The following is a 67,728-nucleotide window of genomic DNA, read 5'->3' as shown; positions in this document are numbered from 1 at the left end:
TCATAATTTTTTTCCAAGAAATTTACAAGTTGGGTGCATTTTTGTCTTCAAATCTAAAATTGTTCAAAATCGGTGCAAAGGTTCTCTTATTTTATTTTAGTTGAGGTAAATTTGTCTTCCCTATATTTATCTTTTTTTAATCCATTTTAAGCAATATCTTTCGCTCTAATTTGTTTCTACATTCATGCTATCTACCAATTTTTGCTATGGTTCTGATTTGAAATAAGGTTTTTAGTTTTTTCTTTAATTTGATAATTTAGATTATTTCACGAACAATAATAGTGTTGTGACACGTTTCTTGAAAAAGATAAATTAAAGCTAAGGAGTTTATTGAGTTCGTTTGCAGGTTTGTTGTTTTCCTACCATGATCTTTCTAATTATTAAGTAGTAGTTATTAAAGCCACTAGAGTATTATTTCTGAATTTTGTTCAATTGGGCTCAATATCATGTTCTTCTATATTTGGGAAATCCATTACAATCGGCATATTTGATGGTGAAGTAGATAATTTGTTTGGACGGGATAAATTAGACAAATTTGATTTTACATAAAGGATACACGGTGAGTAACATGAACATAATAATGCTAATGACTCGAGGTGGTGAAAATTATTAGGTGCAACCAAGGGTATTTTTTATATTCTACGAGATGGGAATGTCATTTGTATTTAATATTAATACGACTTTAAGTGGGCATAATGACGTCATGAAAGTCATTAAGAGTCTACATTTCGTTCAAGCATTTTATCGAACATTTTATGGACATGATGTAAACAACCATTTTAAACGTAAAAGTGGAATACACGGAGTGACGTAAAGAAGCTGGATTGTAAGCCGAATTTTATGACATTGAGAACGGGACAATATAACATCTTTTAGTGATTTCAGGTGCATCTAAATTCTAATGGCAAAAGCAAGATTTTACAGCATGTGGAAAATATGAGCATCAACTTCTTTTTGTGACCAAAACGTCACAGTTCTCATTTACGATTTTATGGTTTATGATATACGAAGTATTTAGTTTAAATTCGAGACATAGGAGATCCTCTAATGGCATAATTTTTGTGTAATATACGTAGTAGCATGTATAATTAACTATTTTTTCATCATATTACATATAAAAAAAACTATGTTTTCATCAATGGTAAATATATGAATGTGAAGACTAATAATGAAGTGTGAGGAAGAAAGGAAAATACAACCACAAAAAACACACATAAAAAGAATTCATTCGTTAAAAATAAAATGAAAAAGTTCTTCTTCTTATAATCAGTAGTTTATTTATAATTACTCCCTCCATTCCATAATGATGTTCCAATTTCTATTTTCACGTTTGTCAATGCACATTTTGTGTCATTTATATCTCTAATTATACATTAACAAAAATTATAATTTTTTTTGATAATATTAAAATACTTATGAGACGAAACAAACAAGATCCGATCCACATGAATATGTTTTATGTTATGCATTATTATTATTATTTTTGAACAGTTGATACAAACAGAAACCAAGAAATTACCGCCCATTCTTTCTAGCCATACAGGCAAGATCATGAGCTGTAGTTATCCTACTTCTATCACATTTAGCAATAAAAACATTACTCCCTCCGTCTCTTAATACTCGCACCGCTTTCCTTTTCGGGTCGTCCCTTAATACTTGCACCGCTTATATAAATGGAATTTTATACCAATATTATATTATTTTTACACTTACTTACTAACCCCACCTACACCCCTATTCCCTAGAAAAAATCATTTAAAAATTAACACCCCCACTCACCACTCTCCACCTCTTACACATTACCCACTAACTATATTAAAAAAATACCCCACTATCAACTAATACCCATTAAATTAATAAGTCAATTCAAATGTCGATCTTAAACTCCGCACCGGTCAAACCGGTACAAGTATTAAGGGATGGAGGGAGTATTCATACTACTAGCTATCCTAACTATGTCACTACAAACAGATGCCACTTTTCAAAAGGACAATTAGGTACGTGTTTGACGCATTGCTGTAATCAGATTAACACAATCTATAAGGATAAGCACATCCGTGAGACCTCTTCTCCTTGCTTCAATTCTTTAATCCCTTGCAGCAGTGCCAGCGCTTCAGTAACTAGGACACTACGTCACTACAACTGAAAACCCGTGTAAAACCTTCCACAATAACACTTCCATTAGTTTCTATGCACCAACCAATTGCATTTGCAGCGTCTATATTGTTGTCCTCTTATTTCTCTTCCACGCTCCATCCACTATGATTGTTACAGGACAATTAACACTGTTGCCCTTAATGCACTCGCTATCTTGTGCTAGCCAAGGTGTTGTTGCATCCATTTCCTAGCAGCCTTCTTCTTTCCTTAATGGCTTTAAATGCCATTTGTTTCAAATTAAATATACTTTGCATAATGTTATTTGGGTGTGTGTGAACTCCTCTAAATACTAAATTACTTGTGTGAATCCATAGAGCCCATAATATATATTATCAAGAATTCTATTGCTCTACTACTATCCAGACCATCCTCCCTCCACATGTAAGATAACCAACGTGCAGTTTAAAATCCACTGCTTGCAACTAAGAGACCAGTTCTCTTGTATTCTGATTCCCAAAGTGCTTACCTGCCAAACATGTCGGGCAATATAATGCAACAGTTTCTAAAGATGTGTTCTTCAGTTTCCTGCTTTCCATTAACCTTAATTCCTTAATTCCTTTATGCTTCATTCTTTCTCGAATTTTGCTTCTACCGCTGCATTTCCACTGATTCCTTGATCCCCAACTAAGGAAGCATAAACAGCTTTAACAGTGAGCCGTGCAGACGGGTTGTCAGTCCAATGGTATTGATCTTGTTTGTCTTCCTCATCTATGTGAGTGCTAAGAATTTCATAAGCTGGATTTATTTTAAACATACTCCATACTCCAAACCAACATGGAATTCCATGTTATATCTCCTTGGTTGAAAAGGGACTTCACTGAACTCTGTGGAAACGGAGGTATAACATTTTTCCTGTATTGAATTTTCCACGACTGTGTCCACCTTTCTCTCCGTATAATAGTATCCCCACTATGTAGAACTTTACTAAATCCTCCTCTAACTTGAGCTACACTCTTTCACATTCCTCTATAATCCCAAGAGGCCTCGTAATGAATATTCTCCGTCAACCTTGTCTCCAGTGGAGTACGTGGAATTGTAGGTTATCTTGTACACACCGGAAAGGAGTGTACGGGGATTGTGATATAGGCGCATAGCTTGCTTAACCAGAAGTTCCTTGTTGTATGCCTAAATGTTGCACTTTCTCTACCAACTGCGAGTAAGCTTGCGAGGAACGACTATCAACTTCTACATTGCAGCCCAAATATCTTCCCAATTTGTCCGTGCATGGAGTGCCAATGATTTCTTTCAATTCTTCTGTAATTGGGAGTGGCGTATTAGGACTAAACATAATGTTTGACTTCTCAAAATTGATTGCTTCAGCCGACAATTTACAAAATAAGTCAATTGTGCTTCCAACATACCTGCACCAACGAGAATCTGCTTTAAAACAGAAGAGAGAATCATCTGCAAAAAATAAATGCGTTATAGATGGGGATGCTCTGGTGATCTTGATTCCTTTAATCTTGCCTTTTTCTTCTAACTTGATCATCATCTTAATTATAAAGGACTTCCATGACCAAGATAAAGAGATACGGTGATAACGGGTCCCCTTGTCGGAAGCCATATCTTGGCTTGAACACTTCAGTTGGCTCGCCATTAACTAGAATGGAATATGATATTGTAGAGATACATTGTAGTACCTAGTGTCTCCATTTAGCTGGAAATCCCACGCTATCTAGAAGCCAACCAATGAACTGCCAACTTACCCTATCATATGCCTTGTTCATATCTATTTTAAGTACTGCCATTCTCTGCAATCCTTTCGTTCTTCTCTTCAGAAACGTCATAATTTCATGAGCAAGTAGACAATTATCTCCCATAATACGTTTAGGGGAAAACGCATGGCCAAATCAAGTCTTGCAAGATTACCTTTAGCCGGTTAACTAGGCATATTGAGGAGAGGTAAAAGAGAAAGTTAAAGGATAAAAGTGCCCCTTAATTAAAAACAACCAACGACCATCACTTTCACCTCTTTAAAAGGGAGGGTAAAGATGATAATTCACCATATAAAACTTTTCCATAATAGAATTGTGTCAACTAAAAAGAAATTTTCCTAAAAGAAAATCGTGTCATGTAAATAAGAACGGAGTAAGTATTTGATTTGATTTTACTACACATAAATATATAACTTGGAATAATAATGAATGTTTATTACGAAGTATTATGTACTACTTCTTCTGTCCCAAAATTATAGTCATGTTTGACTAAAAACACGAGTTTTAAGAAAAGTGGAATATAGTGATGGAAAAGTGGAAAAGTGGAATATAATGTATTGAAAAGTGTAAAAAGTTGAATATAATGTATAGGAAAGTGTATGGTAAAGTGGGAAAATGAAATATAGTGTATGAGAAGGTGGGAAAATGAAATATAGTGTATGGGAAAGTGAGAAAAATAATGTTCAAATTAAATAAGGAAACAAGACTATAAATTTAGGACGCCTGAAATAGAAAACAAGACTATAATTTTGGGACGAAAGGAGTAACTCTTATAATTATTTTATACTTTCACTAGATGTTCATGACAAAACATTTAATTTGATACTCCGTACAAAATAATTTTTAAGTAGAGAAAATGGTTCAAAGTAACAATCATTCATGCTAAAAATAAATTATATTATTTAAAGTAGAAACTGGGGCATGCCCCCCGCTACACTCTAGCTAGTTGATTTTTTAAAACGAAAATTACAGAGTACTCCCTCCGTATTTTTTTAAGAGTCACAATCACTACTTTTTATATTGTTAACGTCATATGGAGGATTTTTCTGTATAAAGGCAACTATATTTCATACTTCGTATAAGTTAGTTTATTTGTTTGCAAAATAAAAGATTGATTTTTAATTTAAAAATAAAGAATTTAAATGAAGGCTATAAACGCTAGTTCACAAATTAGGTCATCAAACTTAACTATGCTTCTTTAATACTTGTGTCAGTCAACATGTGAGTCAGGTGACACCTAAAAAATATGAAGGGAGTATAAATTTTCTTTTAATACTCCGTTAAAAAAAAAAAATTACTCCGTATCAATTTAATTTCCCCACATAAAAATCAGGGTTTTTAGGGCGAAAATTTGGTTATTTCCAACCGGTTCTCTTCAATTCTGTTTTTTGTTTTTTGCGTTTGATGAGAGTTAAACTACACATTTTCAGTGTAGTAAGTACCCCTATGGTGGATTTGATTCTAGTTAAGTTTTGTGTGTTTAGTTTAGTTCATGTTGTTTCTTTGGTAAAGATTTGTGCTCGATCGAAGAGGAGGTCAGTCTTTCGACTACCATCATACAAATCAGACAGAAATCATATTTGTCACGGCTACAACAGATCTATAGACTCCCTCGCCGAAGAAGGCTGTAAATCATAGCGATATAAAAGAGGGTATACAATGTTCAATATACTATGATTATTGTTATGGTGAAAGAAAATTTTATTTTGGTTCGATTGTTATGTATTTGTTAAATTCAAATCTTTATGTAGATGTCGTATGACTTTTTATAAATGAACTAGTTAGTGACCCAGGCGATGCCCTGAATTTTATTGTTTTTGTTATTTGTTCACTACAAAAAAAAAATCTCATATAGCGACAAATCAAATCCGTCTAAAATTTAGGGACAAATTTTTGAATCCGCCTCTAAATTTAGCAACTAACCATAGTTACTAATTTAGTTGTGATTATTTTATTGCAGGGGGAAGGGATAAGGGGAATCCCTAGTTTACTACAAAAATGGGCAAAGAGATCCTTAATAAAAGACCCTTTGGATGACATAAGGGGTCTCTTTAACAAAATAGATCTAATATTAGAGATAAAGGGTCTCTTATGTTTCCCGTGGTCCACAAATTACCCAAGGGAGGATAAAAAAGAAACCCCCTAAGTGAGCTCACTGGTCCGTTATGTGTACTGGGGTCCACACCTCCACAAAACATGATAAGAAAAATACCTCTTAAATACCCCACGGGTCTATTTTATACACTTGGGGTCCGCAAAACCTAAAATGATATGATAAAGAATAGACCCTTAAGTGAGGCCACGGGTCTCTTTTACCCCAAATTAAAATGAAGTATAATAAAATTATACGCACTATGGAAACGTATGTAATGCCCAATTGCCCGTGTGATGCCCTTGTTCGTTTTTCTTCCTTAGTTCATTTGTAAAATCTCTATTGGAGTCTCAGCCTTTCTCTCTCCTCTAGTTGTCTCTCGATGATATTGTCTCTCGTCGCCGCCCACACCGCCATAACCTCCCCTCGCCGCCCACACAGCCATAACCCACACCTCCACCACCCTGGTAAACCACCTCCTACTCCGCCGCTATACCGAGTTGGTCACTCTTGACTAATATTAAATCAACTGTTAGGGTTTCATAATCCGTAGTTGAAAGGAAAACCAATTCTTTTAACGAGGTTTAGTTTCCAAAAGCTCAAAAGGAAGGAACCTATAAGAGTACTGTCCCCACCTACAGGGTAACTCAGGTATCCCGATCTCATCTCTTTAATGTTCTTATTTGCATTTTATTGGGTAGATATGTTAATTATGAAGGAAATAATGCCCTTGGTCCAAGTATGCATTCTATGTTAAGTCTAATAAATGTGGTTCAGTATTAATTAACAAGTTAATAATTCAGTGAGATCAAGTGAGCTGAATGCCTAGCTAGAGGCCGCTTCAGTTCAAGTGGAATTAATGATATTAATCCACAGCTTACTCTTGACTGAACCCGTAGGGTCACACAAATAGTACGTAAACGGATCAAGTATTTAATGGCATTAAATACTCCATCTATGAATATTCGGAACCGACGGATCTTGGTTTCAGTGGGAGCTAAGATCGTCACAGGCAAGAAATGAATACTCCGGAAACGATGATATGGCCGGAAACGGAAATATGGATCGTATCGGAAATATGAATATTATCCAAGTCGTAGATGTTGCCGGAAACGGAAACATGGTACGTATCGGAAAATATTATTGGAAATGGAAATATTACCAGAATCGGAAATATTGCCGGAAACGGAAATATTGTCAGAATCGGAAATATTACCGGAATCGGAAAATAATTCCGGAAACGGAAATATTAAATATTTGTTCGAAACGGAAATTAATTCCGGAATCGGAAATATTAAATATTGTTCGTATCGGAAATAAATTCCGGAACTGGAAATTTAATCGGAAGCGTATCGTACGAATTAGCATCGGACGAGGCCTGCCGGACGAAGGCCCAGCACGAAGCCGGGCCATCGCCCAGCAAGCACGCGCGCGCCACAAGCCCAGCCAAGGCAGCGCCCAGGCCTACCACTAGGCAGGCCCAGCGCGCGCCAAGGCCACGGATGCATGGGCCGCGCTGCGTGGGCTGCTGCTCGCACGCGCATGGGCAGCCCTTGTGGCTGCCGTGTGTGTGTGAGTTTGTGCTCATGCGTGATTCCTAAATCTACAAGAGTTAGTGTATGATTAAATTCCTATTCCTAATTGGATAAATTAATTAAATAGAATTCATGTAGGATTCTAATTTCAATTAATTCGTATCCTACTAGGATTACGATTCCTTTTCCATAACTCTATAAATAAAGGCCTAGGGGTCATTATTTATACACAAGTTTCAAAGTATTCAAAAGTGAGTTTTTTTGAGAGAAAATTAAAACACACATCTTGCTCATAAAGTGCCGAAATTTTCTAGTACCTTAAGGGCGATTCTAGTTGGTCAATCTTAAGGCGGATCCGGACGTGCTGTGGACTATCTACGGAGGGACGACACTTGGAGTCCTAAAGACTTGTTCTTGTTCGGTTCGGGCGCAGCTAGGGAGGGCACGCAACAAAGAGTATGCATCTAAATTATGCTATATGATTATGTGTAAATAATATGTTGTCCTGGGTTAATGGTTGTTTCCGCATGATCTATGTAATGTCATATGTATCATAACCTAACAGTGGTATCACGAGCCCCTTATTATTTTCATAATCTAAATTGCATGAACATGGTTAAATATTACAAATTTGCAAGAATTAAAAGGGGTGATTAATTTTCGTAATTGTTAATTAATTGCAAATTGCGTTTATTTAATTATACGTACGCAGTTTTTCGGCAGTTTCTTCGTTACTCATCCGAATTGAGTGATTTTTGTGTCAATTCCGCATGTAAAAGGCATTCTAAAATTTTGACAAAAATAGTATTTTTCTGCCGAACCCAGAATTCTCAAATTCGAAGCCTAACTATGACTTTTCGAAGGTTTTAGTTTTTCGAATGCAAAATTTCGTAAATTTAAGATGTTAAATTAAATATTTGCGATTCTTGTTGATAAATCTTGAATTTTTGATTGACCTACTGCATATGTTTAACAAGTTTGAATGCCTAGTCTTGTTAATTATGCAATCTAATTTGTAATTATGATTAATTTGTTGAAAATTAGAATAATTTAGAATTAATTTGATTTTCATAATTAATTGTAATTTAATTAGAAACCTATGATTAAAAACCACCATAAAAATTGTAAATTTACGATAAATTTTAAATTTTTATGACCTAGACTTGAATCCATAACAATCGGAAATCAATTGGATAATAAATTTTCGATTTTTTCGCCCTAAAATTATGAAATTAATAATATTTATTAATTTGTCATTAATTTTAAATATAAATTTTAAATTTTATGCGATTCGTTCATATAACTTGCACGCACGAAGCAATGGACGCTTCGTGTTACCCTTAAGGGGTGTTGTATAATGCGGGCATGCGACGACGAGCAAGGGAGCTCGTCGCCCGTGCGGCACGAATGCAATGAGCAAGGGCGTAGTGCACGAGCACAAGGCAGCAGCCCTGCCTTGTGTCGTGTGCCACGAGCAATGAACGAATGAGCATGGGCGAATGGCGAGCCAAGGCAGTCGCGTGTGGGCAGCAAGCGAGCTGCGCCACAGCGCGCGCTGCCTCGCACAAGAGCGCGCAGCCTCGCGCGCAGCGAGCGCAAGCTCGCGTGCCACGAGCGCTGCGCCCAGCATCACTCGCGCGCACAGCGCGCGATGTCGCCCGCCCAGCGAGCGATGTCGCGCGCCCAGCGAGCGATGGCTCGCGCGCCAGCGAGCGATGGCTCGCGCGCACAGCGAGCGATGTCGCGCGCCCAGCGAGCGATGTCGCGCGCCCAGCGAGCGATGGCTCGCGCGCCCAGCGAGCGATGTCGCGCGCCCAGCGAGCGATGTCGCGCGCGCTCACTGCGAGCGATAGCTCGCGTGCGATGAGCGCTGGCGCGCGCAGCGAGCACAATGTGTGCGGAGGCTTGCGATAGGGAAGCAGCAGCTATGCGACGAGCGCATGGGCTGCGCGCACATGGCCAGCAATGGCTGTGTGCGTACGGTCCATGGGCGTGCAACGCGTAGGGTGTTTGCGTTACGATTAGATCGTTTTGAATGTTTAATTTGAAAATTTCAGTTCACGTAATTTTAATTAATTTTAAAATTAATAATTTGAATTATTTTCTTGGATTTTAATTTTGAATATTATAATTATAATAAATGTTATTTATTCTAATTATTTTACTAAAATTAAAATCATGAATTAATTTAAATACGACTGAAATTAAATTAAATTTTTGGATTCAATTATAAATTGATATGAGCTTTAAATTTTAATTAAATTTGTATGTTTCCGGTTGGACTAGAAATACATTTTTATGTTTAAAATTGGTAAAGCATATGAATTTATTGGTTTAAGTGGGAGCGCTTTTTAGTCATAAACTCTTGATTAGGTCTACAAATCCTTAAGGTTAAAACAACTTGATTAGAATTAATAAGGACTGAATAATTGGTAGATTATTGGTGCCCTTGATTAATTGCTGCAAATGTTTACGTGATGCATAATGTGTTTTACTAACCAGCTATGTGGGCCATTCATGATAATGAATGGGTGAATGGTATATATTTTATATGTACTGTTTTGCAGGTTATGAAGTGACTAGTATGGCCCAAATAGGATAGAAAATATGGTCTGCGTACCATTAATTTGAATGTAATTGGTCTAAAGTACCAAAGTTATTTTTCAATTCAAATATGGTCTGCGAACCATCAAATAGTTGTAATTAGTTATAGCTTATCCTATTTGAAGAAAATGGTGCCTCCCACGGAGATTTTCAAGACGGACTTTGAAGTCAAAGCTTCAAGATGAAGTCGGGCCATACTAGATCACAAATATCTTATGCATGTTTTAAGTTATTTATTGCTTTAAATATGTCTTAAAATGCATGAGATCAAAAGCTTGATTATGTTGCATGATTAAGGATTTTAGTTCACTTAAAATCTAACCAACATAGTAAGAGCCTTAAGTTCCAAACTTAAAAAATTGAGTTAAAAGGTGCCATGCCAAAATATACACTTGCTTGGATATCCTTTACATCAATCTAGTAATAGTTTTCGCTCAGCGAGGTGTTACTTATTGGTCCTAAAGGGGCAAGGTACACAAATAATTGTGAGTACATGTTAGTTTTGGTGAAACTCAACGATATAAGTAAGGAGTCCTTTTATGTCGTGGCAAATTCGATAGGTTTACCTAATAAGTTCTTAGACGTACCTATCAACCAAGAATAGTTTCTAGACTATTAGCAAAAGGCTTTTGCTTACCTAAGATGTTCTAGGATTAAGTCGACAAACTGTGCTTAGTTCTTCAATGATTTTAGGATCTTGGAATCATTTTATTCACACCTGCCGGAACAATAAAATCGAATAAAATGCTAATAACTTGTTTGAATTGCATGGTTGCTTTAATTTCAAGTTATTATTCATGATAAATGTTTAGACTTTGCATGCTTCAATGTATGTTTTAATTATTGTTTATAATTAAATATCTTGCACTGCAATAAATCCTTTTAGAAAGGTAACAGTAAATTTCCTCGATTGGTAGTGAATCCAAGAACGATTCACGGAAATGAGAGAAAATGAGCAATTTAAAATGTACGTTTCTTATATCGACTTTTATGGTTGTTTTCGAATATCAAAATCGAATGGCAAACCAATTGGTGCTTGTGAATTCAAAATACACTGTAGTTTTGAGATCATAAAGCATTGAGTTTAATACGCTCAGCTTTACCAATGGTTAACAACCTAATATCTTTGTCCATTTAATTCTCGAATGAGTCTAGTCCCTAGACATTCGAATAGATCGATGCTTAGAGAACTTTAGAAGCTTCTGGTAAGATCATCCAGTTGAAACAAAAATATTCAACATAAATTAAAATGGTAAAGAACCTTGTTGGTGACATTGGACATGTCTAACAAAGTATAAAAGTCAACGCTAAAGAATTCAATTCTTAAGACTATAAGAAAGGGTACAAGAAATAGGAAAACAAGGAACAAATGAAAGGAATTTACAATTCCGTTTCTACCTATAAGTTTATGTTTAAAGAGAAGTGACCTAGCAATCAAACTTCCTTGGTATCATATACCGCTTGAGGTGCTTACTTCGGTAATAACTCAAACGATGGAAGCTAGGATACACTAATGACCTACAAGTGGGAAATGAAGCATGGCAATGCTACATTAGTTGTAGGGTCATCTAGTTTGTTTTAAGTCCTTTCAAAGGCTGGAACTAAATGGCTATTTTGTTCCATAATCAACATACCTAAATTTCTGTTTTCAAACACAGAAAGACTCACATTCAAGAAAAACAAAAACAATGTTTGTTTGTTTATTTGAATGAAATGGTCAATTACAGGTTGAGTCAATATGCTTGATTAAAACAAACAACTCTTTAAAAGAACTTTACTAGGTTCAAATCAACCCCTTGATTTGAGTTCCACTAATCTTTGGCATTGTTGCTTAGACCATATCAACAAGTTAACATTCATAAGCTCTATTTTGATGGACTTTTTGAAAGTTGGTTGATTTCTAGATCAACTTAAGACAAGCTAGTCTTACTTGTTGAAAGTAACAAAGAATATGAACTATTGTTAGAACGCCTAGACAATAGAGTTCAAAGCTAAAGAAAGATTTTATGACTTTATTATTTCACATGGATTTGAGTGAATATAGGTTTATTTACTCAAATGTGATATAAGTTGAATCTGTTTGACTAGTTCAAAGATTCAGAAGTATAAAATCCACTTGGCAAGAAATCATAAAGATCTAGGTTAGATCATGTTGATGATTACTTGAGACCAAATATGATCATCAATGATTGTGTGTTGTAATTTCACAATCAAGGTCCATAAGATATGGCATATCTTAGTTGGAATAATCGAAGTCAATTAGTACTTGATTCGATCAATGATGGATCATAAAGACTTTTCCTATAATTTCTAAAACAAAATGCTCAACTACCACCAAACTAAACCAAATTCGTCAAAACTATTGAAAAGTAATTTCAGAATATCTTTTCGATAATATATATCTAGAGAGTTGCTAAACTCAGTGGGAGCTTAGTGTTTGTTATTCAACAAACTAAGGCCCAAGTATAGATATATGTTTCATTGTGATTTATTCAAATGAGACACAAGGGTATTGTTTCTACCACGAATTTTTGAGAACATAATGTTTGTTTGCTCGAAATAATGTCCTTTTGGAGATTCGTTTCCAAAATGACAAGTGGGAGAAAATAGACCTCGAAAGTCTTCGAGACGAACAACAAACATAAACGGACATTCCGGAGGCTTTTCGAAGTGCTTCAGAAAATCCGAACTTATTCTTTAAGGACTTTAGAAGTGGTTTTAAAGAATAGACATCTCTTAGAAGACTTCACAAGTGCTTCAAGGAGAACAGAATATTCAAAGGACTTTCAAGTGGCTATTTGATATTCGATTGTTTGATGTTCTATACCCTAGTAGGCATAGAGTTCAAGTCACTGGAACTATGAGATTCTTCTATTAGATAGTGAAGAAACATGGAGTTCAGGTCATTGAAGCTATGCGATTCTTCCATTAGATAGTGAAGAAACCTACAACTTGCAGTCAAACTATTATCATGTAGATTAATGAGTTTGTGACTTGTAAGAAAGCTATGACGAAACCCAGATTCCCTAAAATGGTTAGAGGCCATATATAGACTCAAATGTTTTAAATGGTTAAAGGCCATAAAACATACTCAATGTTTTGATGACAAAATTGAAATTTTGTTGATTTGCAAGAATAGTTTCACACCTATCGGTTGCAAGTTTGTTTTAAGGATAAAAACCATCAAACATGGAATTGTGTTCACACACAAAGCTAGATTAGTTGCTAAAGGTTACAAGCAAATTCATGGCATGGATTGTGTTGAAACCTCATGCAAAATCGTAATGCTTAAGTCTATAATTCAAGCAATGATTGCATATTGGTACATATGGCAATTGGATGACAAAACGTATTCCTCAATCAAATGTTGGAATAAACTATGCACATGGTATGTCATAGGATTTGTGGATCCAAATAAATGCTTGAAAGAGAAAGCTAGCTTATAAAATCTAAGTACAGATTTAAGCAAGCAATTGGGAGTTGGAACTGTATTTTAGTGAAGCTAATAAGTATTTTAGTTTCATAAAATATACATGATTCTTATAGATGTATAAGAAGTTTAGTGGGAGTACATAAAAACTTATTTGGTCCTATGTGTATCACACACATATCTCTCTATTGTGAAATAACATTCAAATGCTAATGACTTAGATTTGAAATTATTCATCAATGATGGACCATGGCGAAACTTAGTACATATTGGGTATTAAGATCTATTTACAAAGATCTTATAATATTGTTTTAGATTAAGTAATGGCATTTACTAAATCAAACACGAAAGTCTCCATTGGAGATATTCGACCCATGTGAATAAATCTAAGTAAAGAATGTTTGAACTATGTATAAGCATTTACTAAGTTAAACATCAAAGAGTCTAAATGAGATTCTTAACCTATATTATATGTCAAAGAATTTAGCTGGATTCAGTATCTACTAAAATTGAATGAGCTAAAGTTACATGAATAGAATTCAATTGGGAATTATTCTGCAAAAGAATTTATCATGTATGATATAATATGAGGATCGCCAAAAACGTATCGTATGACTTTAGGCATGACGAACATATACCAATCTCTATTGATCTAAGTGAAGATCAACTAGATTGAGATCAAGAATACTTATGGTACTTGAAAAGGTACATAGGAATAGTTCTTGATTCAAGGAAATAAAGATATGCTAAATATTGATGCTACACGCATAAACACTGGCAAAGGATCAAGCAAGACCCTTTGGAGTTAACCATTGATAAGGACGAGCTATAGAGCATCGTGTTTTGAAATGGCAACATGGATTGGAGACCATGAGTTGTTGCGTGGGAAATTAAAATATTAATTTCTATGTTCTAAGATACAGCTGGAAAGTCTTCCACATATCTGTGAACTGCTTGGATAAGTAAATCCAAACAAAGCATCACTAGCAACCTAAACAGTTGAAGTAAAAGTAATTATTGCCTAAGAAGCAATAAAACAGGGTTGTTTAAAGTTCTTCACTGAACTTGGGTAGATCACCTGTCTGCTGGCTCGATGGTTCTTCATTGAAAAATGCGTAGAACCACTCTTGAAGCAAGAAAAACGTCTGCTAACTTGATGGTTCTTCATTGCAAAATGAGTAATACCACCATCGAAGTAAGAAAGACTAGATCACATAAGAAACAAACTCGAAAAGATCTTATCATCATATCTCGAAGAACATTCGATGAAAAGGATATTAAGATTGGCAAAGCATGATAACTAAACCTATGCAACAAGTGAGAAGCAACACTCACGTTGTAGCACTGGAAATCAAGCATAGCTTTGAATTCCATGAATTGTTTTAGAAGATGGGTTTGAGGCCCATGGTTATAAAACATTGGGGTTGAACATTTATCATATATGAAATGTATTTTCATATTCCATTTAATCTTGGTTTAGTATTAAATGATGAGTCCCTTCAAATTTGACGATATATTCAAGATAGACTGTCAGGACCAGTCCTGTGACTAAGAAATGTCTATCAAGTGAACTTGAATGTCAAAGGTTGAAAATGGTCCCTAATCGGAGTTTTCTATAAAATTGGACGCATAGAAAACGTTAGACGATTAGAATGCAAGATGACTAGTAGTTCTGTTTCTTGAACTATGTGGACATGGCAATGTCATAATCATTTGCATAGATACTTACTTTGGGAAGACTAGTATCGGACAAGACCTATGAAACTTTACTGTAAGAGATGAAAATCTGTCATAAGTAAATTTCATTAAATTATTAGACACTAAATCCTCAATACCTGAGTGATTTGAGATTACTTGTTTGAGAACTGGTTGCTTTGACGTTGACCAACCGTCGCACCGTAAAAGGAGGCTATAAAGGCAACGCTCAGGTAATCACCTATCAAACGAAGTCTAATCTCAAGATCGCAAGATTGGGATTGTCCTCCCATAAATCGGGATGAGATGCTTAAAAGTTGTACAAGGCCACTCGGAGAGCTAGAAACTGTGAAATGCATGGCCGTGCTCGGATGAATCATAGGCTATGATTATCTGTTTATTTGATCAGTTGAACTCTGAAACCGAGGAACACCTCTGGACATAATAAGGATGACAACTCTTACCTTATGTTCAAGAGCAAGCATCGAGCGACAAAGGAATTAGGAAATGCACACTTGTCCCTAAGGACAAGTGGGAGACTGAAGGAAATAATGCCCTTGGTCCAAGTATGCATTCTATGTTAAGTCTAATAAATGTGGTTCAGTATTAATTAACAAGTTAATAATTCAGTGAGATCAAGTGAGCTGAATGCCTAGCTAGAGGCCGCTTCAGTTCAAGTGGAATTAATGATATTAATCCACAGCTTACTCTTGACTGAACCCGTAGGGTCACACAAATAGTACGTAAACGGATCAAGTATTTAATGGCATTAAATACTCCATCTATGAATATTCGGAACCGACGGATCTTGGTTTCAGTGGGAGCTAAGATCGTCACAGGCAAGAAATGAATACTCCGGAAACGATGATATGGCCGGAAACGGAAATATGGATCGTATCGGAAATATGAATATTATCCAAGTCGTAGATGTTGCCGGAAACGGAAACATGGTACGTATCGGAAAATATTATTGGAAATGGAAATATTACCAGAATCGGAAATATTGCCGGAAACGGAAATATTGTCAGAATCGGAAATATTACCGGAATCGGAAAATAATTCCGGAAACGGAAATATTAAATATTTGTTCGAAACGGAAATTAATTCTGGAATCGGAAATATTAAATATTGTTCGTATCGGAAATAAATTCCGGAACTGGAAATTTAATCGGAAGCGTATCGTACGAATTAGCATCGGACGAGGCCTGCCGGACGAAGGCCCAGCACGAAGCCGGGCCATCGCCCAGCAAGCACGCGCGCGCCACAAGCCCAGCCAAGGCAGCGCCCAGGCCTACCACTAGGCAGGCCCAGCGCGCGCCAAGGCCACGGATGCATGGGCCGCGCTGCGTGGGCTGCTGCTCGCACGCGCATGGGCAGCCCTTGTGGCTGCCGTGTGTGTGTGAGTTTGTGCTCATGCGTGATTCCTAAATCTACAAGAGTTAGTGTATGATTAAATTCCTATTCCTAATTGGATAAATTAATTAAATAGAATTCATGTAGGATTCTAATTTCAATTAATTCGTATCCTACTAGGATTACGATTCCTTTTCCATAACTCTATAAATAAAGGCCTAGGGGTCATTATTTATACACAAGTTTCAAAGTATTCAAAAGTGAGTTTTTTTGAGAGAAAATTAAAACACACATCTTGCTCATAAAGTGCCGAAATTTTCTAGTACCTTAAGGGCGATTCTAGTTGGTCAATCTTAAGGCGGATCCGGACGTGCTGTGGACTATCTACGGAGGGACGACACTTGGAGTCCTAAAGACTTGTTCTTGTTCGGTTCGGGCGCAGCTAGGGAGGGCACGCAACAAAGAGTATGCATCTAAATTATGCTATATGATTATGTGTAAATAATATGTTGTCCTGGGTTAATGGTTGTTTCCGCATGATCTATGTAATGTCATATGTATCATAACCTAACAAATTAGGGGTCGAGATTTGGTTTTGTTTGTTTTGATTTGATGTGATCTATGTATATATACTGGAAATGATTGAACTTGATGCTCTATTCTAAGGCTATTTGTCACTATTTGTTAAATAATTTGGAACCTTTGAATTGAATTGGGAACTTGTGGTACTGTGTTAATGTTTAACATTAAATTGTTTGATATTTTACTTGAATTCTGTAGATTTCAAAATAATTGTGGTAGGTCTTCGTTTCCTATAATTTTCTCTTTTTGAAGAAATTTGGTTTAAATGAACTTTTATAAGTCTTTTACTCTGTTGTTGTTAACTTTTTATATATTTGTACCAATATATTCATATTCAACTGAGAAGTTTCAAGGTCTTCACATTCGTAATTTGATGGTTTCAATAATTTATTTGAGCTGTATGAGTGTGAGTTTGAGTGTGTTCTCATTCGTAGTTTGATGGTTTCAATGGTTTAATTGATTTATTAGAGCTATAGCTCAATGATTTATTTGAGCTATATGAGTGAGTTTGAGCTATACAAAATGATATATGCACCGCTTGCTAATGTTTTTAAGACTTGTTTTGGAATAAGTTTGTCTATTTTGTTTATTGTATACTATTTTGGATCTCATGAGCACAGTGAGGATACATATAAGTTGTACTTGTAGCTTAGGATACACATGATCTCTTAAGACTCTTAACGGGTGGATTAACTTTGTATTGTTTTACTGCATTTGTCTATTGAGATAAAATGCTTCATGCTTTGTCAGTATTTGAAGAGGCTTATGCTGCCAATAATTAACCAAAGAGAATGAATTCATGAGTAATGAGTGCCAAAAAGCCTTAAATTCCCTACATGAACTCCAAAGCGAGCTCATGCGCAAGTCAATGCATGTTGGTTCTTTAGGTAATGGATTGTTCAGTATGCTGTCTATCTCCTGAATGCACTTGTTTGCACATTAAACAACTTTCATTGTACTGCAGCGTTTGCGGTTGGGACAAGTAAAAGAAAAGACCAAATGGCTCTCCTCCTTGAGTGGCTTAAAGCGACAATTAAAGGTACTGATACAAGCATATGCAGCTAGTCTGTATCTTCAACATTTCTTTTCTTGTGCTGGGTGAGAGATGCTTCGAGGCTAACTTAATTATCTTATTTTTATAGATATAACCATTAGCTGCCATTAGCTCAAGTTCTGATGCATATTGTCAGCTATTGTATATAACTCTTGCTTCGACACATATGCTTCCAACTAGATTTTTTCATCAATCATGTTTATCAAATTATTGTCAAGGCTGAACATATTCTGCCTCTTCAAGCACTTGTCTGTTTACTCATGTTGTTTCATGAATGGAAAGTTTAATTCATACTTTTTTCCTTCATAAGATTGCATATGAATTTGGCTTTACCAGAGAGGCGACTACGATGAATAGGATATGGAGATATTTGTACGAGAATTGCAAGAATAGTTATGTACTGGTACCACGAGTTATGAAGGACATGGTCAGTAGGTAAGCTGTTCACTGTGATTATGAGGAGCCACGCAATCTCGTCCACTCTTTCACCGTTCACTATTTTAGATTTGTTAGCTTAGACAGTTTTGACTATACACACTTTTTGTCTTTATCATCTCAGTCTAACTTGGTGTAAAATTCTCAGTTTTTAGGAACCTCTAGAATAATCTCTGTGACCATACTCGAGCTTCAACATTAGTTATGTTGTTTTCTTATTTGGTAAAGCTTCTCATATGAGTTTTGTTACATTTTGTAGTAATGGTGTTAGTCTCTCCCTCAGCTTGCACCCACCACTTACATTCAGTTCTTACCAAGTCTTGATGGCATCAATGCTAAAAATAGAGATATCTTCTGATAATGTGTGTAACATGTTTTGAACTTCTGATAATAACATAGTCCTTATTAGATTTTTGCATGGATTTGACCGCTTAGTCTCCTAATATATCTTCATATTTTGCCTACTGAGATTGCATGTTGATATAATTAAAGCAATACGTGAAATCACCTTTTTTACCGTTGGCTAGCCTAAAATCCTTAACCAGGTACTTTGTTAATTGTTATAACAAGCCTCAGGAACGTATACTGGATTTTTAGAAAATATTTTGTCTTCTTTTTACGAGTAGATTACCTTCTATTTACTGTGTTGTTTCAGTATTCCGAATGCTTGCATTTGGGTCTTTTGGCTCTGAACTTAACAGGTTTGCTGAGGTGCTGATGCCTGTTGGTGATGTTGTTTTGTTGATGCAGTGGAATTGGGATGCAGAGGACTTATGACTCACCTTCGCACATTATCATTGTTCCAGAGATGGAAGGAAGCATCATGGTGTCTCTGGCGGATAGAAATTCAACCAGGTTTAAGTCAAACTTGAATTCATTTCCCACTACATGACATAAGTATGGTAGGCCTGGTATTGGTGATGCTCATTCTTCAAGATCTATTCCTCTAATTGAAAGACATCCTATTACAGTTTCTCAGTATTTCGAACAACTTTTAGATTTACAAATGTAAATTTTTAAGTTTGAAGATCTGTCCAGTCATGGATTATTTGTTTTTGTAGAGGTTTTTATTATTGCACAAGTTGTAGAAGATTTTGATGTAATATTTATTTATTTATTAATAAAAATATTGTCATTTTTGTTTTTATGGAGCTACAGAGGTGTAGCGTATTATTTTATTTTTTTAAAATAAAATATTGCAAAGAGACCTGGTATCTTACCTAGTGGGTCTCTGTGAAACGAACAAAGAGACCTGTTATCTTACCTAGTGGATCTCCGCGAAACGAACGAAGAGACCTGCTATCTTACCTAGTGGGTCTCTGTGATACGAACACATACCTTTTATCTTAGATATGGGGTCTCTTTCCCTTCTAAATTAATTTTTCCATGCCTTACATAACAGACCCCCTTTCTTACTTAAAAGGTCTATTATTTTTAACAAAGAGACCCCCTCATATGAGAAGGTCTCTTTATCAAAGAGACATTTGAGATAGAGACCCCCTCTCAGAGGGTCTCTTAGGCCCTTTTGAATGGGTCTCTTTGCTTATTTTTGTAGTAGTGCGTTGCAAGAACCGATGTTTGTAGGACTCAAACTTGTGACCTCAAAGTCACGAGGAGAAAAATCTAACCAACTACAAATTGTATACTTCTATGTGTGAAATTAATAATAATTAAAAGAAATATTAGAAACAGGATCTAGAAATTCCGTCTCTAAATTAGGGACGGATTTAACATTCCATCTCTAATTTAGATCTAACTTTCTACAAGAACTTAGGAGAAATTGCTCCTAGACTTTAGGTTTCAAAATTACATCGAACAAATTGCTAAAACACATTAGGGACAGATTAATTAGAGACGGATATATAAATTCGTCTTTAAATTAGAGAAGGATTTACAATTTCCGTCTCTAAATGAATTCAGAGATGGATTATGAATATTCCGTCTCTAAATTAGAAACAAATATAAATCCGTCGCTATACGAGGTTTTTTTGTAGTGGTTCTTTGTCCGATTAATGATTGTTTTCCTTGCAAAACTTTTTGTGTTTGTTTTATTTAATTTATTATCATATTATATAATTTCCTCTAAACATACGAGAATTTTAAGAATAGTTCCTATGTTCAAATACTTTATTTTTTCAAGTTTTACTTGATTGATACTATGTGCAAAACTTTGTTTTTTCTAATTCACTTATAAACATAAGAAATTTCTTAAAGTATCAATTATTATAAATTGACTAACAAAAAATGTATATTTTTGGTAAAACACACAATTGATTATCTAAAAAAGCAGTGTAACAATTAACTATCATTTTTATATGTATGATATGAGTAATTAAGAAAGGATAAAGCAAAAAAATATGTAATAGGTTGTTATTCAAATATACGGAGTATATTGGACATTAAAGTTTTAATATTTATAAGAATGGCTTTTGTCTTTTTTCATTACTTTAAATTTATACTTTATATCAATGTAGAGATAGTTATGACTTATGACTTTACATTATGAATAAGAAGTCATGGTTTCGAACATTAACACTAACATTTTCTTGTGATAATAAAATTGAGTAATGCATGTGTGCGCACATGACATGTCACATCGTAGTTTCCCTTGTCAAATCATAGTGACACGTGGCAACGTGACATTCCTTACATTAGAGATTTAATAATACGGAGTAGTATAAATTAATTTGACTAGCTTATGATCCCGTTCAATGAACGGACAATTATATAGTTGTTGTTAAACGGTATTTTAAAGTGCTAATTTTGTTGAGGACTTGCGATTTTAATGGGAATATATGATTTATATAGAGTTGAAATTTAAAAGTTGAAAAAAAAACTATGAATTAAATGGTGTATTGATGTTGAATGAGGAAGATGAAATATATGGAAGAGATGTTGAAGCTGTAAAATAATTCGTATAATAAATAACAAAAGAAAAAAATGAAAATAAGAATAAATTAAATGGATGAAAGACGTGGATGACACACATCATCTAATGATTTATGATCTTCCTTTTTAAATAGTACTCCTTCCGTTTCTTTTTGTTGTATCCGTTTCCATTTTAAGCGTTTCATATTGTTGTATCCATTTAGAATCTATTCTATTTTTGGACATACATTTTATCCTAAAATAACCTTACATTTCTATCTAATTACCAAAATACCTAAAGATTATACCCATAATCCCACCTAATTTTTCCCACCCATAATATTTAATTCTTTTCCCTTCCCCATGTACCCACTCTCTCACCCCCTTTATCACCCATCATTATCACTCCTCTCTCTTACCTTATTTCTTTATTATTTTCTCACTCCTTTATTTATTATAATCTCTTACACCCAATCATTACACCTATACCCAACCAATATTCCAATTTTCTTAAAAACCACACCAGATTCCAAATGGATACATCAAAAAGAAATGGAGGGAGTACTAGATATGACATGTCACATTGTAGTTTCCCTTGCCAAATCATAGTGACACGTGGCAATGTGACATTCCTTACATTAGAGATTTAATAATACGGAGTAGTATAAATTAATTTGATTATTAAAAAATAAAAAAATAATTTCCCCACATATAAAAACCGCATTACATTGTCCAGGTGGCCCATTCATCTTGTTGAGAAAGTCTCTTCAAAATTTCTCCTCTTTCTCTCTCCTTAAAAAAAGTCGAATCTTGCAAACGTAATCACCCTTTTCCTCCCATTTCTTCATGCTAACATCACAGATCCCCCACCTTCACCTCCCCTTTCCCCTGTTTTTCAATTGAATTTCTCTTTTCAGATCTCATTTCACCTTCAATTTCCCCAAATTTGAATGATTTCTAGGGTTTATTATCACTATCATTTCCCCCCAAAATCAACAATTTAGGGTTTCAGAGTTTTGGAATAATGGACAAGGATAAGCTCGCCGGCTCTGGCGCTGGATTACCTCCGACGGGAAGATTCTCGCCGTTTTCACCCTCCTCAACATCGCCGACTCCAGCATTGCAACAACAAACGCAAACGACGTCGTTTAGCAATGATTTGAGCAGAATGCCGGATAATCCGCCGAAGCATATGGGTCATAGGAGAGCCCATTCCGAGATTTTAACTCTTCCTGATGATATTAGCTTTGACAGCGATCTCGGTGTTGTTGGAGGTGGTCCTGATGGCCCGTCATTGTCGGACGAAACGGAGGAGGATTTGTTTTCTATGTACATTGATATGGACAAGGTGAATTCGGCGACGTCGGCCAATTCGGGATTTCAGGTGGGGGAGACGTCATCTGGGGCGGGGAAGGCGGTGGCGGGTGGTGGCTGGATGGGGGACAGGCCGAGGGCGAGGCACCAGCATAGTCAATCAATGGATGGGTCGACCACAATTAAACCGGAAATGCTTGTTTCTGGCGGAGAGGATGCTTCTAATGCTGAAGCTAAGAAGGCTATGTCAGCTGCTAAGCTTGCCGAGCTTGCTCTTATTGATCCCAAGCGTGCAAAGAGGTAATTAATTGGTGCTGTTAATTTTTGACGCCCCTTTTATTTAAATTGTTTTGTTTTCTTAGTAGAATTCTTTGAATGTAAGGTATTTATTGTAGAGATGTGAATAATTTCCCAATTTGAAAAATTTGGTAAAATGTGATAGCATTAGCATTAGAATAAATGAAGGAATTTTGAGATATTGCTAAGAGGTAATTTTTTTTTTTTTTTTTTTTTTTTTTTGCGTGTTCATGTTTTAGCTAGTGTCTGTTGTAATAAATGGCATGATAAACTTCAGGTTGGCTTCTTCTAGACTCTTTAAAGTCGTTTTTTTTACTGTGAACATATGTATGCAATGTGTTGAACATGTGTCAGAACTGAATTATAGTTCGAATAATGATGTATTAAGAGCTAAGTTCATGTTTTGTGAAATTTATGTATATATTTGTTATCCAGGTTTTATGAGGTAAGGTTGGTGCTTGTAATTTAGTGAGAGATGCTATCAAGGTGAGCTCTTTTAGGAAGTATATTATGGCTCAGTAGAATGTAAACATATTGCCATTGACTGTCTTTTAATCGTATTACCATCAAGTCTCATCTTCAGACCCACAATTATTAAAGAAAGGATAGATAGATACGCTGGGACAAGGTATTGGTTGGGTGGATGGCAAATAGATGAAGGAACAGACATTCTGTTCTGATATGGGCATATGTAAGAAAACTTAGTCGAGGGTGATCTTTGAATAAGATTTAATCTATAAAGATTGATTATATGTGATTTATTTTCTAGGCAATACAAGGATTGTATGTGACTGTACTTTTAGAGGTTTTTCATGTAAATCTCCAGCCATCTATAATACCAAATGTGAATGCTGATGGGACATTGTTTTTCTATGATAGTATAGCTAATTTTGTTGTTCATGTTTACAACTTGGGGTCTTATCTTCATGTACTTAATTGGTTGTTAGCACTTGGGAAAGCTTCAGCTCCAAGTTTGAAATTTGAACTTTGAAGTACAACTTGTTGGTAGTAGGGGTTGAGTAGACTATGCACTCAGCCACTCGGGTAGCTATATATTTTGAGGTACAACTTTAACGCTTAGCCAAAAGAGGGAGGGGGTTGCATAATTTGTTGTGCTATTGTAATTATAAAATAGGGAAAATTTAACTTAAATCCTAGACCAATGAATGGGATAATCTTGTGTTGAGACTGTGAACCATAGCCCAGTTTGCACGTTCCAAAATGTGGTTAACGCATGGGAGTGGTGTTCAGAGAATTTGGTAGCACGAGGGAAATCGAGGCACTTTACTGGTTATCAGAATTTTTTGGGTCTATTTCTAATTTCCTAATCACATGTTTTCCTATGTGAAGGAGTCTTCAAAGTCCCTATAAGCCAAAAGTTTAACGTTTTTTTTAACCGTTGCATTCAGCTAGATTTTAATTCATGTTCACTGTAAATGATCAATTTCACATCTTGGAAGTTGGGACATATTGGGTGATAATACTGATTTTCAAGCACTTGGGTTCAGTCCACACAGTTTACATTCCTCAAAGTAGGGGATTCAAAATAATCCTTGCACAGAGGGCTGTATGATAATTGAGTGGGGAAAATAGAATCCTAATAGATTGGTGGATCCCAATTTCTGAACCACCCAAAACGCGTGCCCTCATTTAAGATAAATTTTATTGTTTTACTTACCATCAAATACAAATGTGAAAGCTTTATATTTTCTGGCAACCGTTACAACTCTTCGTCATATATGGTAGTCTTGGCAGTATGGTGTGACGTCACCGTGCGTTATATATGTGTTGCCAAGGGAATATCTCTTGTATTTTTTCATAGTTTTTTATCCAATGCTAGATTCTTCTACTCCATAATCAAATAGCTAGGTGAAGAAATTTCTTTTGTTTGTTAGCAATGCCGAAAGACATGATATCAACTCAAGCAAGGTTTTGTTTCATTTTTGTCCATTTCCAATAATGTACAAAGTGCTTGTTAGGATTTCTAAGATGATTTCAAGAACTCAAGTCATTGTTTATAAGGTCAAAAGTTGGTGAGTTCATTTTTCTGCCATTTGTTGCACATTTATAAATCCTTAGGTTCCTTTGCCTTTTTGCCTAATCCTCTTGGGTCACTCCAGTCTGGAAGTATGTTTGAATTATGGGAGTAGAAAACAAGGGATTTCTAAGATTTAATTCAGAAGGACGGTTTCACCTCCTTGGATACCATTGTGCTTTATCTTTTTTTTTCCTCTTTGAAGTTCTTATATACTTCGTATTCTACTGTTTTATTTCCCCTAGAACCAATTATTTTTCTGACAATTGGTGGGATCAATCATGACTGTGAAGGAAATCAGGAATTGTATCTCTTGCCTTTTGGTCAATCATGACTGTGAAGGAAATCAGGAATTGTATCTCTTGCCTTTTGATCAATTGGCGGGAATATTCACTCTTGGTCAACCACACCATAGAGGAAGATCATTTTGTTATGCTTAAGGATATTAATTTAATAAAATTTTGGGATGCTAATGGGTGTATCAGCAGATGGTCTCTACTAGCCTCTAGGATGCTAAAGTTATGATCTTATGTAATGAACCAGCCTAATTGGAAAGGGTAGTTTAGCTATTGCTTACATCCATTATGTTGGTGTTCATTACATCTTCAAGAGTTCAAGTTAGCGGTGAGAGAGAGTGTCTGAAATTGTTCTGTCAACTCGAACATATTTCTAACTAGGTTGGTGTTCTGTCATGTTGATTTCTGATCATTGTTGGATGTTGACTGTAATATGTTGTGTAATGCCTGTGTCAATTGTATGTATAGGGCCACAGCTTTTTGGTGTCTTGGGCCATGGGGTTTCACTGGGCTAAATCATTTGATGAGTAATATATTTGTACTGAAGTCTTTTGGGGCTTTATGTTTTGATTACTTTTTTTTAGCTACAATGTTCTATATTTTTGTTGCAATTGATACCTGGCCAAGTTATCTGATGTTTTATTGTCCATTCCATTTGGTTTTTCTACTTTGTTATGCTTGAGTAGAATCTGGGCAAACAGGCAGTCAGCTGCAAGATCTAAGGAAAGAAAGATGAGATATATAGCTGAGCTTGAGCGCAAAGTCCAAACATTGCAAACTGAAGCAACTACTTTATCTGCTCAACTGACCATGCTGCAGGTAATTGTTCATTTGGGCATTTTTTTTGGGAGACGGTTCTAATTTACGCTGTAACTTTCAATTGGACATACTACTTGTTCACTTCATTTTTCATTGGTTTTCCATCAACTATAAACTGTTTATCTTTACCTGTTTTTCTTTCAAGTTGATGCTCTTTTCTTTCCACTCACGCCAACACTTACTTTGGCAAATTGGTTAATCCTCTACAGAGAGATACAAATGGCCTTTCTGCTGAAAATAGTGAGTTGAAGCTGCGTCTGCAAACAATGGAGCAGCAAGTTCACTTGCAGGATGGTAAGAACCCCTCTTTGCTTAGTGTGTTCTCTCATCTAGTATTTGCAGTGTATTAGTTCTGGACTGCATGAAACTTTGTTATTTTAAAATTCATCTTTTAGATTATGTTGCTACACTTTGTTTTAGATAAAAGCTATTTTCTGAAGCCAATGAGTCTTTTGAGTAAGTTTCTGTAGGTTTTCATGCAAAGAATGATTCTATAGTTTCTAATGGAGAAAATTGCGCAAGAGTCTGGATTTTTTTTTTGTGGTGTCTTAAATAAGCTGTATTCTGGGTATACACTGTTAAGAAATAGCCCTAAGGATCAAAGGTCCTTGTGGTGGCACTTATTATGACTTGTGTTGTCTTACACAATACAGCTTCTTCTAGATTTTGTGTCAGTAGGATTTATGCTTCTGCTTGAACCTGTTAAATCCCCTAAGCTCGAATTGTGACTACAAGCTCTGTGTCATGTGTCGGCCTGATCGTTAATAAGGTATTAGCAGGAAATACAGATCTAACAGTGGGGTGAACAATTTGACATTTTGACTCCCTCCTTTGTCCACTAATTAATGGACACTAGATATGGGTATTTTTCCTAGATCTTAATTAAGAGATGAGAAGTATAAGGCCGGGTCCTTTTTGAGTCAAGGGTCGTCCATTGGTGGCCTGTCCAGGCTAGTTGTCGCTGGACTTGCCTCTAATTGCATTCGTAGTTTGAATACACCCCCGTTATTTTTTATCAAGGGAAAACCATCACTTTTTGGCGTCAGGCCTAAAATCAGTATTCGACACTTGATGAGTTGCCGCGTTTGTGGAAAAATTACTATGCTTGTAGCTGCAGTGTAGAGCGAAGAATAATCACGAAAGAGAAAGGCTTGGTGTTAGTGACTTTGTAAGGGGGGGGGGGGGTGAGGTGGGTATGCGCTGCATGCCATACAAGGGGTTGAGGGATGTATTTGATTCCTTTGGTACGAGATTACGCACTTCAACAATTGCATTAGATTTTAAGCCTTCTAGGGTAGAACTAGAGTCCTTCCATTCTATCTAACCTGAAGTTCCGAAGCTTTTACTGCCTTAGCCCCCTGTCACTCTGGGAAATAGATGGACGTGTGATGCTTATTTTCAATTATATGGACTGCCATTCTAGAAATAATACATGTCAATCGATGGGGATGTATTACATTGCTTCTTTGATTCGGTTTTTCTGATGGAATTTTGTTTTATTAATTTCTGGACTAATGCAGCATTGAATGAAGCGCTGAAAGAGGAGATTCAGCATTTGAAAATGGTGACTGGTCAAGCTATATCCAATGGTGGACCTATGATGAACTTTCCAACTTCCTTTGCTTCCAATCAACAGTTTTACCAAAACAACCAAGCAATGCAGACCCTGATAACCGCACAGCAGTTCCAACAGCTACAGCTTCATTCCCAGAAGCAGCAGCAGCAGCAGCAGCAGCAGCAGCACCAGCACCAGTATCAACAACATCAACTGCATCAGCTTCAGCAGCAACAAATGCAGCATCAAGAACCGACCCTGCTGTCTCAGCATTCTGGTGATTTCAAAATGAGACCATCGATGCCACTAACCAAAGAAAATACATCAGATCCCAATTCTGGATCATCAAAGGATTAAAGGTCATAAAGCTTGGAGTTCTTTAGCAACGAACATAATCTAGTAAGATTACATGAGCAGAGGCAACATTTAGTTGTTTATGTAGTCTCTTATATAAACTACAGTTGGAAAACTACAGGTTGATATTGTTTGTAGGCATTGTATTTTGGGACTTGTGATTGGTCTTTGGGTGAGATGTTGTAGGCCTTAACTTGTCCAAAGTTCGGAATTAGAGTTATTATCTATAGATGAATCCTGTCAAATAGCTTAGGGGAATGTCCTGTTTACATAGTATGTGGCTGTGAGAGTGGTGACTGGTGGATTGATCAAATGGTTAAGTTGTGTATGGTGTAATTGCTGGGTATTGCTATTTTATTGTTCTTTCATTATTTTGTAATCAAGCTTCAAACCGGTTTAATATTTATCCCATATTATCTTACAATTCGTTAACTTAGCTCTGTAGTCACTAATTGTATGGCCTATTGCACTTTTGAAGCCACATGAAGGTTCTTTCCAGCAATCAAGATTTCCAAACTATAATTAAGTTAGTTTGTAAGAGCTAATAAATCTCAGTTTGATGTTTTATTGTTTAATTAAAAGTTAGTTTAATAAATCCCATCTTGTGAAAAGCGGGGAACCACTCAAAATCTTGATCTACCCCCAAAATACTCATGTTCTTTTCTCGTAACCAGCTGTTCTTTCAATTATATACTAGTGTTCTTAAGGTGCACCATGCTCTATGTGTACCATGGTCCACCTTCTAAATTGCGCTCCCATAGTCCCATGTAGATGTAGGCAGTATGTAGCCTCATGAGCCTGATTCTGATGTTTAACCACCCTTTTGTCCAACGCAAGTTAAAAGTTACAACAATAACAACAACACCACCAACAACTGGTTCAATGTCTGAACTAGGATCTTCACCTTGAAATACACTACGAATTAGTCGTGTGCTTTTAAAGGCAACGTCCCCTCAAATCTCTTCAGTTGAACATTATTTTGATGGAATCTGGAAACTTCAATTTATAAACCGCCCTCCCAATACAACCAACAACCTGAAAATCGCCCAAAATATGTATAATTTATATGTCAATTTCTGATTTTTATTAAGAATTGTTTTTTTTTTAAGTTAAGATGAATTTTTTCTTTAGTAAAAAATAATATTGTTTCAGTTTAGAATATATATATACTAGTCATGAAGCCTGGTTGTTGCCCGAGTTGTACGATAATATTTTATGCATTGGAAACATGAAAAATATAATCAAACTCTTTAAGTCTATGTTTTTTCTTGGGGCTTACTCAAAACCCCCCCATTTATTTACCCCTATATCCTCCTCATTTACCCTCTTACCTTCCCACCCCAAATCTAACCACCACCGCCGCCACCACCTCCGGCCACCATCGCCAGCCACTACCTCCAGCCACCACCGCCAGCATCACGTCGTCGACGACAGAATGGCCGAGTCTTCACAAGAGAGTTTTTTTGTCCGGAATTTTTTTTAGAAATTTATGCATTTTTAGTTTGTACAATGGTACAGGCATATGAATTTTAAGCTTGTACCATGGTACAAACTTATGAGTTTTTAGCTTCGACCATGCTATTGACTTATGCATTTTAAGCTTGTACCATGGTATTGACTTATGCATTTTAAGCTTGTACCATAGAAGGAGCTAAAAATTCATAAGCCTGTCCATGGTACAAGCTAAAAAAAACCGGCACAACACGAGCACGAAGTGGTGGGCCGGACCTGGACCGTTGGAAAAAATACAACAAGACACGACACGATAAAACACGCTAAATTGAGTAGAAATAGGCGTAGGCACGACTGCCCGGCCCGAACCGACAACCCGTGGCATGGGCCTCATTTTTATCTTTTCAACCTGACCCAGCCCAACATGATAGAAACTGGGCCAGGCGTAGACCGCTGAAAAAAAATACAAAAAGACATGACAAAACACGCTAAATTTAGTAGAAATAGGCGTAGGCATAACAGCCCGGCCCGACAACCCGTGGCATGGGCCCAATTTTGATCTTTTCAACCTGACCCAGCCCGGCATGATGAAAACTGGGCCAGGTGTCGTTAGTCGTTAATCCGTTAGTAGTCCCACCAATATATTTCCCCCGCGCCAGAATTCATTTGGCATTCTTTCTCCCCCTCCTCTGTTCTCTATAAAGACCTGGACTTTCTCTTTTTCTTCCTCCAATCAATTTCAATCCCCAAGAACAAATACGAAATTAGTTGTTTTCTAGCAATTCCGTTACAATGGACGAAGGTGAATCCAGTAATCTAAATAGAATAACCATTTAACAAGAACATCATTCCAATAATCAATCTCGACAAATTCATCGTCAAGATTCTAGAGTGGATGCTGGAGGAAATCAAGAACAACAACACTATTATATTGTTCAAGCTATTCAAATCCAGTTCTTATGAACTAAACGGTAAAATATTAGTTAAAATCTTTAACGTACTAATTCTTTAAGAAATGCCAAATATATTTATTTTGGTAAGTGGCGTATAAAGATATGATATTATTAATTGGTACTCCGTATATACTTAATTTTTCAATTTTATGTAATTCGATCGACAAACAACTAATTAGTTTATTTGGTAATTTAACTTCTTCGCATCAGGCTGTTGTTGGTGTATCATACGGGCAACACGAAAGAGGGGGGAGACAATCACCTATCTCTTTATGTAAAAAAGGTTCGAAAGATTAATCCAATTGGAAATAGTAATTGCAATAACCTCGATGTGGCGCTTAGATTTTTCATATATCGGCGGAATTTCTTACTCTCTTAGGTTTGAGCTTTCAACTTATGTTATTTTAGCTTCTTTGATCAACTATTAAGAGTTATATTTGCTTTATTTTCGTTTCTTTATATGTTTATTGTTCAATCCAGACGTAAGAGAAACCAAATTTGACTATACGAAGAAAAGTGCGGGAATTTCAAAAGTTCTTCCGATCCTCTAGATGATTTTCGTGATCTCGTTAATGGGTTTCTACTTTCTAGTCAACGACTGCTGTAAATTTGGAGTAAATATATATGCGCAATCATATGTACGACAAACCCCTCGTTGGAGAATTGGAAATCGAGCTCTTGATGAAAATGGCGGTACACTATATCTTTCATAACTTACCCGGTTAATTGACTTAATTAACATAACGTACGGCATATGTATAATGTATTGATTGGCTAATTGTTATTTTTGCAGAATTTGTTCGATTTGTGCGATCACAACCGTCTGAAAGCTGCAGTGTGACAGTTGAATCGTACAATGCGCTTGTACAACATCTACACACCCAACATTGCGATCATATTGAGTTGAGACAATTTGAGTCAGGAGGCTAAGGGGGAGCTGGCCACATCTCTCTTTATGTAAAAATGATTGAACCAAGCAACCCTGAAAACATTGGTGACATTGATGTTTTACTTCGATTTTTCATTCATGTTCAGAAAAGGCACACTTATCTTAGCATACAAGGTCTGTAAGTAATTATGATTTTATCTAAATTAATGCATAATTGATCTTAACTTAGGTTACTTTAGCTTCTACTCATTACTTTAGCACACTTTAGCTTCTAGCAGATATCCTGGGAGTTTCTGCCAAATTAGTCGGATACACCAGTCCTGAAGTTGCAGATGTTTCAGGAGACGGAACAACAAAACTCAACTGCCACATTGAAGTCGATTCCCTCTCTAATGGAGTAGCTCCAGAAGAATCCCAAGAACCAAGTAAAGAAGCAGAACCAAAAAATGTGAGGAAGAAGGTCAACGTTGAGAATGTAATTCTCCATTTGAAGAGGAACATGCATAGAGCTGTCCACCAGCTTCACATTCACCTCTCTCCTCGCCACCGCCATGGGAGATGCTATCGGAGTCGGGTTTGGGAGAGAGAAATTCTCCTTTTCTTAGTGTTTAATTGAAGAAGATAGAAATGGGTAATCAAGAAAATGATAATGGGTACCCAAAATTCACCAACATTTATCAACCCATTAAACAGGGAATTACTCAAATATTGTGAACGTTTATTCAATTCGCAATTAAAGAAAGTAATCAAGGAGATCAAGAAATCAAACTGAATCTACTAGAAGAAATCGCAAGAACGCTCCAAACTCACTTGAACAGTGCCCGCCATTAATTTGAGCTTCGAATTGAAAAGCAGCAAGACAACTTAAACTACCGCAGAAAACGCCGACGAAGAAGATGACGAGGAAGTAGAAAACAAAACATGCATAAAGAATCTATCACCAATTTTCAGATTCTGGCAAACATGAAATTGCTCGAAAAACCTCAAGAGACCCTAGAATTTGGGGAAAAACTCAAAAATAAAAAACCCGTTTGATTCAAGGTTTTAAAGAAGAATTGTGAGCGAAATTATGAGATAATAGGGCGAATTAAAACCCTAATTCGTCTAGTTTTGACCCAATTCGAGAAAAAATTATGAAGTTGAAAATTTGGGGGAAATTGTGATGAACTGATTTGAACGAAATCTTGTGCGGAATTAAAGAGCGATCGATCCCGCTCTGATACTATGTTAGATTTCGTGATCTAAGGTGGAAGAAAATCATGCAGAAAGAGTAGGAAATTCATTGAAGGAAGCTTCACCAAGTGAAGAAGAGAGAGCGCTAAATAAAATGTTTTGTTTTATTATTTTTCAACTAACTAATGAATATAAAGAGAGTGATGTATATATACAAGCTACTTACAAGTACACCAAGCTTTTCTTGTATTAAGGAAACTATAGAACAACCTAGTCAATTATTGACTTGCATCTTCATATGCAAGAGGTTGAGTTACAGTCATTCGAGCCGTAGACTCTCAAAATGGGCTTGCAAGTCCTTAAATCACCTTGCCTACTGAAATGTTACGCTTTCATGGAAAATGAACTTGCAAGTCATTAAATCATCATAACAAATATACTTCGTATTATTCGACCCCCATGTGCGGGCTATATTACATTCCCCCTATATTTTTCCGGCTAACACATTGAAATTAATAACATTAATGACGAAATTAAATCAATAAATATTGCATACTTTTTTTTTTTAAATAAAAAATTTCTTAAATAAAGTAACAATCAAAATTAACTAAACGAAATTAAATTAATAAATTTTATATAAAAATATTTTTTAAATTAAAGAATTTATGTGACAATCAAAATTAACTAAACGAACTTAAATTAATAAATTTTACATAAAAACATTTTTTTAAATTAAAGAATTTCTTACATAAAGTGACAATCACAATATTGGCCCCATTTAGTACAAGGAGAATTTCAAGCGATGATTTATTCAGGAGTATTTGGTGATGCACCACTTCTATGAGTTCTATCCCTTCATATCAATATATCATATCATTCACTAGAAAACAATTATCCTACCTTGCTAAACAGCCTAGTTTATCCAGCAAAGGGTTGTTCCAAATTTTATTTACATTAACAATAAATTCTCAACTACCAACTACAAATCTCGCAATGAACTTTTTACATTGATTGACATATTCTTGCTAAACTTTCTTCATTTTCTGTTTGTGTCCATTATAATATAAGTCTACAAGAAACATGTGAGAACGAATGAAGGACTTACATCCTACATTACAGAGTAGCCTGGGCCTCCACCCCCTTCTGGAACTGTCCAATTGATGTTCTGCTTTGGGTCTTTGATATCACATGCCTGAGGAATTAGCAACAGAAAAGAAACATTGATCTAAACTATTCACTACTTCTTAGTTCTTACTAATGCAAATAATCAGTAAATGGATTAGACTTTCGCCAGCATACTAATTAAGTAGCAAAAATCTCATACACAGTAGGAATGCCCATACGAGTGAAAATTTATTGCACTATCAACATCAAATGTGAAAATTTTAAGCATGCACATACGACTACTTATTGAGACACTCAACATCAGGACTCCCAAGAGTTCATTGTTTACTTTTTAAATGAAACAGTTAACAAAAACCCAGCACAATATGGAGCAAAGGATTTGACCTGGATGGTGGCTCGAAAACAGGAACACCATTACACACCACAATTACTAGATGTTCTTAATATTGCTGCTTCATCGGCCATAATTCATCTCGAGGTAAGTTCATAATGACATTACCGTTTTAAACTTTTAATACTTCCTCTATTTGGGAATAATTGTCACTATGAAGTTAAAGCAACTGAGCAACCAATATGACAACTGACTGAAAGGAGGCAGTATGACGCATTTAAAAACAAAAATAAAAATAAAAATAAATTCCAACGGGAAGTAGAAATTAATCCACCTTGCATGACACATCAGTATTTTCTAGCATGATTTCTAACAGGGTAATGTTGGGGCATTCATGTTTACAAAGAAATGAGAACTGCCCGAATGTATTTACCTTGCAATGGAGACAATTTTGGGCATTGATTTGCAGCTTCATGTCACCACTGTCATCAGGAAGGTACCTACAGCTCATGCAAAACAAAACCGTCTGTAAGAAATAAGAATCAAAGGAAAATCACCACAAGCTAAGCTTCACTGGAAATATAGCAATAAAGCCAAGAGAACTAACTCATATACACGTGCTGGGCAATATCGCGACTCAGGACCAGCATATTCAGGTAAATTTACTTGATCAGGGATCAGGGGATCCTTCAACCGAAGATGAGTAGGTTGATCATGATCGTGATTTGTGTTACTCCTAACAAAATAAAGCATATGCAATAAGCGGAAATTTTCAGTAAGTTGGAAAGTATATACTGTATACAAACATGACCAGATAGACAAAACATCATTAGAAGGACTTTATTATCATTAGAATAAATCTACTCGATTCATTCAACAGATAAAATTAATTAGAATATCTCACTGCAATTCCAAATGATCTTTTTGAAAATCCTACCGATACTGAGATATATGCAAGTACCTCCTATCTTGATCTTTTATACTTCCAAAGTTATACTCCAGTGTAATTTATACTGTAATTATAGATATAGGGATCCATTGAACCATGCCCTCTCATTTTCGTAGTGCTCTAAGGTCATCTGCTGCTCTGGAGAAAATATTCAAACTATAGGCAGGTGCTAGAAGTTCCTTACCACAGTAAAACCTTGAGGAAGTTTGAAACAGAAAACCATGTACAAATAAATCTAATTAAAATAAAAATGTATGCTTTTGAACTAATTAATTATATGAGTAATGAGTGTGAACGCGGAGGTTACCCTGGTAATGGCATTTCTCGACCGTCCAACTTGGTCATGAGAGCATGTTCAACTACTACTTAATACGTAGTAGAAAGCCATTCTGTAACGTGTTTCAAAAACTAATAGTTACTTAACTCACCATTTTGCAAATCAGAATTTCGCAAAACTCCAATATGTAATTCACCAAATATGTGAATCGTTTCCCCTTTTGCCAGGTAAACATTGGACCTTCCACCTATTGGACTAACCCTTCCAAAATACGCATAGAACCCACAGTACTTTCCATTGCAGTCAACATTTATCCACTAGGCCCAAGATATTTAGAGATATAAGCGGGGTGGGGGTTTGATCACACAGTGTTCCAATTGCAGAGTGCATCGGACGCCTTTAGAACAAATGGTCATTGGCATATAAAAACATGTTTCAACTTGGTCAAAAGAAAAGGTTCCAAAAACTAATTGCTATTGGCCAAACATGGCCCATAAGTTATCTCAACAGCAGTAAGCAAGAACTGATATCAAAATAAACGTCGAAAGGTAAAGGTCATGCCAACTACTTCAGTGTTACTCGTTCCATTTCAATCTTTTCTTCTGTTTTGTTTCTGTGTTTTCTCCTTGACCTGCTATTCAAAGTTCCTCATCTTTTCAGTTGCTGTCCATTCTGATATCTCCAAGTTCACTTTTTAGTCTCAATTTTTTTTTTTTAGGTAAGAGAGGTCCTCAGCTTCCTTTGAGAACTGAGAGAGTCAGCAGCCCTGGGGAGGGGATGAAGAGGAGCCATCGAATCACTCCCAGGATATTGGGATGTTATTCATGTTAACTAAATTTAACTGAGCCACATCACGCCCTATTTTATTAGTCTGAACCCTGAATTGTATTTTCATGATGAGAAACTCTGAGTACAGGGAGAGATAAAAGAATTCCCTACTGACTACTCAAGAGGCAGCAAAAACAGTTGAACCATGATTGCAATTCAAGAATTTAAAAGGACAAGAATTTATGGCTAAACCAAGTATAGTTACCTGTAAAGTGAAGTTGGCACGTCAAAGGAGATAACTCCATCAGGTTTTGGATAATGAATAGGTGAATGTAACTTCGCCACCTACATGTCAGAAGAAACGAAAATCTTTCAGTGAAGACTAAGGAGAATTTCATAGGAGCAGGAAATAAATTAGTTAAGCCCCACATATTATATTCCCCCGTGGCTTTCCAAGAATGCAATTGCATAAAAAGAAGAGAAAGATGGAGAAGATGAAGGTAATCTTTTTTGCGCCAGGATTTAAGCCAGAAAAAAAAGTTACGGAAAAAGACAGGAAATCAAACAATTAACCAACAGTTTTAATTTTTTTAAAAATTTATTATACATGTAGAGACTCCACAGTGAGTCGTTGAATCCGCTAATAGCCAGAGTAAATTGAGCAGATGGTTGTTTTGCACCTGTTTCCAAGGGGAATGGCGAGCTCAACAGAATAAATTGTTCAGACTGGTAAAAAGAATCGTGGAAGTCCAAAGGTTACCCAGAAGTTCCAGGCCAGTGTATAAAAACAAAAGAGGTTATTTTTCTTGCAAGAAGACAAAATAAATACAGAGTATAAGAAATCCTAAAAGGGAACGGTATCAGTTGGTGAATCACTAAGAAGATAACCGACTTCTTCCAAAAGAATCAATAACCAGTAGTAATCAGCTGTTAACACAATTTCCAAGCCAGTTTTGAAGACTTGAAGACATAAATAGCCCATCTCCCCCAAAGTGTTTGTCCGTATTGACTATTCACGAATACTGAAAAGTGTAATTAATTAGTGTTCTAACTAAAAGAGAGTTACTATAGTGGGAAAAGCGAAACTTGATTGGATCAATAGTAAGTTATTGACCAAAAAGAACAACAAAATGGGACGAACTAAAATAAAAAAAGTGGAATCACACTATCATTGGAACATGCTGCAGTAGGCATATTGGTCCTACAAAATATCCTAAAAACAACTAATGGGAAATTGAAGTATCAAGATTTTTCAAAGGGTACTACATACATTTGTTGCTTCATGATCAAATTTTCCATGCTTCAGAGTCCAAGGCGACTTTCCTCTCAGTATGTAACTGCAAGAGATATATGCAAATATCAATCCTCAGAATTACAGGAGAATTGGTGCAAGGACGAAAAGGGAAATATTGTATGTAAGCTAAAAAGATACAAATGATTATCAGCAGAGGTAGAGCATTACTGTTCTAGAGCACTCATGGTCAAACCAGGGACAAGCCCATATTCAAAAGCCTGCAACAAATGTATGGCCATCAGATTCTTGAGATATACAGAACAAAATGCCAAATAGCAATCTAATCTTCTAACTCCAACAACAGTCACCATACGCAAGATACAACCAACCTTTTCTAACTTTGCAATCAGCAGAAATATATATGTGAATTGTGAAGGAAAGGTTGAGTACCTTGAAGACGGACATATTTTCACACATTATATCTTGCCTATAATTTTGGGATACCTCAATAATTAACCATCTCAATAATGTTTGTCTTGGCAAATATGTCAGGCATATTAATAAACCTGATAATGCCTGTGTAAGATGGGTTCATCATGCATATGTGAAATATACTCTTTGATGGAATTATTCCCTTGAGAAAACATGCAGCTGGGTTTGGAAGAAGTTGCATGAGTGAACCACACTTGACACCATCATCACTCTGATCAGTGTACGGTAGCCTCTGCTTGTACTTGGTTAATTAATAGTTTAATACTGGTGGAAAACTACATCGTTTTGTTTGGTTTCGAATAATTTCAATGTGCAGAGGCATAACATACGTTGCCTGGCTGTTCTTGAAAGGTTCAACACAAGGGACAGGCTGCACGGCCCGCACCACTATGGAGTTTGTGATGTTGAAAGTTGTCTTTTCGATGACACATAACCTAAGACTCATGACTACCTGTTTTTCCATTGTGGCTGCAGTGGTTGTAGGTTGTTGCTGGTAAGTGCTTAACTCTTATGCTTGAGTGGATGTAGATTCATACTAGAGGCAGGGATCTCTATCAGGTCGAAGGATCATTCGAAAATGAGATAAAAAGAGTAGGTTTAGAGGAAAAAAGCAAGCTACACTTGCCGGGCTTGTTTATCACGTATGGAAAACCAGGAATAGTACTCCGTAGGATACTAGGATCATAAGGTTTTTAGACCAGAATATGTTTAGACAAGTGCAAGACAAAAATATTAGGTTTGAATCTTTTAACAGTTCAGACTTCAGAGAATTTAGACAACTGCTTCTAATTACCTAAAACCTATCTACTCTACACGATAGAGGACATTAAGGACAACCTCAAAATCTAAGCAAAAACATAAGTTGCCCATAAAAAGATAAATTCAAAACTCAATGGTATCTTAATTCTTAATAGAATGAACGAATATTAAATGAATAAAGAGTCTCTGTTAACTAACAGGCCGGTAGTTTCTCGCTTTGTAGAGTTCTTCCCATATCCAAGAAGTCTGTAACTTGTCCCAATATCTGTCCATCATTAAGCCCTCATGCAAGAGACCAAAAGCAGATTCCGCTGCTAGCATTCCTTTAACAACCCACCAGAAAATTACCAATCTTTATCAGCAATGGTAGAAGAGCATATCACAGGAAAATAAAGATAATACATAAGTTACATGTCACACAATCTTCAGGGAATCAGACCAGTTAAAATGAAGTCTTAGCAAATGAAAGAGAAAATGTTCATAGGAGGCATATGCTATTTAATATCTTAATGGCATAACACTTGCACCCTTCAAGATGCCAAATGCCAAAGAGCTGTACTAGATTTTTTTTGGGTCTATAAGGAGCCACGAAGAGAAGTGATGTCAACATGATTTTATCTCATGTCTTGGATACAAGCACTCACTCTACCAACTAAAAGCTAGTTGACATGTCGCAACTGTTCATTTAGATGCATAAAAGTTTAGAGCCTCTGGATCATCCAGAAAAGAACTTCCATGCTGGGAACACATTATGGCCTTCCATACCAACAAGGAAGAACTATTTGAAGAAGAAAGTGAAGTAATTCATTTTTCTGACAACCAAATATGCCTACACCTTTCCTCCCATCTGATATATCTTGTGTATACACATAGAAAAAACAGTAATAGATAACAATTGGCTTATCAATTTATGACACACTTTCTGTCTTGAATATTGATTAAGAATTTAAGATGAAAATAAAAGAGTAAAATATCTACCCGATTTCATTGCTGTATGTGTTCCTTTGATTTTTGGTACATTTAAGAATCCAGCGGAGCATCCAATTATTGCGCCTCCAGGAAAAACTGGATATGGAATAGACTGAAAATTGCTACCATCAAATTAGAATTTCACATGGGGAAACCAGCAGAAAATTGAATAAATGAAATTGTTCATGCACACATGTCTGTGTAATTTGTGTATACATGCAAATATACGTAGTGTGGACTTTAGGCATTAGCCCCAGACCCCCAGTGCAGGCACTTCCCAGAGGAATGGCATCAACACAAAATGACTCCACTACTTAGAAATATTAAATATGCATGTTAATCGGAATATAGATTATGGAAAATTACATACAAATATATAGAAATATACTTGTTACCTGAAAACCACCTTCATTCAGAGTACGAGCACCGTACTGGATACAACTGCCACCTTCAAGCATTGGTTTGATTGCAGGATGGTGTTTGAGTTTCTGTGTAAAATAAAATAAATAAATAGGATATCTTGAGTCTGAAAACTGAATTTTCTCTGTTTCAACTCAGAAAATTTGATTTATAATATCTATAATACCTGAAATTCCTCGTATGGGTTCAGATAAGGATTTTGATAGTCTAGGGCAACAACAAGGCCAATAGATACCTGCGTTTATGCATGGGTACACATTAGTTTCTGCAACTCCACAAACACAGAATTACTGATTTTGTAGTATGGACTAGGCTGGCAGAAGGTATTATCAAGCAGATAACTTTAGCTTTTTTACGAGATATATCATTTTGAGAACAAATTTATTTTGAAACACCATATACAAAACACCTTAATATGGAGTCAGGCGATAACAATGCATTTCAAAGATTGATTGCTACACATCAGGCTGATAGTGCCAAAAGATTTACTCAATTAAAAAGATAAGGACTTTAGACCTTGAGTAATATAGAATTTCAACCTTCGGAAAAAGAGACGCGAAGTTATATGAATCACTACTCTACAATTTTTTTTATCTGAACTCTAATTTCTTCGCTATGTTCCTAGGTGAATTTTAACAAACTATACTGCTTCACCTTCAAAAGCTAAAGCAACCTATAGAAGTGTGTGTTCGATGTGAGTGTGTGTTTGCATGTGCATGTGCATTACATATCGAAACTAAAGGTGCTCACCAAGTTATCTTTCATGTGGTAAAGAAAAGAGCCCCCATATGTCTTGTAATCCAATGGCCAACCCAGTGTGTGAAGCACAAAGCCAGGTTGATGTTTGCTGGCATCAATTTCCCACACCTGCTAGATGAGATTTATCAAAATTTAGAGACATCAAAATATAGAAGCAATCTCAACAACCCAATATTTTTTTTTATCAAGGTGCGAAAAGCATTCCTTCCAAACAAACAACAATAATTTCCAATAATGGCAAGGTTACATGCCAAAGACTACCTTCTACGCCCAACAAGAATTATGAACCACAGTATACCATTACAAATGGTTCTAGGCATTACCTACAAGGACACTAGGATCCAAAACTCTGACCTCCTTTCTGATAAACTAAAACTAACCACATCTCATACTTAAAAAAAATTGTTTCTTAAATTCAGATAGGAGTCAATTAGTAGAAAGCAGATCTACCTAGGAATAGCTTTAAATGTTTTTACCCCTCCTGAAGGAATTCTACTAGTTTACTTTAAGAATGAAAAATTAGTATTTTCAAACACACAAAACTAAGTTCATCAAGTTGAAATTCTCCCCAGACAGAATTGCATGCACCAGAAATTCGCACGTCACCTCTTTAATCCCCAGAGCATAAGTTTGATGTTGAGCCTTCCCCTTATTTCTCAAGTTGTACTCTTCTATTATTTTCTGTAAAGAAAATGGACAGTAAGATTGTAATTTAGTTTAGTTTTCACAGCATGATTGTAGGCTTGAAGCTATTAGGTTTTGTTAACAAACCTCTGATAGTGATCCTCGACAACCCTCTGAAAGAAGGGTAACCCGCCCTGCAAGCAACTCACACACCAATATTTCAAAAAGCTAGTTTTGGTCAAAAGGTTCAAGCTAAAGACTAAAGAGATTAGAGGAAAAAATAATGAGATATGAACCAAGGCCATTTTTGTATGAGCTAAACGGCAGATTAGTATATACAGCAAGGAAAACGTCATCACCATAATCCATAATCATCCACAATTTCAACAAGGTACCAACTATCTATCTTAAAGCCTGAGGGGCGTTACGCATTAGTTTGCAAAGCCAATGTCTTAACTTAGCAGTTATCACGCAGTTTGATAATAGTCTGTCATCTGTTTCAAGTTGGTGCTGATCAAATGAACTTATTGAGAAAAAACATCATCCTTAAACTGCAGGACCCACCTTAAATCATATGTTCCGCAACAATCCCTAAATGGCCAAGACACAGTGCAATAACTACATGAACAATCACAAGACAAAATGGAACTAACCAAAATTCTGTTGAAATATTAATCTAGAAAAATCTACATAATCTAGAATTATGTGATTGTAAATTATAATCTAGAATTATAATTAAAATGTCTAGAATTATCCTAAGAAAAATCTAGATGATGAGGGGAGTAGAAGAATCTAGAAACCATACTAAAAACAAATATAAATAGGTTGTATTTGCATAAGTTTAAAGGATGAGCCAATTAAGAGAGCTCCCACAAAAATATGAGTGAGGGATAGAAATAAATTCATAATGATTTTACCAAAGAGATAAGTGACATGCGCTCTCACAAATATTGTTGTACAATTCTTATTAATGTAATCAATGATAACAATGCAATTTTGTTATATTATTCAGGCCCATCAAAACTTCCGCGTGATTTCTATCCGCCCGTACAAGTTCCAATGAAGCTTCCGCTCTCAGTAGTGGTGAAGGGGAAAGGGGTCAGATGTACATGTACGTAGGCTTACCCATGCAATAACAACATAGTTGTTACAATTGACCCTTAGTTTGAAATGCCATGACTGTCTTTATGGGCTATTTTTTTTATTAGTCCTTTTATAATCCAAAAGGCAAAGATTCATTGACTCATTATAATAAAATTTCTACCTGATAGATCAAAATTGGTCATCTAATAATATTGTACAATCTGGAAATGCATTTCAGAATAGGTAACAGATTCAGAGAACCTTGCCTTTCAATTCTACGCCACGCTGAAAGTTGTGTTTCTTGGATCCATCTTTCGAAATTCCCATATCATTTGTTGCTATACCAACAACTTCTTTATTCGTGTTGTACAATATCTGTCTATTTAAAGAACTCTTAACATGGTGCTAAAGGGTGAAGGTATGACCAATCAATTTTCTGCTAAGCATAAAATACCTCACTGGCGGCAAAGCCAGGATATATCTCAACCCCTAGTTCCTCAGCTTTTGTTGCCATCCAGCGCACCAGCTGACTTAAACTGCATAAAAAAAGATTCTTGTTACCGCACACTCGCACAGGACATATTCTCAGTTACAATCCTCACGTATAAGGAACGACAACCAATGCGAAAAGCAATATGAATTCATAAAATTGAATCAATCATTTTCAATACCTCATTGCCTTCAAAGAGGCTCCCACAACAAGCAAAATTATTAAACAGAAAGACAGGCATCCTAAGTACCAAACAACCAGAATTCACAAATTCACAAATCACTGAAGGAGTTTAGAAAGCTACACAGACATTATTTTGGTACAAGGGTTATCTAAACTATATCAGGTTGACCATTTAGAGGAAGCCGTGGACCTTCTTGTATAAATCATAAATGGTTGGGCATGATGTTCGGAGATGTTGAGAACGCAGATACTATCACAAATTCACAATCAACTCAGATAAGGAGCATATAGAAAATATAACAGTCTCCTACGGAAAATCCTATGCCAAGGAATTCTGCTTTTCATGTAATACAGAACAAAATGATATAGCCACTGCTAGGTAGCTTACATACACGATAATAGACAAATGCAAGACATTAGACGTCAACACATTTAAGAAACCACCTTATAACGTAGTTTCCTTTGTTGTCAAATGGACTTGGAAGTGAGAATGCACGACTCTTTGTAAGGAGCCAAAACTTATCAGAAAGAACAGGAGTATCGATGGGTGCCTACAAAGCATGTACACAAAAACAAATATATCGTCAGCATAAGAGGATAAAAAAAATCCGAGTATCCAGGATGTTACTACTGTTCAGGCAGTCATACTCTAAAAATAAGCAAATTGGTTTACCCATTTACAATGGACATGATTGTGAAATCCAGTATAATGCACACAGTTGATAACCAATATAAATACACACAGGCAAACTAAACTAACAAAAACAAGTAGCATCAAAAGGGTGATTTGAGCAGACCGTTACCAATTATATGAAATTTTTTATTTTTTTGGCCAATGCGCATATCTTATTTGGTTTGGTGTAATGGCATTCCATACAGTAACTATATTTATTTAGTTGATGTGGTCGAGAGAAGACAGAAGAACCTTTGGGCCATTTGAATCAGAATTTGCACGAAGAAGAGATCACTCTAGGTTATGCAGCTCATGCTTCATATTTCATATTGTCTTATCCATACAATCAAGAAGCAATTACCTCTCCCGTGCCATGTTTTGACTTCTATTTCCAAATCAACAAAAAAAATAGCAGCAGAAGGCTATATAATGCAAAAAAAAATATAAAATTAGGGAAATGAAAAATGAGAGAAATATTCAGACTGAAAGAATCACTAGTCACTCTTTGTCTGACCAAATCCGAAAACGATAACACTTGTTTGGATAAGGTGATTTGGAGGGAAAGGAAAGGAAGGCAAAATGACGGATGCCTTTCCTTTGCTTGGTTCAAATGAAGAAGGTAAGGGAATAAAGGGATTCATGACCCTTCATTCTTCAATAAACCAATCTTTTCCAAATATGAGAGATTTGGATGGAAATTAGGATTATGAACCTCAATTATAACGAACGACCAGAATACCCTTACTAATAACACACTTCTATTAATGACAACTACACAATATTCTTTCGCAATCCTCAAAAACAAATTCCTCTCACTAGTCACTAGCATAATCTTCGATTCATATTTTCCGGTATGTTAACATAAATGTTAGAAACAAATTAGGGAATTTATTCATTCTTCCATCTCCCTTCAGCCATAGTTGAACAAAAAATATACTTCTTCCTCCCCTCCCCCTTCCCTCCTCTTCTCCCTTATCCAAGCAGGGGAAATTATTTTCCTCTTCCTTCACCTCCCTTTCCCTCCAGCCCTCCTCCCCCCACCCCCTTCCCTGCCCTACTTTTCCATCCCTTTCCTTCCTTTTTTTTTTATCCAAACCAAGTGATCCAGTACCCAGATTTATAGTATTTATACATATGGAATGACAACTGGTGGTATCTATATATTATACTAAAAGAGAGGAAATCAATGTGGTGATGAAAAATGTCACTCATTGATTCGCCTCTCTTTTAATTAGAAAATAATAATTAGAACACTTAAATTAAGGAAAAAGTACTATTGATTTTCACTATAAATCTAAAGATTCTGTTGATAATAAACATACTAAAATATTTTCTGGCTCTTTTCCCCTTCCTAATTAAACAAATAAATTATACGGAGGATATACTTCAGTTCAACACCTTATTACGAAGTATATTTTTAAAAGATATTATTGCTAAACTAAAAATTATATTTTATAATTTATGTATTAGTAATTAGTAAACATTAAATGGAATTACTACGACATACGGATTATATGTGAACGCAACTGATATGCTTCATATTATGTCCATGCAAAACTAGATATTACGATAACATTAATTTGTGATATAACAAGATAAGACAGGTGAGCATAGACATACATATAACTTAGTAAAATTTTAATTTTGGATTTTACGATTTATATTAAGTTCGATTTTAAAAGTTGATGAATAAGATAAATTTTTAAATGGGTCAATTCAGTTAAGAGGGTGTAGTATGCCATTTTTTAATGAATATTTGGTCGAATAAAGTTGGTAAGTATATTTGATCTACTAATAATATATCATATTGTATCATATTTGGGGTGAAGGGGCAAAGATGATTTTGATTTCTAACTCCATAAGCCAACATAGACTTTATAATGGTTATATCTTATAATTAAGTTTATTATATTGTACGTTGTAGTATCTTATATTGTAACAAAATTATTATTAATATTTTTGCAACGACAAAAATAATTTTTCTATGTTAATGTAACGGATTGTAATATCCCTTATATATAAAATTTTGTGTAAAATTAACATTATGATATATAAACCATGCATCACACTTGATATGGGTGAGTCCAGACTTAATTAATCTATTCTAAGGACGAAGATAAAGATAGATTATTGACTAATATTGTCTAATAAATAGAGATTTGGTGTTGGTGAATAGATATGAGGATAACGTGTACCAAGCCACCTTGGTGGTGGGGCGAGTTTGAATTATTGGATTTGAGAACCCGAATCCTCACCCAATTCTAATTATATATGTCACATTTAGATATTTTCATCAATATTATAGCTAATAAAATCAATTTTAATAATAAACTTGTGTCAATATATTCAAAAGTAAGATGCATGAAAGACAAAGTGACGTATTTAACGAATATAAGGACGAAAGGTTATCAGTGGGGCGATTTTTTTTTTGGGTTAAGAGGGTGACGGGACGAGGATGCATGAATTTTTTATTAGCCTCGCCCGCCTCTCTTATCATTCAACTACTTTATCGCGAATCTTTCAAAAAAAAACTATTAACCTACATATTATAATGTTTTGTTCATTTACTCTAATCAGACAATCAAATTGTAGAAGACTCTATAATAGAGTTTTAAATTCATAATTCTCTTACCAAAACAAAAAATGTTGATTCTGGGGGTGGGTTTGAGGCTGGTGTAGATACACGGGAGGATGATTGAACGGGGATGAATTATATTGTTTACCCTTCAGGAAAGGGATTGGGTGGGGTGGCCCGGTTGGTACTATTGTTCCTATTGTGGGTGGCGAGGAGGGGGATAAGATCTTAGGTGGTTACGAGTGTGGAGGTCCCTCCTCGCCTCAAAGTCATCTCTATCTGAATAAAGTAAATGGTGCAGGTATGCGTTAAATGATCGTGTAATGAGGTAGTTAATTGGGATGAATTTAATTTCGTATCTCATAATTAAGACGAACATGAATGAGATTGGGGTTTGGCACCATACCAACAGTTAGTGGAGGGGATAAAAGTTTTACGCGGGTACGGTTGTGGAGGCTCCGCCCGCCTCAAAGTCATTTATAGTCGAATAAAATAAATGGAGGAGGTAGACGTTAAGTGATAGGCTAATGAGATAGACGGTGAGGGAGTATTAGAGGAGCATGACCACCGAAGTATAGGGTGGATGAGAATAATTTTATATTTGACAAGGGTGATGAACTGGGACGAAAACAATCATATCTTTGTACCCTTATTTGTTTAATTCTTTTTTTAATAAATAAGACATTAACAACATGTTTTATCCATCATTAATTTTTAAATAGAAAATATTTATATGCTCTACTTTTTTATTTATTATAGATTGTCTGCAAATACATTTTAGATTTCATGCAAATTTAATATTAGGATTATAAACTGTGCATCGCATGGGCACTATACTAGTTACTTGCTATAAGTCTATAAGAAAAGTAGCTAGAATCTACCATACAAAAATATGAAAAGAAAAAGTCCGCGGACACAATTGATAATTTGTAATGAAGTATAAAGTATAAATGAATGATGCACACGTGTATTAAAGTACAAATGACAAGAAAATTTGTGCTATTGTCTGGTCATCCGGGTATCACTGTGCATTAAAATGCGACCTTTGGTAGATGTGCCAAGCTAATCACTATTGTGCAATGTACAACTTACAAGTGTAAGAAGGCAACACATGCTACCATGAGCTTATTATGATCTTGATATGCATTGCATTCATCTAGATGCTATTTCATTTTCAGAAAAGAGAAACATATAATGAAAGGCACCTGTTCCTGTTTCCATTCAGGAAGGAGTTCATCCAACGCTCGTGACTCAAAGACATTTCCAGATAATATATGTGCTCCTAAAAGCACCAGAGATGGAAAAAAGTGAGTATAGTACACTTTACTCACCAAGATGCTAGTAAATACTTCGTGCGGAGTAGTACAGAAAAATAAATAAAAGGCAAGAAAGATATCTGTAGGGGAACTAGCACAGTTTTACAAGGCAAAACAGAAAGTTTTTGCGTATGCTTAACTAGACAGGGAATATAATACAAATCAATTACAGTGCAGGCTTGCAGCACAAAAATATTGTTTCTGTTAAGCTAATACTAACTCTGTTTCATAATATCAGGCACCCACCTTTTCAGGTGGTATCTTGACTGTTTATATTGATTTATGATGAGTTATAATTTTTATCAATACATTTTGAGAAAAATTGAATGTCAACGTTTTACCTCTAAAAGTATGAGTGCCTTATATAACGGTATGGAAGGAGTACACGCTAGTGACCCCACTGCAATACTGTTTCGTTAGGCAGGAAAAACATATGCTTAAGTACTCCAACAACACATAATATATGGAGTATGAAGTACGTTTATACTGTTTACTAGAATACTTGTCTTTATAGTCCTACTTACAATAATGAAGATAAAAAATGGCACATTTGTTAGGATTATGATAGTCGACCCTGAGGCGCACAACTTATTTTCACATATTATTATGCTTTTTATCGAGTGCTCACCTTGATCCTTTTTTTACACTGATGCAGCCTCCAACAGTATTGAATCATGCTAGTAAACCCATGTTAAATACTGCCTGTTAATAGAATTCGACTATGCAATGGTTATCATCAAACCTAAAGCATTAGCTTTCCATATGTGAAAAGTCACTATTGGCCAATTAGGCAGCTTTATGTTTTGATCTGTTCTCTTCACTTCTTATTGCTTATTAGACCGAGACCAGAAAAAAATCAGAGCATACCAGAAAAATTAATACTCGATCAGACTAGAAAAAGCAAAAACACTCAAAAAGCATCCAGACCTCACCAGGTGAAGAGAACAGAGCCCAAGTCAAATATCACTTCGGTCTCTCAAGTCCCATGCACTACTTACTCCCTCCGTCCCTAAAAGATTCCCCCAGGTGATTTTGTTCACTTTGTTAAGAATTGGGTATATTCAAAAGCAATTTGGTAGGTAGATTTGTCTTTTAACTAGATTAAATAATGGTGTGTGAAGAGAACCTAAACCAAATTAGTAGGAGAAACATGTGGGGAAGATAAACCAAATAAATGATGGGGCAAACAAATAGGGACGTCCATTTATGTGAGGTTAGATGTTATTTAGGTCATTTATATGAGGTTAGATGTTATTTAGCTCAGTTAATGAAGTCTTGAAGGGTCGTACCCGGGAACGAATTCTCTACACACCAATTAACTGTTAGCTCTCTGCACATTAAAAATTCAAATGATTGCTTTAATTCAAACAACTCAGACAGCTAAGGCCCGGTTCAGTATCATTTTTTTTCTTTCAGTTTTCCATTTTTTACAAAACTAAAAGCCAAAATATGAAAACCACACAAATTAGTTTCAGTCTTTTGTTGTCATTTTTCAAAATCAATATGATTACTATAAATATGACTATTATTAAGTTCATGATTCAATCTAAATCATATGACTTTTAAAACCAAAAACCGGAAACTCTAGGTGATTCCGAAAAAGAAAGAATTAAACCAGCCATAGAATAGCATCACAACAAAGTAAGAACGAAACATAATGATAAAAGCACTAGCAAATTTCTATGAAATTAACCAAAATGAACAAATAAATACTGCAATTAGCATAAAAAAAAACATACCCACTTCAGCCCCTTTCTCCACAACACAAACTGACAAATCAACATCCTTTTCAACACAAAGTTGCTTCAACCGTATAGCAGCAGATAACCCAGCAGGCCCAGCTCCCACTATAACGACATCGTATTCCATCGATTCTCGGCCGGAACCGCTGCAAAAACTCCTCTTTGATCCCACCAAACTGGAATTCCACAAAAGCCCACCTCCAATCCAGCTTAAATTCTTGAAATTACCGCGATTCACCGAATACCCAGGTGAAAAAAATCTATTATGGCTGAGAAAAAGGAGAGAATTGAAGGAATTTGAAGCTTCTGGAGAATACCCAGATGATGAAAAATCAGATTGAGGGTGAAATTGATGAGATGATGTTGAGGAATTGAAGAAATGTGGTGGGTTGTGATGGCGATTTTTGAGAGGGTTCCATTTTGTACGAGAAATTATTTTGAGCATTTTGTTTATTTGGCGTAAGATTGTTGGAAAAAGGGCAGAAAGATTATTGAATTTATTGTAGTACTTCTCTTGATGATCGAGGGAAAACTGTAGGAACAACGAGGTGGAACTTACGTGGAGGATGGAGGGGAAACTGGATTTTTTTGAAAATCACTTTTTGCTCTCTATAGTTTGTTCACGAGTATAGTACCGTGCGATGGTTTATGATCTTAATATTAACCGGCTCTTGAGCCCGTTTAAAAAACGGACAATTATACAAGATTATTTAACTGTCTTTTAAAGTTTTAATTTTATTAAGGGTTTTGTTATTTTAGTGGGAATACATGATTTAAATAGATGTAGAATTTGAAAGTTTAAATATTGTATAAATAAATTTAATGGTAAATTCATATCGAGTGTTAAAGAGGGAGATGGAATGAAAATGTAGATGAATAAATGTATTAAATAGTGAATTGATGTTGTATGACAATAGTAAAGTGGAATAGACGTTAGAGTTGTAAAAACAACAAAAGAAAAATTGAAAAAACTAAATTGATTGATGAAAGAAGATGTCACGTGGCATCTAATAAGCTATGATTATGCTTTTTACTAGGTATAGATTTTGCATTAAATCTAAACTATAATTATAGACAATTATCATCATAGTAGAGCTTACAAATATTTTTCTGCTTAAAATAGATGATGGATTTATATGTTTATTGCCCCATTATTTGTCGTATGTATCAAAAACAATAAATTAATTTCATCCTCGTTCATCACCCGTGTAATAATACATAAAGTTATGTCCATCCAACCTTTTACTTCGATAGTCACATCCACCATCTAACTCATTAATTACCCGATCACTAACACCTGTGGAGTACTCGACCATCTGTAGGGGAATACAGTTAAACATAATAACATGTGCGGAACAATCCCCAAAGCCAGGAAACATGTATAAAGCACAGATTAAGCAAACTTACATTCGAAGCGTGTTTTCCACAATAATCTGTCAACGAACACGAACAAAGAACTCCACTTGTCGTTCCTCTACTTGGTTCACCGACACGATCAGATCCGTCTTGATTATCGTAGCTTAGACAATCGATCAAGAGATTTGCCTTTTGGGATGAACACACTATGGAGGCACAGAGAGAATTAGGGTTCTCTGTTTTCTCCTAGGGTTGTGTGTAATCTGAATTGTGATTTCCTTAGTTGGAAATTAGGTCATAAGGTTATTTTCATAACCTTACTAACCGACCAAGCCATAAGGCAAGGCCGGCTAGCAAGCCCGCGCAGCATCACATGGACATGCGCAGCGAGCTGGGCCGTGGGTCGCGCTGCTGCTGCTGTGTCGTGGTCTTGGCCCGCGCGCGCACACAGCTGCTCGGCCATGGGCCAGCGCTGTTGTGTCGCCTTGCTTGCTTGCCTAGCGCGCGCCCATAGGCCTTGAGTGCTTCGTGCACTCGGCTCATGGGCCGCTCCTCGTATCCGCGTTTAATATATTTCCGATATATTATTTATCGTTTCGTATACGACGAATCACCGTCGTACGATGCGATTTATTCGTTTCTCCTAGCTTACGAATATTCGCGACGATATACGATTCCGATGCAAGGTCGTATCGTATAATGCGTTTCCAACTTAAATCCCGAAAAGCTATTAAATGAATTTCCGATTCATTTAATCTGGTGATCTGTTACGTGTCATTGGTGTGACCTTGTAGGTTCAGTCAAGAGTAAGTTGTGATTTCAATATCCATTAGAACTCACTGATCGGAAGCATTGCTCCAGCTAGCTGTTCCGATCACTTGATCTCACTGAATTAATTGTTCGCAATTAATCTGAACCTTGGTATTAGACTTAATGCACCTTGGGTGAAGGACATATTTCCTTCAATCTCCCACTTATCATTCAGACAAGTGTGCATCCACATTCCTTTGTCACTTAGTGTTACTTACTGAACATAAGGTAAGATCCAAGCCATCCTTATTAGGTCCAGAAGTGTTTCTCGGATTACAGAGTTCAACTGTCAAACTTTTGCAGAAGGTTAAGCCTAACCATTCTGAGCACGGCCATGCATTTTACAGTATCTAACTCTCCGAGAGGCCTTGTTACACAACAACACCATATCCTATCAAAGATAGGAGGACAATCCATTCTTGCAATCTATGAACACTCACTTTGATTCATAGTACGCCCAATAAATGCTTTTATAGCCTCCTTTTACGGTGCGACGTTTAGCTAGTATCAAAGCGAACTAATTCTCAAACGAGCAGACATAATCGCTCATGTTCTGAGGAACGGTTTCTAATCACCATTAATGAGAACTACCTATGACATGACTTTAATCTCTTAAAGCGTTCTCAAGGTCAATCCGATATAAGATCCAATAAGTATCTATGCAAAAGATTCTGACATCCAGTCACTCTAGTTCAAGAAACAGAACTAAGTAATCTACTTGCAATCTAATCTTCATTAGTCATTGGTCGTCCACCTTTCAATGACCTGGATTAGGGATCCTTTGTGACTTCAATATTCAAGTTCACTTATGGGTGTTTCTTTTCCAAAGAATCCATCCTGACATCCCATTTGAATGATTTGAATCACATGGACTTATCATTTAATTCTAAACCACAATTAAATTAATATGAAATAATAAATTTCATAAATATGAAATGGTTAAACCAATTGTTTTAAACATAGATCTAACAGATGTTCTAAAACAATACTTAGAAAATCAAAGCCATTCTCCAACATGCTTGATTCCCATGGTTGCTACATGTGCGTTGTGTTTCACTTGTGGCAACGGTTTAGTCAATGGATCCGCGACGTTGTTGTCAGTTCCAACCTTGCAAATCTCGATTTCCTTTCTTTCAACGATCTCTCGAAGTATATGAAATCGCCGCAGTACGTGCTTGGACTTCTGGTGGCTCCTAGGCTCCTTTGCCTGGGCAATGGCTCCGCTATTGTCACAATACAAAGCCACTGGTCCTTTAATGGAGGGGACAACACCAAGTTCTTCGATGAACTTCCGAATCCAAACAGCTTCCTTTGCTGCATCTGAGGCAGCAATGTACTCGGCTTCAGTTGTAGAATCCGCAATAGTGCTTTGCTTAGCACTTTTCCAGCTTACTGCTCCGCCGTTGAGGCAGAACACAAACCCAGACTGTGATCTGAAATCATCTTTGTCGGTTTGAAAGCTTGCGTCTGTATAGCCCTTAACAATCAACTCATCTGTACCACCATAAACCAGAAACTGATCCTTAGTCCTTTTCAGGTACTTTAGGATGTTCTTGGCAGCAGTCCAATGCGCCTCACCTGGTTCTGACTGGTACCTGCTCGTTGCACTGAGTGCGAACGAAACATCCGGCCTTGTACAAATCATAGCATACATGATGGATCCAATAGCCGAAGCGTATGGAATTTCACTCATCTTTCTACGCTCATCAGATGTTTTGGGACACTGATTCTTGCTTAGATATACACCATATGACATGGGTAGATGGCCTCTCTTGGCTTCCATCATATTGAACCTAGCTAGCACTTTGTCAATGTAAGTGCTTTGGCTTAGTCCAATCATCCTCTTAGATCTATCCCTATAGATCTTGATGCCCAATATGTACTGTGCCTCTCCTAAGTCCTTCATTGAGAAACACTTCCCGAGCCAAGTCTTTACAGACTCCAACATAGGAATGTCGTTTCCAATAAGCAGTATGTCGTCAACATACAAGACTAGGAATGCAATTTTACTCCCACTGACCTTCTTGTATACACAAGATTCGTCCTGATTCTTGATGAAGCCAAACTTATTGACTGCTTCATCAAATCGTTTATTCCAACTCCTTGATGTCTGCTTTAGTCCGTAGATGGACTTCTTAAGCTTGCATACCTTTCCTTGGTTCTTTTGATCGACAAAACCCTCCGGCTGTGTCATGAACACAGTCTCTTCAAGAACACCGTTCAAGAAGGCAGTTTTGACATCCATTTGCCATATTTCATAGTCATGAAAAGCGGCAATCGCAAGGATTATCCGAATAGACTTAAGCATCACGACTGGAGAAAAGGTTTCATCGTAGTCAACGCCGTGAACTTGCCTGTAACCTTTTGCTACCAATCTAGCCTTGTATATGTATACAATTCCATCTTTGTCTTTCTTCAATTTGAAGACCCATTTGCATCCGATAGGTGTGAACCTATCCGGCAAATCAACCAAATCCCAGACTTGATTTTCAGACATGGAGTCTATTTCAGATTGCATGGCCTCTAACCATTTAATGGAGCTTGGGATCGTCATAGCTTGCTTGTAAGTCAAAGGTTCATCACTATCCAATATGAGAACGTCTAAGTTTTTCAGTCAAGAGGACGCATGTCCATCTGTCCGGCTGAAAAATAGTTCTATTTGACCTACGAGGGGCAACAACGTTTTGAGGAACTACTCCCACTGGCTCTTCTAAAGACCTTGGAGGTTCATCAACTTGAACTGCTTCTAAAGAGTTCTGAGTTCGTTGTTCGTCTCGAATCTCTTCGAGGTCTATTATTCTCCCACTTGTCAATTTGGAAATACGATTTCTTTCCAAAAAGACACCGTCACGAGCAACGAATACCTTGTTGTCTGGCTTGTTGTAGAAGTAATACCCCATAGTTTCCTTTGGATACCCAACGAAGAAACATTTGTCAGATTTAGGTTGTAGCTTGTCCGAAATTAATCGCTTGACATATGCTTCGCAACCCCAAATCTTCAGAAAAGACAACTTTGGAAGTTTCCCAGTCCATAATTCGTATGGAGTCTTTTCAACAACTTTTGACGGAGCACGATTCAGTGTGAGTCACTACTACAAAATCGGCTTATAGCAACGGCAATAAACCGTTGCCATAGATCAATATACCGTTGTAATAGGCCTATAGCAACGGTTTAAAAACCGTTACCAATAGGGGGCGTTGCTATAAGTCTATACCAACAGTTTCTCGAATTTAGGCAACAGTTATGATAAACCGGCCATAAATAATTATAGTAACGCTTTTTATAGGCAACACTTTAAACCTATGGCAACAGTTATTCAACAACTTAAGCCAACATTTACACATTTCAGGCAACATTTTTCGTCAAATTAAGGCAACACTTACTAGCTTGTTGTTGGTTAAAGTTTAAAACTAATGCAACGCATTCTTACACTTATGGTAACGCAACCAATTGTATCTATGGCAACACTTTATATCGAGTTTATAGCCACAATTTTAGTTTGATTATGAAAATGGTCACATTTGAATTTATGCCAACACTTTCAATTGAGCTTACGGAATCGCTTTCAATTGGTCTAAAGTTATGTTCTCAAATGGATTTAGTTATCCATATATATGTACTAAATATGAACTATGTATAATAAAATTTTCATAACAAATAAGTTAAAAAATGTATACAATTCAAATAACTTAAATTCATAAGCATAATATCTATTACAATTATCTCAATAATAAATAAATAAAACTCCTACAATCACGGTCCAATAGCTCTATTTTTAAAACATATCGAATATGTATGTACCAGAAGCCATTTAAATCTTCACATATTCAAAGTAGCTTTTAGTTCTTGATCATATGCACCATCCTGCACAACAAACAAATTAATTGTAACACTTTAATAAGAAACTTATTATCAATGAATAAAATCCAAATACGTACGTAAGAAAAAAGAAACTCGACTGAATGACAAAAGATAATTTGTATTTGATTTAAGTTCTGTACTAGTGGTATAATTTAAATTTGGTTTAAGTTGTGTAGTTGGTGCAAGTGATATTAATTAGAAAGGAGGTATGTGTACAAAGAAAAATAAGTAGAAGGAATAGTATAGATTAGAAAACATACCAATAGGAAGTTCATAAGAGCAAGTTCATAAGACTACAACGTATCTTTAGAAATATCAACTTCGTAATCAAGATCCACATAACAAAGATTTTAAAGAGACAACTACGGGGAGGATATTCTTTTGGAGGTGAAGATACTTTGAGCATTCATACTACGGGGATTATGAAACGGGAAAAGAGAACATGACTATTATCCCTGAAACCCAATAAGCCTTGATAGTCACTGCAATTAGGTGGTTTTCGTATGCTATAATTGATAGTGGAATGTTGGTGTTTCTCACTCAGAATCTAAGGTTGCTACCTGTGGAAGATTTTGTACTAGCCTGGAGTGAACTGGAATGTGATGGTGCTGGAAGTTGTAAATTCTGTTTCGGTTCTAGTCTTAAAACATTATAATGATTAGGTTTGAGCCTTTGACTATTGCACTTTGGTTTATGGTTAGAACTGATATGGATAGCCCAGTCGCTCTGGCGTGGATACTAGAAAGTAGAGAGTACAAAGAGTGTGAATACTGATGTAAATTTGGGCTCCAAGTTTTATTGTGAATCAGTGGTTGCATAGAACTGCTATCTAGGCTAAAAACTTGTAACTCTTTCGTAATTTGTATAATACGGAGTATCATTTTAATTTCCCAATCAAAATCACAACTATATGTTATGGAAAATAAGTAAACAAACTATTAAATCAGACCCCTCAAAGCTTCATGACCCAGCCAAAAGCCCAAGACAAAAAAAAAGGAAAATAATTTAAATATGGAAATGAGAAAATACGAACAAGAAGGCAAATATACAAGGTCTGTTGAAGATTCAGAGTGAGTAGAAATGTACCACTTGGAGATAATTTTTAGCAAATGTTCTTGCTCTGGCTCCTTCCTCGGAATATCAGCAGCTATGGGATATACTCGGATAAGTTATAGGAACTTGATCTCCATTGTTAGTGTTCCCTGGTAAATCTTGATATTGGCTCGTCAGTTATGAACCCTGCTTAAGAAGATCAAATTTAGATACAATAGTCGTCCTTGTCTGCACGACCTTTTCCCTCTTCTTTTTCCTTTTATTTCTTGTTTTAGCAGTTAAAAGGAACATAAAAGCCGAGTGAGAAAGCATAACTAGATAAACTGACGCTCAAGACAATACATTACCTTCTCTAGTCTCCACGCACAAATAATTTACACGCGATAGACCAAGAAGCAACTATTAATAAATATTACGGAAACAACTTACATCATTTCCATTAGAGTGAAGATATGTGGGATCCAGTTTAGAATTCTATGTGAAGGCATCTTCATCATCAGATCCTTCTACACTCTCAAAGGAACCTACAACAAGTCTTATATACCAGGTAAAGAGTCTAGAAAAGAAAACACCGAGGACTGAGGGAAAAGAAGAGACAATAATGGGATAATGATATATCTATTGTCAACAAAAAAAACATTAAGACGCCCCTGGAACAAAAGAACAGAAATGGCATTTGAATCTTGTTGCAAAAGGAAAAGAAGATGGAAACAAGTACCTGGTAGATCCAATCAGAGTTATGGCACTGTTAACATTAGATTATTAATCGACCGAGGACTAGTCTATTATCACAATACTACTAAAAAGAACATGTTCTACGTAAAATGAAAAACTAAAGATGGAGAACGAGCAACAAGGAAACATGTCAAAAGTTACAGGGACTCGTGTATGAAGTATCAGTGTCACACACGGATATCAGGGTTACCAACTCGTACAAACTCAAAATCTAGGAAAGTTGGACTTATATATAATAATATGCGAGTTTTAAATTTTTGTGGTGCATGTCAATAGTAATACCTGATTGAACCAAAGAATATGCACACCAATCAAGCCACAACTGCTAGCTCAGCTACCAAGATCTGCCATGTATAAGATACCAATAAATAAATTATGCAACATAATTAAGAAACTGTAACAATACATCTGCAAAAGTTTACCAGTCTGACTTGATGTATCAATGTTAGTATTCTTTTTCCCATAAACAATTGGTTTTGGATAAATCCTTAATAAATATTAAGTTAATCATGGTTACCAGCTATAGCGCATAAGACATCTACACATTGTTAAATTACATTTAAGTGTTAGTACTTCAATAGTCACAACAAATAACTCCTCAAGCATCAAAGTTATCTACTACAGTGCATTTCGACAACTTGTGAAAGTTTATTTTGTAATCTACCATCTGGGGACTAAGCTATAAAACAAGCAGGCTTATGTAGTGTTCTCCATTGCAATGACATTGATACATTTCACAGCAACAATCTGCTATTTTATCCTATGGGAAAAATCCTGAACTGGGAAAAATCATAATGGAATTAAAACTAAGTTTAAGTTTTGAGTAAGAAATTCCCATGACAAACAAAACAGTATAAAAGAACAAACAGATCAACTTAAATCAGAAACTTCTAGGCTACAACTCAATTTCACAAAGAACACAAGAAGATGAACATCTTGTCTACAACCCAATTCAAGAATAAAAAAATGGGGATCCAAGATTCACGCACAGAAAGAAATTTGTCAGGGCGGTATAAAAAATCAGAACTAAGATCATTCAAAATTATCCCATCATACACATGATTAATATTGTTGACTCGATACAAAGTAGTTCTCTGATTAAATCATGCAAAAAGAATCACTTAAAGACTTTATTGACATTATGGACTCAACTTAAAATTCCCTAATTAAATCATACGAAGAATTCATTAGAATCATTCAGAAGAATTTATTGTAATTTGCATCAGCAGTTCAACACGCATCTTAAAACATACGAATTCCCTAATTATAAAAACCCTAATTGAATCCTTAAACCACTCAAAAATCCAATTATAATTGAAAACTTAAACTACATCTTAACCTGTGAAACTTAAGACTAGATATGAAGAGAAAACCATGACCTAACCTTGCTCTTCTCGATAATTTCGAAACTTGTTCTTCTCGCTAATTCTGAAATGCAAATTGCCAACTCTTCTTATTTCCAATTCACAGACCTATTCTCCAATTGTCCTGCTTGAAATAACGAAGATGAAGACATCGAACGTAAGGGGATGACCGGATGAATTAGAACAAAGAATTTGAATGAGAACGAAGAAAATGGATATTTAAGGGTTTGGGAAGAAACTGAATTCTGAAAACATTGAAGGGAAGAGCAATAGTCGCCTTTTAGTTTTCATGTTTTATTTTACAACTTTTAGAAGATTGACCTAAAAAATGTTGCTATAAAAGTTTTTTTAATTCATTCATCCAAAACGGTTGCCATAAGTTTTCTACGGTAACACTTTTCCTAATTCCAAATCTACTTAAAACATTAAATATTTAACTGTTACAATAGCCATACTATAGCAACGCCGGTAAAATTGTTGCAGAAAAGGGCGTTGCTATAAGCCTTTTTTCTTGTAGTGAGTGCTGCAGTTTGCAACGCATGTCCCCAGAACTGTAAAGGAAGTTCGGCCTGACCCGTCATTGACCTGACCATATCGAGTAAGGTCCAGTTTCTCCGTTCCGACACTCCATTCCATTGAGGTGTCCCCGGAGCAGTCAATTCAGAAAGAATACCGCATTCTTTTAGATGATCATCAAACTCGTGGCTAAGATATTCACCTCCTCGATCCGATCTTAGAGCTTTGATTTTCTTGCCATGTTGATTCTCTACTTCATTTTGAAATTCTCGGAATTTCTCAAACGATTCAGACTTGTGCTTCATTAAGTAAATATAGCCATATCTACTGAAGTCGTCCGTATATGTTATGAAATAGCTGAACTCACCTCTAGCTTTTGTACTCATAGGCCCACATACGTCCGTATGTATTAGCCCTAGTAGTTCGCTTGCTCTTTCTCCCACCTTTGAGAAAGGTTGCTTTGTCATTTTGCCAAGTAAACAAGATTCGCATTGATCAATCTTCTCTAAGTCGAATGATTCTAGAATTCCTTTCCGTTGAAGTAATTCCATGCGCTTTATGTTTATATGGCCTAATCGACAATGCCACAGAAATGTGAGATTCGAATCACCAGTTTTAGCCTTTTTGGTATTTATGTTATAAATGTGTTTGCTCGTATCTAGCACGTAAAGACCGTTTTCTTGTTGTGCTGAACCATAAAACATTCCATTCAAAGCAAAAGAACAACTATTGTCTTTAAATTGAAAACTAAAACCTTTAGAATCCAAACTTGAAACGGAAATGATGTTTCTGGTGATACTAGGAACATAGTAACAATTTTCTAGTTTCAAAACAAACCCACTAGGCAAAGAAATAAAATAAGATCCTACGGCTAATGCAGCAATCCGTGCTCCATTTCCCACGCGTAGATCCATCTCGCCTTTATCAAGATTTCTACTTCTCCTTAGTCCCTGTGGATTGGAACATAAGTGTGAGCCACAACTAGTATCTAATACCCAAGAAGTAGAATTAGCTAGATTACAATGTATAACATACATACCTGAAGGAGAAGCAACGTTTCCGTCCTTCTTCTCTTCCTTTAGTTTGGGGCAATCTCGCTTGTAATGACCAATTTCATTACAATTGAAGCATTGCGATGTGGAAGGAGAAGCATTCCTCTTCATCTTTCTCTTAGAAGGCGCCAGATGCCCTCCGGGAGTGGATGAAGATGCAGCCTTGCTTTTCTTCCCCTTGCCTATATTTTTGAATTTAGTGCACCTCACATTCAAAGGGTCTTGATTGAACTTAAGGATTTTCTCGCATTTCATGAGTAATTCCACAAGTTCAGAGAATGTGCTCTATTTCTGATGAAAGAGATAGTGCATCTTAAAACCCTCATAATCCTTATGAAGAGAATTCAGCACTAGTGCAATAGCTACCGACTCTTTGATGGAACCACCAAGTCTCTCAATTGTGAAAAATAATCCAGACATCATATCCACATGAGACGGAATTGATGTGTTTTTGTCCATCTTGACAGAGTAGATGCGCCTTTGTGCCTCCAGAAGTTCGACTTCTAGGCACGACTTGCGTGGGTTTATGAGCTTGAGATTGCTCATCGAATTAGCCAATTCGTCAACCCCATTGCCACCAGTTTGGCACAAGGGTCGAAAACCCGCACACTTATCCTCGAGGCTACTTAGGAGAGCTTGAGGTTCAAAAGTAATGAACCTCCCTCTCCAACTCTCAGGGATAGACTTAAGGATGAATTCCGTGACAAGGTACTTGTGAAGTGCCCAACTTCTGTACCTTTCAGGAGTCATGCCTCGCGCATCATAGCTAGGGAAAGGTTGTTCAATGACATAATGAATGCCATTAACTTTCAAAACTTCAACAAGTTTCCCTTTCCATTCAAGAAAATTAGTCAAGTCTAACTCGACATCCAGAATTTCAGATGATATGATTGTTGTTATGTTTGCGACCATTTTGATTACTACAATCGAAAAGAATTTGCAATAAATAACCATTCATACAATTCAATAACTTTGAAATAAAAGCAAAACATGCAATCATTAAAGCTATTAAAACATTTCATTCATGCAAAAAAAGCAAAAACATGGTCCGAAATGAATGAAACGATTCCAAGACCCCAAAAGTCCTAAATCCTTAAGCAGCTTTAGCATGTCTTAAGTATTTTAAGATTTTAGGTAAGCAAAACCTATTTCTAGTAATCTCCAAATTACTCTTGGTTAATAAATTAATGTCATAATTTATCCCATTGCCACAACTTAATGCCATTGTTGTTTGAGTTATAACCACAATCAACGTGCTCCTTTAGGACGCTTTACCATCTAAGTCAACTAAAATAGCACCTCGCTTTAGCGTAAACCTACTATCTTAGATCCCTAGATTTTTGTAAGTGTTGATTTGGAAGGCAATTTTTAAAACTCAATATTACTTGGACCTAGTTGTTTCTATGTTGGTTCGATTATTTAGTGAACTTAAAACTAATCGATTCATAGGAAACAACCTGTTCATGCAAAGCATACATACATTCATACATTCACGCATAATATATATATATATATTAAATTGCATAAATAATTGGTGATCTAGTATGGCCCAAAACTTCTTGTCTTGAAGCATCCAATCTTCATCACCTCCTTGTTAGCTTTGCATCGTCTTGAATCTTCGTTCAAATGCTAACTTAAAGTTCTAAACTTAGAAATATTTGAAAATAATAAATTACATCAAAATTTCCATGGTACGCAGACCATATTTAAAACTTTACATTCAAAGATAGAACGGTGCGCAGACCGTATTTAACTATCCTAAATTTGGCCATACTAGTCACTTGGAGTACCTGCATTGCATAAAATATATATTCTACGCATTCACCCATTCGTATGCTAAAACGAATGGCCCATGTTAATATGCAAGTATTTACGTGAATTAATTAAAATTCACGTTCACATAAACGCGTCCTAAAAGATTAATCAATTTCCAAATTATTAATCCTTAGACTTTATTCTAATTAAAATTGAATTTAATTAAAATAATGCGACCTACGAAATAATTAAAATAATTATTTCATTTTAATTTCATTTAGTGGCTCCCACTCAAACAAATAATTATTCCGGATAATTAATTATGAAATATTAAATTAAAACTCGCGGCCCGGCCCAAGCAAATAAAATATTAAATTAAAAATCCCGTTAGCCCAAATTAATTCAAATACACGAAGCACAACTAATTAAACGATTAAAAAAAAAGTTCAATCAAACGGCCTAGGCTTGCGCCCAGCCCGTCGTGCGAGAGGCCCAAGAGCACACGAGCATTGCCCGCGCGCGCCCAGCCCATCGCACCGCATAGCATGCCATCGCTCGCCCATCGCTCGCGCGCCATGCCTCGCCCACACGCGTCGCGCGCCATGCCTTGGGCATGCGCATCGCGTACCCGCAGCCTAGCTGCCCTGCGTTGCGTGTGTGTTGTGCATCGTGGGCGCTCGACGTCGCAAGCATCGCGCTTTGCTTCGTCGCAGCCCCGCAGGCATCGCCCGCCCCTGCCTTGCCTAGCGCGCACGAGGCACGCAGCTCGTGCTGCTGCCGTGTCGCATGGCACGGCTCGCATAACGGCCTCGTATGGCTCGACGAGCCATACTTCCATCATGCCCATGTTCGTGTTTTTGGTTCGTAAAACGGACCAATCTAATTAAAATTAAATTTTAATTCACGAGCTTGCATTAATTTTATTTTTTCAAAAAAGTTACGATTTAATTTTTCGAAAAACAACGATTTTTAACGATTTAATAAACTTTAACGACAATCCAATTTCGTAAAATTAATAAATCAAGGGCTAACAATATTCAAACTTTTAAGAACGATCGAATCAACTTTAAAATTTGAACCTTTAATTAACAAAATCCGAAATTTTACATCGTTCATAAACAATTAAATTTCAGATTATTAATAAATTGGTTTAAGTGTGATTAAAATTAACGAAACCATTCAAAATTTTAATCCAATAATTTTTAAAATTAGCCACTGACTCATGAAATTATACCCCTTTCCCAATTAACCGAATTATTAATCCATAATTAATTAAAAATCAATTAGGGTTGTAAATTTTACGAATTGGGGAAAGGAAAAATTAGGGTTTATACTTATCGGAAAAATCTGAAATTTTTACCATAGATCAAGCATGTATCCAGAAACATTGTGTAAAAATTTCAAGCCATTCCGAGTAATTTAGGTCGACCTTTTAATTGAATTACTGTCCGACACATTTAATTTTTAATGAAAAATTAACAATAACGCCCAAAAACTGATGTTTCGAGGCCTGTTTTGGCAATTCTATTCTCATGAGTTGATCTTCGAAAATCGTTTTCCATCAGATTAGGGTTTTAAAAATCGAAAAAACGAATATTTTTTATTTCGGAACTGCCAATTTCGCAATTAATCCCATAATTCGAAAAAATTCCGAAAAATCAACAAAATTCCAAAAATTTCGACAATGCAAAAACAATAATAATCATGCTAATTCATGCTTTGAATACATAAGGCTCATGATACCACTGTAGGGGGATACAGTTAAACATAATAACATGTGCGGAACAATCCCCAAAGCCAGGAAACATGTATAAAGCACAGATTAAACAAACTTACATTCGAAGCGTGTTTTCCACAATAATCTGTCAACGAACACGAATAAAGAACTCCACTTGTCGTTCCTCTACTTGGTTCACCGACACGATCAGATCCGTCTTGATTATCGTAGCTTAGACAATCGATCAAGAGATTTGCCTTTTGGGATGAACACACTATGGAGGCACAGAGAGAATTAGGGTTCTCTGTTTTCTCCTAGGGTTGTGTGTAATCTGAATTGTGATTGCCTTAGTTGGAAATTAGGTCATAAGGTTATTTTCATAACCTTACTAACCGACCAAGCCATAAGGCAAGGCCGGCTAGCAAGCCCGCGCAGCATCACACGGACACGCGCATCGAGCTGGGCCGTGGGCCGCGCTGCTGCTGCTGTGTCGTGGTCTTGGCCCGCGCGCGTACACAGCTGCTCGGCCATGGGCCAGCGCTGTTGTGTCGCCTTGCTTGCTTGCCTAGCGCGCGCGCCCATGGGCCTTGAGTGCTTCGTGCACTCGGCTCGTGGGCCGCTCCTCGTATCCGCGTTTAATATATTTCCGATATATTATTTATCGTTTCATATACGAAGAATCACCGTCGTACGATACAATTTATTCGTTTCGCCTAGCTTATGAATATTCGCGATACGATATACGATTCCGATGCAAGGTCGTATCGTATAATGCGTTTCCAACTTAAATCCCGAAAAGCTATTAAATGAATTTCCGATTCATTTAATCCGGTGATCTGTTACGTGTCATTGGTGTGACCTTGTAGGTTCAGTCAAGAGTAAGTTGTGAGTTCAATATCCATTAGAACTCACTGATCGGAAGCATTGCTCTAGCTAGCTGTTCCGATCACTTGATCTCACTGAATTAATTGTTCGCAATTAATCTGAACCTTGGTATTAGACTTAATGCACCTTGGGTGAAGGACATATTTCCTTCACCATCTACTTTATTCAGCTAGAGATTACTTCAAGACGGGGGGGTGCAGGATGGCCACCACGCCCGTACCCACCTAAAATTTCATCTCCATCCACACCACACACAATGGGTATGGACCGTATGATACCCATTCCTATCTAAATCCTTGCCTCGTGAGGTACAAAATAGAATAAATCTTTGCCCATCACCCACTTCAAACCCACCCGTAAATCCGATGATTTGTTTTTGTAAAAGAGTATAGAATTGTAGAACTCAGTGATAGAGTATTTGGCAATTCGGGTGTCGGATTAGAGTAATTGGGCAAATAAACATATCATTACAATATGTATGTTAATAGCAAAAAAAATGTTGATATATAATAATCCCTTAGATGAGAAATTAGCGACGTGTATGGGTCCATTCTAAAATGCATCATAGTTTCATAACCCGCGCTGAATACATTCTCTATATCCGTCACCCACCACACTTTCTCCACCCCCTCTCACTTGGGATGGATTCAGAGGGTCTCTCACAAACCCTCACCATTGATAATATTTTTTTTAGGTTCTACTACGAGGAGTTCTCACCGTTGATAATATTACATCCCTATATTTGGTTAATAATGTACGTTATCTTTTTAGTTAACTTTTGTATAACTTTGTTATTAAAATCGATTTTATTAATAGCTATAATATTGATAGAGACACATTTAAAAGTGACTATATTTATTAGGACGGGGAGAGTGTTTTCAAAGCCAATAAATCCAAACACGTCCCATTGATATGTCGCTCTTAACTTAGAATTTTAGTTCATTTTATTTGCATTTTATTATTATTTTTGCTTAGTTTTATCGTTTTAGTTCGTTTATCGCGTTTTTGCAATAGTAATAGTGCATTGTATAATTTGCAATTTTTTCCATGTTACGTGATTGATATTTTTCATATTAATATTAGAAAATCAATAGTAATAGTGCAATGTATTATTTTCGATTCTTGCCATAATAAATGAACTCGTATTATTACTTGTAATATACGTTCCGTATATTGTTCTATGATATGGAAGGAAACAAATTAGAAAATTTATAGTTTTTAAAAGTTTCTTTAATGGAGTAGACATTATAAAATTAAGTTAAATTAGATTAAAAAAAGAGTTAAAGACACATCGAGAGATGACACGTGTCAATCATGATGTGTATTTTAGTATATAGTTATTGAAGTTATTGATTGATTAAAAAATATTTATTTAATTACATAATAAAAAAAATTATTGATTAACATATGATTAATTATTAATGAATAATTTTTAAAATTTTTTAAAAAAATTTCAAAATGTTATTACGAGGTAAAGTAAAGAGAAGAGATAAAATAAATAAAAATCCATTATCATTGTAAACACAAATTTAAAGTCAAAGTTTTGTGTACAATGTTTTAATTAATGGCATTTATGATATTTTTAACGCATACAGTCATATCCATATTTTGTTGACTATTTAATTAGGCCCCGTTTGGTTCGACCACAGGTATAAGGTATATGTTTAAGTATTAAACCCATGAGTTTATAATCAACGATACATAGAAAATCATAACTTATTCCACCTGTTTGGTAAAATAAATTTAGAATTTAATCCAACCGATAATATACTCTCCTACCCCTCATTCTCATCTTTTTTTTTTTTACACCTTCCCCTCCTACTTCTACTTAAAGATGTAAGGAAAAAAACTAAAATTCAATTAAATATAAAAGGAAGACATTATAATTTGATATATGGCACCATCTCCACCACCACAATCGCTCGCTTTGCTTCAACTCTAACCATCACATTCTTCTGTCACTAGACGAAATTTGATTTTTGGTGGTTGTTTTTTTTACAATTGAAGCTACAAATCTAGACTTCAATGTCAAAAATTTGGACGATTAACAATATATCTAGGTATTTTATTCAAAGATATGTTTAGTTAAATTATTTTTCAGTATTCTAATTTCGTCATTTTGGGTTCTTACGGGGGTGTTGACGGTGGCGTTAGGTAGCATTGGCGATTTGATGGCGAATCGACAAGGTAGTAACTTTGTAGTATGGAGTAACATTAGTTAGGCTGTCATGGTGTTTGTTTGATCGAGTTTGCACTGTCGATTTTATTTTCAGTTAATATAATTCCATATACCCACCTCCCCCTTGAGTATGAGAACTCGATACCATAGGGGTTTTGGAGGTGGGTCCCCAAATTTTAAATTTTATAAAAATAGTTAACCAAACATCAAATATGGGGTTGGATGATTTCAAACCCATACCTAATCTAATATACATATATAAAGGAGGCATATTTGCTGAAAGATTAGAGCGCCACCTAGGATTACTAATGGTTTCGGCCAATGAAAAATGAGATTTCTAATTTCTTTTTGAATTAAAAAAATCAAGTGCCACGTAGATAATTAATTAGGTACCATGTAGATATTTTAATTAATTAATTATTAATATATACAACTCCATCGAAAATCAAACACTCTAATAATTAAAAAATAATCGATTTTCACGTAGATAATTAATTAGGTGCCACGTAGATATTTTAATTAATTAATTACTAATATATACAACACCGTCTAAAATCAAACAATCTAATAATTAAAAAATAAATCTAAAATAAAATTCATCCAAAATCAAACAATAATCTAAAATAAAATAAATAAAATTCAATTTAAAATCAAACATAAATCCAATATTAGAGCGCTACGTAGAAAAATCTAATGGATTCGGCCAATGGAGGAATATTTGCTGAAATATTAGAGCGCCACTTAGGATTACTAATGGTTTCGGCCAATGAAAAATAATATTTCTAATTTCTTTTTGAATTAAAAAATCAAGTGACACGTAGATAATTAATTAGGTGCCACGTAGATATTTTAATTAATTAATTACTAATATATACAACTCCATCGAAAATCAAACACTCTAATAATTAAAAAATAATCGATTTCCACGTAGATAATTAATTAGGTGCCATGTAGATATTTTAATTAATTAATTACTAATATATACAACTCCATCTAAAATCAAACACTCTAATAATTA

General features: G+C 35.8%; 3 protein-coding genes and 2 long non-coding RNA genes across 7 annotated transcripts; 3 read left to right on the top strand and 2 right to left on the bottom strand.

Annotated features, from left to right (window-relative positions):
• The first annotated feature begins 18,454 nt into the window (after positions 1–18,454).
• Positions 18,455–19,731, top strand: LOC130468984 (uncharacterized). Its single transcript, XM_056838026.1, has 2 exons — positions 18,455–18,652; positions 19,403–19,731. The coding sequence occupies exons 1-2, from the start codon at positions 18,492–18,494 to the stop codon at positions 19,542–19,544; spliced, it is 303 nt and encodes a 100-aa protein (XP_056694004.1). The 5' UTR covers positions 18,455–18,491; the 3' UTR covers positions 19,545–19,731.
• Positions 19,732–22,263: 2,532 nt separating this feature from the next.
• Positions 22,264–28,626, top strand: LOC110802272 (probable transcription factor PosF21). The gene is made up of 4 exons (XM_022007720.2): positions 22,264–23,134; positions 26,149–26,281; positions 26,491–26,575; positions 27,802–28,626. Exons 1-4 carry the CDS (start codon positions 22,545–22,547, stop codon positions 28,191–28,193), a joined length of 1,200 nt encoding a protein of 399 aa, XP_021863412.1. The 5' UTR covers positions 22,264–22,544; the 3' UTR covers positions 28,194–28,626.
• A 1,729-nt stretch (positions 28,627–30,355) lies between these two features.
• Positions 30,356–32,427, top strand: LOC130469747 (uncharacterized). Its single transcript, XR_008930070.1, has 4 exons — positions 30,356–30,613; positions 30,806–30,974; positions 31,076–31,288; positions 31,389–32,427. It is a non-coding gene; the product is annotated as an uncharacterized lncRNA (long non-coding RNA).
• A 1,007-nt stretch (positions 32,428–33,434) lies between these two features.
• On the bottom strand, positions 33,435–50,045 carry LOC110802264 (electron transfer flavoprotein-ubiquinone oxidoreductase, mitochondrial). The gene is made up of 18 exons (XM_022007711.2): positions 49,424–50,045; positions 47,574–47,650; positions 43,565–43,671; positions 42,902–42,983; positions 42,714–42,822; positions 41,512–41,558; positions 41,347–41,421; positions 40,732–40,848; positions 40,148–40,216; positions 39,957–40,049; positions 39,571–39,673; positions 38,791–38,915; positions 37,570–37,619; positions 37,378–37,444; positions 36,373–36,452; positions 34,721–34,849; positions 34,547–34,613; positions 33,435–33,849 (listed from the first exon to the last, which is right to left on the bottom strand). The coding sequence occupies exons 1-18, from the start codon at positions 49,869–49,871 to the stop codon at positions 33,766–33,768; spliced, it is 1,929 nt and encodes a 642-aa protein (XP_021863403.1). The 5' UTR covers positions 49,872–50,045; the 3' UTR covers positions 33,435–33,765.
• Positions 50,046–55,337: 5,292 nt separating this feature from the next.
• Positions 55,338–58,883, bottom strand: LOC130470689 (uncharacterized). 3 transcript variants are annotated; one of them, XR_008931416.1, is made up of 5 exons: positions 58,627–58,883; positions 57,525–57,586; positions 56,937–57,031; positions 56,541–56,693; positions 55,338–55,457 (listed from the first exon to the last, which is right to left on the bottom strand). It is a non-coding gene; the product is annotated as an uncharacterized lncRNA (long non-coding RNA). The 3 variants fall into 3 exon arrangements; XR_008931415.1 differs by having other exon boundaries at positions 56,937–57,586; XR_008931414.1 differs by having other exon boundaries at positions 56,541–57,586.
• Between the last annotated feature and the right edge of the window lie 8,845 nt (positions 58,884–67,728).

This window comes from Spinacia oleracea, chromosome 3 (assembly GCF_020520425.1).
Source record: "Spinacia oleracea cultivar Varoflay chromosome 3, BTI_SOV_V1, whole genome shotgun sequence".
Lineage (NCBI taxonomy): Eukaryota > Viridiplantae > Streptophyta > Magnoliopsida > Caryophyllales > Amaranthaceae > Spinacia > Spinacia oleracea.
The sequence above is the reverse complement of the archived record's forward strand: the minus strand, read 5'-3'. Positions and strand labels throughout refer to the sequence as shown.

What these genes read in the sequence shown, in the direction of transcription:
- LOC110802264 (XM_022007711.2), bottom strand. Translation starts at nt 49,871, where the DNA reads ATGCTCAAAATAATTTCTCGTACAAAATGGAACCCTCTCAAAAATCGC. An exon ending in GTCGAGGATCACTATCAGAG is followed by an intron (nt 41,422 to 41,511) that starts GTTTGTTAACAA and finishes TTTTCTTTACAG; the next exon opens with AAAATAATAGAAGAGTACAA. An exon ending in ACCATGAGTGCTCTAGAACA is followed by an intron (nt 37,445 to 37,569) that starts GTAATGCTCTAC and finishes TATCTCTTGCAG; the next exon opens with TTACATACTGAGAGGAAAGT.
- LOC130468984 (XM_056838026.1), top strand. Translation starts at nt 18,492, where the DNA reads ATGGAAAGTTTAATTCATACTTTTTTCCTTCATAAGATTGCATATGAA. An exon ending in ATGAAGGACATGGTCAGTAG is followed by an intron (nt 18,653 to 19,402) that starts GTAAGCTGTTCA and finishes TTGTTGATGCAG; the next exon opens with TGGAATTGGGATGCAGAGGA.
- LOC110802272 (XM_022007720.2), top strand. Translation starts at nt 22,545, where the DNA reads ATGGACAAGGATAAGCTCGCCGGCTCTGGCGCTGGATTACCTCCGACG. An exon ending in CTCAACTGACCATGCTGCAG is followed by an intron (nt 26,282 to 26,490) that starts GTAATTGTTCAT and finishes AATCCTCTACAG; the next exon opens with AGAGATACAAATGGCCTTTC. An exon ending in GCAAGTTCACTTGCAGGATG is followed by an intron (nt 26,576 to 27,801) that starts GTAAGAACCCCT and finishes GGACTAATGCAG; the next exon opens with CATTGAATGAAGCGCTGAAA.